Genomic DNA, 72,089 nt, shown 5'->3' on the forward strand with positions numbered 1-72,089 from the left:
ATATATATATATATATATATATATATATATATATAAGTGAGATATAATATATGAGATTTTTATTTGCCATTATGTTAATTACATTCTAATGAATAGACATGTTCTGTGAAGAGACATACCTATCCATACTTCATCCTATATTAGAAAGATGGCTATCATTTGGAAAGTATATACCATACAACAATGCAACTGCATTTGCAGTGATCTCTAGAACTTTAACACTATTGTTCATAACATAGAAAACTATTGAGGAATGGTATCATAGTAAAAAAAAATGGAACTAGAACCAACTATGGTCTTACAACATCTGGGGAGACTCTTGACCCATAAAACTAGAACCCTTACAATGAGAAAAGAAGAGAGATATATGGACAAGAAAAGGAGCCCAAATCAAAATCTGATACTATGAAGTGTACTGCTGAAAATTTTCATCCTAACATTGTTGAAGTTGTCTTTTTCTTCATCAATCAGCAATCAAAACTGACTTGACTATTGCAAAAATATCTTCTTTAGAATTAATTAGAAAAACATCCTCCAAAGGAATATTAGATATGTATCATAAAGTATGGGAGAGCCTCAATATGATCTTGCTTGTCTTGTTCTACCCTCAATTGTGAAACTCCAACTGCTTCTTGCTGACATAGTCTACCTATTGCAACTGCCATTAAAACATTCAATTCTACCTTTATGGTTGATGAGTGCATCAAATATTATCCAAAGATCATCCAAATCTGCAGTTATACTAAGAATGCCCCAAAAACACAAAAATGCTCATAACTTCTTCTGTTGAAAACTTGTGTAAAAATTGATTGCAAAAATTTAAAAAAATGGCTTCTCCCAGCTTTGGTGGTATATTATAGTGCACATCTTTGATAAAAATGATGTCTCTGAAGTCAATTTGAAAAACCTAGGCTTAAGCCATAAACAGAGCAATTAAAGTCAAAAAAATTTAAAAACCATATAGTATAAACTATATAATATCTCAAATTTAATTTATATTTTTCAAATGTAGGATGAGTGCACATCTGGAGTATTTTATTTTATCCCCACCTTTCCTTATCTTTCTAATCATAGGGCACCACTTGTCCATTTGCCATTCATTGAAATCCCCAAGTGGGAACCACATCCTATTTTCTTTTCAACCTTTTCTCATGTTGCAGTCAAAAGAAAAAATCTTTCTTTCTTGATATCATCCAGTTGAGTATACTTATCCCATACTCCCATTTTAGATCATTGGAATCCATGATTCTTACTTGAACAGATTGATTTTCATGAAACACCTTTTCTTGCTTGAGTTAATGCATCAACTAAAGTTGTCTTTTCATAGCAAATTATTGATCTAATGGAATTAGTCAAGCCCCAAAGTGGGTCTAGCTGAAAAAATAAAATTCAAACAACTAATTCCTCAAAATAATCCAATGAGCCTATGTCATTGATTAAAATCAAATTTGACCATTGATTGATCATTTAAAATTGAGTTTACCCTATTATTTAAAAACTATGATTCGCTGACAAGAAGGCCTATAGGCTAGCTTTAAAAACTAACCAAAACACCTGACTAAGCCTTGAAATTTGAGATGTTGGTTATTTGTTATACATTCTTGCACCCTATTATATTTTTCTCATGACGATCACTCAGTCAAAAGATATTAACCATCAAATTTTCCCACTCAAAATTTCCTACAAACAAACATATTAGAAAATAAGAAAGTGGATTTGGTTTTGGCTTCAAAAATAGGGCAAGTGGATATTTGAGGGCTTGAAAACTAGGGAATTAGTCCACTATCATCAGGGGAATATAATTCTATGATTTGGGCTCATAACTAATAAAATGGAACATTTGGAAAGCATGCAAAATGAGGTGCTCATATTAGCAAAATTGAAAACATTGGCAAAACTGGGATTTTCTCAAACAGAGTGGACTTGGGAAAGTATGCAGACAGATTTGTCAAGACATGAAAAATGGCACACTTGAAGAATTTTTAGAGTATAACATAATGGTACAATCCATTTGGTCTCATCTATTACAGGATCAAAGTTATGATATCTTGAACAAGGGTGCTAATGAATTTTCATTTCTTGACACTAGTAAAACTTTATAACTTGCATTAGGAATCATATTTGAAAAATAATCAAATGGATTCATCATAGACTCAACTATAGAACATAGCAAGTATCTGACCTCTAGAATACAATTCAAAATTAATTTTCTTAGTATTTTCAATTGAGTCAAAGATACAACTAGTCAAAAAGGGCCACCCAAAATTTTGAGAAATATGCATCAACATGACAACTGTAAATAGCCAACTTTGAGGGATTCAAAACCTAGTCAAAACACATCAAAATAACTTGAAAACTAAAACATAGGTTCTTTGATATGTGTAATAAATACTCCAAAATTAGGGAGTCATGAAATATTACTAGGTACAAGATATTCAAATCCAAACTAGGCTTCCTATCATTGTTTAACACTTACACAAAAATGCATAACTAAACATTGCTAGAAATGAAATTTAACAAAATGAATAAAAATCAAAATTTATCATTATAGGATGCATGGATATAATAAATTCAAGGTGTTAGAAACATAAAACACATTATAGGTTTTGAAAGGATAGTTGGGTACACAAGCATTAAGATGTGCTTAAAGGGATCAATTTGACTGAAAAGTTTGGAATGGTACTCAAAACAAGAGTGCAATTTCGAGTCCCATCAGATACCTCATTTTTTGTATTTTATTTTATATCCAAGAGTATTTTCTTGGTATTGGAGAGGTTTTATGGAGCAAGACAAACTAGTGACAAGACAAGTCAATGAGTATATTACTTAATTAGGAGAAAACTATGATAATGTAATGAATGCTTATTTTGATGGATTTAAGAAAAGGATGAAAAGGAGAATGATGATTCTTGAGTAATTGGTCATAAAATAATATAGCAACATATGTTTTCCTTTTGACTTGGACAATACTTTTGCATAAGCAATTAATCCAAGGAAAACTAGGTTACAAAGTTTTGAGTATGAAATAAATAGTGATGTTGCAAATGCAAACATTGGTGTACTATTGAAATAAGAAATGAATGTTGATGTTTAACCTTTTGGAAGATATGAGGAAGCAAAAGAAAGAATAATTGTGAACATCAAGATAGCTTCCAGGAGAACAAAATGAAGAAATTGATTGAAGACCTAGAAGCTAAGCTAAGCATGCACCCTAGGCAAGGGAAAAGAAATATTTAAATTGACACAAAGTCTTGGTGAAGATGAAGAACAAGACTATGGTGATGATGAAGATGAAGTAGAAGAATGTGATAAGGGTAAAAACCTAGTTTTTGTCACTCCACTAATAAAGAAGGCTTGAGGAACAAAAAATAAGTAAGGAATGACACCTCCACCACCAAATAAGCCAAGGACAAGAATAGTTAATAATGCTAAGAAAAATGAAAAGTAGAGAGTAGAAGAGTCTATGAGGCCAAGTGCCCCTAGAACCAAAAGAAGGAGGTTGGTCCAAGGACCACCTTAGAGGAAATAAAAGTCTATTGATGAGGTATGTTCAGACATAAAGAGCTCCCCAAGATTATCTAGTTTTAAATTTGTGAAATATGATACACTAGATAATAATGACAATAATAGAATTGAGGAAGCCATGATAGAAATGATGTAAAATTTAAAGCTAGATCTAAGAGAAATAGAGAGAAAGATACCCCGAAAATCTATATCAAAAATTGAAAGAAAGATGGGAATAGGAAGAGAAGGTAGAGAAAATGATAAGGACTAACACATTAGTTAGAGTTATGCCTAATCCATCCCAAGAGAAACATAACACATTTTTGGCACTGTATAGGAATAGATTTGTTTGAAAATATTTTTAAAAATTATATTGATAAATAAGGAGTAAGTTGTATAATAAAAAAGTGAGTTTCTATGGAAGAGTATTTTTGGGTTATCTACAAAGAAAGCATAGGTAGACACTATAAATATAGAAGATGATTATAGTAGTGGAGAAATTTTAGGTGTGTCAAGTCTACAAGGCATCGTGTCTCCTATACATGCTAACACCCCTAACACTCCAAAATCCAAGTGATCAAGGCTTGCAAATTCAAAGATAGATGGTGAAGACATAGAAATAAGTGAAAATAATAAGATTGTTTGAGAACCTCAAATTGATGAAGAAAAAGAGTCAAATAAATATAAATAGAGTGCAACTATTGCTGTCTTATGCACAAATGTACAAGAAATTCCAAGTGGAGACACCCCTCACCAACTCCTAAGGCAATGCCAAGTAGCAACATTCCCTCACATAGAAGAAAGAGGAAAGCAATAAAAGAAGTTTCACCAGATATTGAGCTTAGTCTAGATGAAATAATTGAGATGCCACAATTGAATCTAGAAAATATCATCTTGGAGAAAAAAAATTTGCTAAAAGAAATTTTGAAGAAGAATAAAAGACAAAAAGAGCTAAGGAGGGAGCTAAAACATAAATAGGTACTATATGACGTAAAGCATATTTGTGATGATGCTTTTAACATTCAAAATTTTTAAGAGGATGCACTAATCATATAATAGCTTGTAAATATAATTGATCAAGAGAATGCTAGAGATATGGAATCAAATGAGAAGTTAATGAATTGGTTAGCAAGAAGATTTCAAACCAAGGTTGTGGACAAGGTCTCCATAACTATTGCTGAACAAAAACTACACCTATAAGAGAAAGCACATATTGTGGTTGAGCTAATACAAGAGGTACAATATTTGTACAAAACTTTTTTAGAAGTGCCAAGATTTACACATACTATTCAGGCACAAAAAAATAATATTCAGGCTAAGATGAAGAGATCCAACAACATTATCTTAGAGTCAATAGGATCAAGAATTGATCATTATAATAATCTACTGAACTCTCAAGGTACATTAGTCGAGCTTCAGGTAGCTAAAAACATCATGAGATCCAAATTGATAACTATTTAGGAAATATTGATACCTCATTTGGGGGTCATCTAGAGAACTAAAAATAACCTAGGATCTTATCATAGAAGATCGTAATGTTTTAGTAGTTGATACTTTAATTGATCTAGCTACAAGATTATAGTTTTAGAATAATGTTTTAGAGGCAAAAAGACTCACATGGGATCATGCATTGTCCATGATTATCAAACTTTACAAGGAAATCTTTGAAACATATGGATTACTTCCACCCATTCAACTCAAATAGAAGTGATAGATAATGTTCAAAAACAAGGGGGAAAGAGACATGTGTAGAGGAATTGAGACATGTAGATTGGAAAAAAGAATTAAAGAGAGAAAGAGTAATGTGATGTGAACAAGATGAAAAAGAAAGGAAAAAGAATAAGTAAAATGTATAATGTACAAATTTGAATAAAGATGAAATGGTTTTGTTACTCTTTTTTTTTTTTTGCATTGTTTGTAAGTCACAAGATTTAGGGGGAGAGCTCGTGATTAGATTGTATTTTAATGATGCAAATATGACAAAGTTTTTTTTCCACTAATGTTAGAGGGGGATATTGTTGGTACCTCTAACCATTCTTGTAATGCCCCGCCAAGGGATCCAAAGAATTTCACTAAGTTTACCATACAAATTTTTTTTTTTAAAACATGAAAGATAAACCATTCACAACTTATACATAGTAATGGAAGCAATAGCAACAATTCAAATGGAAGTAAACATAACATACATAATAGTTACATTCTTAAAAGATCCCTTAATGTTGAATCACATCTAAATTAACTATTCATCTAACATCACATCCTTATGAAATAACAATGATACATCCAATGTACTTAAACAATTTACAAGTGTTTTTTTGTAACTATATTTTAGATTGCTCATTCATCCATTGTGAATGTTACAAGGTATGAAAAAGCTTAAAAGAATAAACATTCATGTCAATAAAGTACATCATCATCCAATATTAATCCGTGATCCAATTAAAGTAAATGAAACCACATATCATACATGATACATCATCACAAAAGATATATACATCTATCACAAAAGATAACCACATAATACAAACATAAGTAACTAAGTGCATGGTTCCTCCCAACTGTAAATAGCATCATTAGACCATCATGGATCCTAGCCATCCCTCCGTGCATAACATTCCAAAGCACCGAAGAGATCATCAGTATTAACATAGTAGGAATGTCACTCCTAAAAATATCCTACTAACATGCAAAGTAAAGCATAATAAATCATCAACTAACTTATGTAAATCATCAATGTAAGGAACATACCAGCAAATACATCCATCACAAGGTATATCATCTATCATAATGATCCAAGAATAGAATGAAGATAAATACCAACCAAGAATACTCCAGCCACGATGTCTTGGACGAATCTCGAATGATAAGAGTGGAAAATACACTACCACCCGACCGCATGGAACCTAAGTGGTCCACTCCCACCGTGCTGAGGAGATAATCTCAAGTCCCAAATAGGATATCAATTCACAAAGTACAAATCTCTCTAAGTCCAAGAATCCTAAAAGCATACTAACTCAAAGGTTCCAACACACACAAAATCGACATCTAATTCCCAGAGGCACACAAAGACATGTAGGAAACCTACTCTGCAAGTGGGAAAGTTTCATCGCATTTATTACGTACAAGTTACCTGGGTAGTTAGCTAAACTCCATGGGTCCATACTGATCTCATGCGGCCACTAGTATCCTCTTATACTGACGAGGCACACTATGGAATGCACAGTCGCAACCATGCATTCTCACTACTCCCATCCTAGCCTGTTCAAGTGCTCAAGGCATGGGCGAGAACATCAAAACAATTATCTTTTTAGGTTCATTTAATCCCCATTTAGTGTGTAAATGTTATCACTTATTAACCAAACTTACAATGAGTTACCCTGTCAGCCACTTAGGGCCCCGACCCCCATTGCAAGCCACTTCCTAACACTACAAGTAGATTACCTACCCTAAGCTCATGGAATCATAAATCACCACAGTCCTGTACAAGCAACTGTAAAGAAAATTCAAAAGATAATCCATAAAAAGAATCATCAAATAACCATGATAAAAGCATCAAATATCCATAATAAGAATCATCAAATCACCAAGATAAGAATAATCAAATCTCCATGAGCATCTAGAAAAGCATCCATAGAAATTCATGACCACAACAGTTCTCTATTAGCAACTGAAGGCATCACTAATAATCTTAAGTATCAATTGGTTCTCAATAACCAAAATATATCCATTGGTTCTCAACAAGCAACCAAGAATATCTCAAAATCATACTGATCGAAGACTCCAAAATGGTTGAGTCAAACATGTCACAACATGGCATCATCAAGAATTAAATCCACATTTCAGTCCCATCATGGTGACTAAAAAATAATTCAAGGATAACTGATTGATGACTAAAAAATGATTAGCTCAAGTGTCTCATATACATCTCAGCTTCACACATGAAGACTGATGAACAATAACAATCAGTAAATACAAACATTTCATAGAGCATACGATCACATAACCATGGTTGAGCTTATAAAGATCAAGACCAAATAAGATCAACATGCCAACACATCTCATAACCCCCGAGCCTCTGGTAACAACCTAGGACTGGTCAACACTAGTCAACCCAAAAAACCCAAAACAAGAAGCATATAGAATACATGATGCAAACACATTTTTTGGTTTTGCTATATTACATAGTTAAATTAAGTGTGGAGCTTCAGTTTCCATTTTAAAGTATACTTCAAATGTCTAAGTTTCATGAAGTCAACCCATTTTCCCCGATAGCATTATCCTTCCATTATTAAGAATTACATTCTAAGAATAACTTAAGGATAAATATTCACTAAACTGATCATCATTGAACTTTAATTAAATTTTCCTCTATATTTAACCATGATCCATATTCTAATTGATTATCCTTTCAACTTTTCTAGGTTCATTATTCATTATATTATAAGAGGACCAATTATCATTCTTCAAATAAGAGGATTATAACTTAATTAAAATAATCAATTTAATCAATCAATTAACATAGGTACACCATCCATGACCTATTAACATTCTAACAGTTCCCAATTCAATATTACTAAGTCTCACCATTAAAACATCTAAGGTCATTATTCAGGTCATAAGAATAAGACCTATCAACTTTGATGTAAATACTTCACAACTTTGCTAGAGAAATCAATATTAGTGATTAAAACACTATTACATAACTTGATTATTAATTAAATCTAATTAACTCTAATTAATTTAATTAATAATTACATATCCAAGGCAACGTTCCAATTAATATCAGTTGACTAATAACTAACTAAAATTATGTAAGATAAAAGTCAACTATAATTCAATACTCAAATGATCATATTAATAATTTAATAATAACAACAAGTTATTTTGGAAATCTTATCCATACTGACCACATTCATCATGCTAATATTTTCTTAACAATTTCATATTAATGATAATCATTTCCAGTTAAATCTCTATCGCATTTAATTATATTGACAACTCAATGAACATCAATTGATTAAAATCAATTATACTTCAAATCCAAAAATTAATGTCTTTACAAAACTTCAATCATTAAATAATCTCTTCTAGATTAATTCTAATTGAATTAGTCATTTATACTATTATTTATTAATAGTTTGTAGACCCAACAAACATTAATAAATAATAACTCAGATCATAGCGATGCTATAACAATGACTCCTTGACAATTTAAATCTTAATCCACTTTCATCAAAATCTCATAGTATAAATTAACATTTCTAAATTAAAAGTCAACTATATTATTATCTCAATAAATTATTTAATATAACTCCATGAATATTCATCGACTAATGACTAATGCTAATTGTAAGGAATTAACTATATTCTAATCCATTATTAGTAAGTTAATGATAACTTGTTATTAAACAAGTTATATTAAAATTCTCATTAATAGTTCTACAACACCAGATCCTTCATCATTTTCTACTCAGTTTAATAACAGTCGACGATTTGAGTATTCATACAAGTATGATATATTAACATTTATAACATATCATATTTATAAAATAGCAAACATTATTGCTAATTCTTGATTTTATATATATATTTAAATAATGTTTGTTATCATATTTCATTATTAAAAAATATATATATTATAACATTTATAATGTTAAATCTTTATAACATTATAACATTAAAACCAAACTATAATTAAAAGAAAATATTAACATTGATTAATGAATATATATTTTAAATCATATTTAATAATATTATAACATAATATATAATATTTTTTTTTATATCATACAAAATATTAATCATTGAACATTCCATAAAACGAAGGCAGGTTATATTGATAACCGCCGGCCACAATGCATGCGGCCTGCAAATCATAGGTACACTGCGATCACTTAGGTACCCTGCGATCTCATAGGTCTACAGTACGTCGGTGCAGGAGATAATGAGGGTAGGGGTGTGGTCGGGGTAAACCCCACCCACCCCAATATTATATATATTTAATCAGATGGTTTTTAAATAATGTTCAAAAATAATTCGTATAACATTTTTCATTAAAACGTTTCCATGCGAATTCAAATTTCTATTATATATATTTTCTTTTTTTACCGTCGCATTTTAACAAATGTATACATATATATATATATATATATATATATATATATATATATATATATATATATATATATATATATATATATATGTATGTATGTATGTATGTATGTATGTATGTATGTATGTATGCATGTATGTATGTATGTATGTATGTATGTATGTATGTATATGTATATGTATGTATGTATATGTATATGTATATGTATATGTATATGTATATCTATATATATATGTATATGTATATATATATGTATATGTATATGTATATATATATGTACTTATATATATATATATATATTTATATATATATATATATATATTTATATATATATATATTTATATATAAAAGTATGCAAATTTAATATATATTTTAGAAAGAGAACATAGATATATATATATATAACTTTAAATAAGAAGAGCTTTCAAATTCTTTAAGAATTTTCTCTTTAGAATGGTAGTTCTCTAAATTTAACCATAGATTTCTCTAATAGGTTGACTATAGATTCAAAAACCCTTTTCAAATTTATTTATCAATTTGATTCTAATTCGAACCCAAACTTGATTTAGGTCTAATTTCCTTCCTAGATTGAAACTAGGGTTTTCTAATATTTTTTTTGCAACCATACATATCTAGATTCCAATATCAAATTATAGATTCAATCATAGAGAAGATTCAGACACATATAACGGACATGATGAAGACAGGAAGAGAAAGAGTGCAAAGGGAATATGAGAATATTGGGAGTGCACCTGGACACTGATGCTAATTCACCATGCCTCAGAAGTCCATAGAAAATCCCTTCCTTCACCATCATTCACATTTCCTCTAAGATCCAAGCCAACCGAATCCTCCAAGTGACTAGAGTGCTAGATGAAGCATAGAAGCATGTAGAAAATATACGAGCATATGAACTTCTCCAATGCATGTAAGCTTTGAAGCTTCCATTTTGGCTTGAAGCTTGTAGCTTGTAGCTTCCATTCAGCTTTCATTTAAGCTTGTCCAAACACACTAGGAGAGCCTCTATTTAAAGGCCTCTAAGATGCATCTAGAGTGTCTCTAGAAATAACTAGAAGATAAGCATGACAACCAAGCATGAGTCTTCTCCAACCTTCTAGATGAGTCTTAAGATTGTAGACACCATGTGCTCAAATAAAAATGCTAACTCTTAAGTGTAGACAACTTGTGCATTCTTAGAGTGCAAACTCCAGTGTTGTCTATGTGACAACTCTCGAGAATTTGCCAACTCCTATGTGAGCAAATATTAAAATAATATTTAATTTACTCTTTCTAATTTTATTTATTTATTTATTAAATCTCATGCACTAACTTTAATAGCTCCACTTTTCAAACTCAATATATTTATATTTTAATCACATGAGATTTAGAATCTTTTAATAATTTTAAATATATTTTCCACTTTTAAATTTTATTTTCCAAAACTTTATTGCTAAAATATTTATTAGCTTTAATAATAATATTATTTAGTCATTTATTTAAAAATGAACTCCAACTATATTATTATTAAAATAAATATTTTCACATTCCAAATTTAAACTTTAAACTTTTATTTTCAAATTTAATTATTTTATTTAATTAATTTCTCAATTAATTAAATAAAATAAATATTAAAATATCATATTAATTTTCCATTTAATTAAACCATTAATTAAATCTTTTAATTAGGCTTAATTAATAGAAAATACATCAAAGAATCACAAGGTAAAAATATGAAACCCATCATAGCCAAAATACATACAAAATCAAACCAAGGGTTAATATCACGAATTATGTCATCCAACATATTCAAAGGGTACTCAACTCAGATACTTGTCCTAATTTTCCAATTAAGAAAAATGGCTTAAAGGGTTGGGATTTGGACTTCAGAATTTATCTCCCCTCTCTTATCATTAAGATAGTGTGATAGGGTATGCTCATCCTGGCAATTCAGGGAAGTCAATACCCGATACCTGCAACCTGCATAAAAACCACACATGTACAAGCACAATATATACTAAATAAATAGGCAATGGCAAGAAGTGGTGCATCATGTAGATCCTGACTAGCAGGTGACTACGAATCCCTTCCTTAACCACATCAGACACGCCATACAAAAGAAAACATGCAAAACAAACACACACACCATACACATGCAAGTATGGGGTAAGTATCCATAAGAAAACACATATGGTAAATCATCTTACTACTCATCATTAATAACTGTAAACACTGAAAATAACCGTCATGCATACATGAAATATAAAGTCTAAGTGATCTCATCACATAATAAACTAAATCCATAGCACAATATCTAATAATCTCATAGCAATGCTACTAACCATCAACATAAAACTAGTTCTTAAAAGAGTTCAACAACAATAACAAAATGCGAACTAGGGGCAGGCACTACAATTCTTGTCTATTAATGTCAATCACTTAATCATTTACAAGGTAGATTTAGATCATCACCACTATGACTAAACTACTATATATAGGTTGAGTTATGTACATAAGTAAGTATGTACCTATCTCTATAGGAGTTGAGTTATATTTTTTGGTCATAGAGTATTTTTGTATACAAGTCAATCTCATCAACAACTAAGAAAGTCATCAGTGACCAAGAAATATTTTGAGAGTACATGTGTTGAGTTAGTTAGTATGTACTGAGCATATAGAGGCTAAGAAACATCAATGCAACACATCAGGAAACAACAACAACCGAGTAATGCACAATTTATATAAAAGTCAAGAATGGAATAGAGTTTTAGGAAAAACAATTATCAAAATGACTTCAAAGTGATATTTAATTTTTTGAGAGGTTGTTATAGAATATTTAATACTTTTAGAGGTTATTACAAAACATTTACATGTTTTGGATAAAAAATCCATATGTTGTATATTCTATGGCCAAGATGAAGAGGCAAAACATGGAAACATCTAGAAAAATCTTCATGAATCCCTTTATATAGAGATGATCTTAATCTAGATCATGTGCCAACTTCTTTTTTTGTGTCATTATTGGAACTAATCTATATAAAATTGACTATATGGGCCCCACTACTTATAAAAAGGAGTTAGTAATACAAGTGCAACATTCATTGAACTTCTTTGAAATGGGTCTAATGTAATCTTCTCATTAATACTCTTAGCAACATTACTAGTAGGATTACTTTCCTTCGATTGTATAATATATAGATTATTTAGCATCATATTCTATCTATTGAAATTATTATGAACTATGGATTATCCCCAATATTTGATTATTAGCATTTCTTGTTGGGGGCTTCATGTTCTTCACCAAATTAAATATCTGATCCATCTTATCATCCTTAGGTTTCTTTTTTACTCTAGGCTTATCACTCCCCTTCTTATTTCCTTCGGGATTAAACAACTTTGGATCATCTCTCCTCCCTAGTTTTCCTGAGGCTCTCCTATTATTATCAATATTCACTATAACTCTAAAGGAATCCCTCAAAATCTTAGGATCTTTGTCTCTTAGTATATAATCTATATTTCTATCAAATACATAAAAATATATTGTAAGATACACACTTTCATCTAACCTCATGACTTGAATAAGTTTATACATCCCTATTTGGAACCCAACATTAAAGTCAAATGTGGACTCAATCTAGTCCTTTTGTATGTTATTGAACTTATTTAGTACAAAAATAGCATCTATGTTGTCTCCATACTACTCTTTGAAACATTTTGATAGGTCATTCCATGAACTAATTATATCATCAGGGAGTCTCCTAAACTAGTCTCTAACATCTTCAATAAGTAAATGCACAAATAACTTTATGACTACATCCTCATTTTCTACTTCATAAAAAATTAGCATGTTAATGAATTTTCTAAGATACTCTTCTCCACTGATAGCATTATTACTAGATAATTTTGTGACCTTATCCCTTAGCTCATTTGGGATAGGATTGGGATGACCAAGGATTCCTACAAAGGACATTTTCTCATAGTTTCCTATGTATATAAGTCATTTTTGAAATCCTACACCAACACTAATATTAGGTCCAATAACATTGGCTACAAAATTAGTTTTTACTTGTTATTCAACAACTTGTTGACCTATTGTAGTAGAAGAAAGAGGTAGACCAGGCTAAGAAATTACAACATTAACCACTAGGGGGGTACAAGAAATTCAAGAAGACATACCTTATGAAGATTGATCTTGTCTAGTAGTTAGACCTAAAGTAGATTTAAAGAATTGAATCTTTTTTTTCAACTCAATAACTTGTGCTTCAATTTCAACCTTCTCCAACTCCTTAGCAAGGATCTCACATTCTTAACTATCTCTTTCTAGCTCTATGTCAATTTTTAGCATGACAAGGACCATTTTTGGAGCTCCAGTAGGATCATATATGTGAATATGAGTTACCTTCTAACTACCCTTATCTATAATCTTAGTTGTTGGATTAGATGTATTCACTATTTCATTATCCTTATTAATGGTCTCATATTAATGGATCCAACTAATAAAATGATCCCTCCTTCACAAACTCAAATATGTCAAGTAAAGATCATTATTGTGGCATACACTAAAATCTCATATTCCCCAAGTCTCCAAATACATCTGCGTATAAGAATGTAGGTTTTTTCTCTAATCTTGTGTTTTTTTTTTCTTTTAATAAAGATGTTTACCTCAAAATATTATCTCTATCCATGAGGATATTTATGGTTTCTATTTCTTTATCTTTCTCCAAACACTTATGTTTTACATCTTCTACAACCTATCTTCTGAGGACCTCTTACTCAACATACATATCAATAGTGTTAATGGTGTTTGTATCTTTAACTATTGTTGTCTATTGGTGTCAACCACTTAGTCATTTACAAGGTAGAGTTAGATAGTCACCAGTGCCACCAAGCTACTCTAAATAGGTTGCATCATGTACATAATTATGTACCTAGCTCTATAGGAGTTAAGTAAGTTTTTTTGGGTTATAGAGTATTTTTGTATATTATCTGAGCTCATCAATGACCAAGCAAGTCATCAACAATCAAGAAAGCTTTTTAGAATACATGTGTTGAGTTAGTATATACCAATCAAAAAAAAGGTTGTAAACAATAGCAATGTCAAGCACCATGAAATAACAAAGGTTGAGCAACACAAAGTTTATATAAAAGCTAGGAATGGAACTGAGTCTTAGGAAAAATGATTGTTAGGCCAACTTGGAAGGGAAATTTAATTTTTGAAGATATTTTTATAGAAAATTCAATACTTTTAGAGATTGTTACTCAAAATTTACTCATTGTGGATAATATCCCTATGTTGTATGTTCTATGATCAGGACGAAGAGGAAAAACATGGAAACATCTATAAAACTCTTCATGAAACTCCTTATATAGAAATGATCTTAACCTAGATTGTTTGCTAGTAGAGAAGGAGATGAAAAGATTTTATGTGTGATCATGAAGCTATATATAGTGAAGGATTGAGATCAAATTAGAATTCATTGAAGCATTCTATTATCATCTAACAAAACAATTGACCTAGTCATAGAAATAAAGTAAAAGGGAAAGACAAGAAATATGAGATCAAAGGAGAGGATTAGTTAGCAAGGCGAAGACTCAAAATTAGTTTGCAAAGAAAATTGAGAGTTAGGTATTGAATCAGTTTTAATCAACTTGAATTAAGGTAAATCTCTTAACAGAATGATCTTAACAAATCTTTGTAAATCTCCTAACAAAGTCCTTAATTTGTTGTAAGTGTTAAATGCTTTAACAAGGTGAGACCTAGTAGTCTCTTAAGCCTTTAGTAGGGCAAACTCCTCATATGGTAGATCATATCTTATGATCAAATATTGTAACCATTACATGTTAACTTTATTACTGTAGTAGTGGAGATTTGTGGGTGTCATCCCCACCCCAGTTTTACCTTCACCTTGGAGGGTTTTTGGGTGATAAATATTGTGTTATGTGTTTTATTTTCATGTATGTGATTGATCATATTTATATATTATAATAGATTTACTTTACTAGTTTTCCTTGCACAAATTATTGATAGATGTGGATGAATCTAAAAAAAGTTTAAAGTGTTTAAGATTCTAATTCACCCCCCCTCTTAGTACCTAGTTTATCATGTTTATTCCTCTAGCAATCAATAGATGGTAGTAGCTTCTAATTCTACAGTTTAACTAAGATCTATGAGGTTTCTCTTAGTAAAAGGAATATTTTCTGGATGGGATCTACTAAGTTGAGATTTTGTTGAGTTTTCATGTCTATCTATACTTGTTGAACTAGCTATTCAAGATCTAGCATATCCAACAAATGAGACTACTTTATCTTGGCATATTTATTCTCCTTGAAAAGGGGTGTTGAAAAAATCACCCAAGATACCTATGTAATTAGTCATAAATTAAAGAGTAAAATCCTTTCTCTTCTACAATTTGAGGCTGCAAGTTATTTATCATAGTATTTCTAGGTTTCTAGGCATGACTAGATTGCCCCATTTTCTTAGGCTAGATCTTTCTATTACCCTTGGGTAAATCAATTTGTAGTGGGATATCAAGATGTGTCATTATGTAGGCTCCTATATTTTTTCTCTTATCAGCCATTAAGATATTGATGAAATGTAAATTTTAAAACAACTTTTAACAAACCTTGACCGATTCACCACCCACCTTGGGAAATAGATTTTTCTTAATGAAAAACCTTGAGAATATACAATAGGTTGAACCAATCAAAGAAATGTGTCTGGTTAGTTAAAAGATATAAAATGTGTGTGGTCCACTTACCACATAAAATAAATAATACTACTCCATGAAGATTACTTAAAACATCAATCAAGTATAAAATATTTGAATAACAATAAATTCAACTCTATGACACACGAAAGGACATTATTAAGACATATGGATCATACTTTCAAGAACAACCTATGTTCTTTTTCCCCCATAGAGTCCCCATTTTTTGGCTCCTAATTTGAAATGATTTAAAAAACCCTTTGAGATGTGGGAAATACCTAGATATTAGCTACAAACCATGATTAGTACTCCCAAACATGTCATTAGAATGGGCTCAAAAGACATTCAGTCTTCTTCCCTTTGAATCCTAGAAGATTAGGGTGGGTGTACAATGGAATTTATTAGCACTTCCTTCTCTAACAATATTTCATCATAAATTCCATTATAGAAGACAATAGCCTCTAATTCTTCTAGTTTAGAGACAACAAAAGCACTATAAGGTAGCTAATTCTCAAGATCTTTAAGCTCTCTAAACCAAGTGTAGGCTAATCCTATCTTCACACTCTGATTTATGAATTTAAATACTATCTATCTTCAATGAATTTATGAACCTCAATACATAACCAATGTTTTATCTATTGGGTTATCTAGTCATTAAATTTGACACCATTACTTTATATCTATTCCCTCACTTCATGATAAAAAAAATAATCCTCAATCTTAGATCTCATTTTTATCACAATCTCCCTATGAGACCCTTTAATTCTCTTAGATCACATTAAGAATTTACTCAATCAATTTGATCAACAAAAAAATATGAAATAAGCTATAATTCAAAATTAATTACAACTAGAACTCAATACATTTTGTTCTTGAATCATAGAAAATTAAAGACAACATTAGAAGAGACAAGATCCAAATTTGACAACTTAGAATATTTCTCCATTTGTATTAATTAACTTGAGAAAATGCATTTGAAATATCAGATACTATGAAATAAGATAACTCAAAATAGTCTTAAAACACAATAGCTCTATTCTCCTTCATGTGAACAATATCAAAAAAAATAACACTACACAGTATTCAACCCACTCAAAACATGAAAAATGACATTTTCTATCAAAATTTACAACCTCAATCACAGTCTTAGAAATCATTTAATAAACAAGGATTGCAACAAGATTCAAACATGGGAGAGGAAAAGACACATGTCACATTTTCATTTGATAATCATACTTGTTCCAACTAAGACAAAAATAGCAAGAGACAATATTGGAGATAGTTCAAAAAATGAAAACCTGGCATCATTTGTATCTAGGATCAGTTCTCTATTTGTAATAGAGGTATATTCACAATAGGTGAACCACAAAAGTAAGATACCTAATTTTGATGTCTATCAACCCTTTATTGGCTCTTCATGGCCTATTCCAACTCTATTCAATCACTATCTCTATTAGGAAAAGCCTTGATCTATGCTACAACCTCCCAGATGGTGATAATAGTGTCTATGTCTAGACATGTAGCATCCCTAACTATATTCAATTAATTTAGGCTCTTCACCTACCTAAAATCTATTATGGCTTTTGCATCAGGAACAAATTTGTTCATATCTATTTTAATTTTATATGATGTATCAATAATCTCATAGAAAATTGACACATCTATGTCTCCACTACAATAAACCATATTCTTTCATTATTTAAAATATCCTCAAAAGATGTGGCCCATTCAAGTCATTCCCTCAAATATCCTTCACTATAAACAATGGGATGCATGTAGCCTTGTGTGCTATTTGCAATAGTTTTCATTTTGTATGTATTAGTTGTAGCTTACTGGTAAAATATTCATCTAGATCTTTGACCCTGCCAATCATTCTTCTAGTGGGAATGATAATTTCCTTTGGAAAATCCTTTTTCTATGTCATTATTGGAATTAATCTATCAAAAAAGTGACTATATGGGCCCTACTGCTTATATAAAGGAGATAGTAATGCAAGTGCCTCAAAAAATTGGTATTGTGTACTCTATGAAGAAATAAAAATATTGTGAACATTTTGGGAAATATGCTTGAACATATTTATTCTGTGGCACAAAATGCCTTTCATGGTATTTATTTATACCTCTCTATTTGAATCCTTTTCATCTATGTCCATACTTACTTGTTGATCTATCATTATTGATTGACCAAATAATAGTATCATAAACCTACAACAATGGACTACTTATTTAGGATTGGACACCCTAATTGGTTTCTAAATGAATTATGCATTCTCATTTAATTATCAACTAGGGATGTAAATTGGAATGGTATTTGCAAAGTATATGGTTTAAACCTTCTAAATCTTAAGACTAACCTATGGAATTCAAATTCTTTAGCTTCAAGAAAACTAAACTAGAAATAGTTAATGACATTACTCTAATAAAGCATACAATCATGGACATAAGTTACTCTCACTACCTGTGCTACAGGAATAGTTCACTGATTCTGCTATCAATGGCCATAAGAGCAAAAAAATTCTACCCTACTTAGAAACAACAAGGAAATGAAATTTATTCTAATAGAATAGTTCACTCACCAAGTGGGCCCCCTTAGATGAGTGAACAAAAAATACAATTAAGATAAGAGATATAAACTTGAACTATACATTCTATTCATTTATGGCAAAAGATTACACCTGATTGAAAAATAGTATCACACTTTTCTACTATGAAAATTAACTCATTCTATTCTTTTCCCAACTATTTTGAAAGTCACTACAATCATTATTTTGAATGAAACTACAACTACTTCCTAAATCTAAGATCACTCCATTAATGAGGATCAATTATAGACTCATAAAGTTTGAAATAGAAACAACATTAACCACAAATAAATTCTCCAAGAATATAAAAAGTTATGGAAGCTAATATGTGAGGTAAGAATAAAGTATGTGGTATGGGAGTAAGCTCTACAACCTGCAAACCCTCATTAAAGCTCTTATACTCTAGTGATTGCTTTGGCCTCAATTGGGAAGGGGCAAGGTAGGTACATTAAATCTCCTCTATCGGCAGGAAATTTGCATTCATTATCTTCTTCATCTACTGGGAAACTACCCTCACAGGTAGAACTACCTTCTCAACCTTTGAATGCTAAAGATGGAATGTAGGAACACTACGTAGGAAGAGGAGGAGAAAGCGATGTGAGGGCCTCATTTAAGTAGGCCTTACAAGGAATACATATCTTCAATGACGATGCCAAATTCCTCAAAGAAACCATGCCTAACTCTAAACATGTTGCAGGAGATTGAAGTAAGGACATGTCTTCTCCTTATTATATCATTAAACATAATTCTCTACTGACTAGTAAATTTCCAAGCAAGTGATAAATTGAGAAACACTATGATTTTTTTCTGCTATGGACCCTAGTAATCTTCTATCTAGGAATTACCTGTATGATTGGTTTCATTGAGTCTAGGGTAAAAAATTGGGGCTTCATTTTTCATTTTGTCACATGATTTAAAAGGGTTTGTTTATTGTTATTTTTAGTAACCCTAATGTGTAAATAACTATATTTTGAGAAAAAAATTTGGAAATTAGGCAATGTTGAATTCAGAGCTCTACATTAGTCATTGGACTTTGTAAATAATGAAATTATTTCTTTGGCTAGCCCTAGATGGATTACTATGAGAAATCTCTCACCTTATGTATGGAACTTTGTTCCACAAATCCTTGAGCCTTTTGGGAAAGTGTTAAAAATGGACAGATATAACACCCTAATCCCCAATTTTGACATTCACATTTTATTTGTAATTCTTCCTGGTGTGGAAGCCCCTAGAAGATTTCTTTGGAACTTAGCATTTCATTAGTGATTTGTCCTATCACCTACATGGGGGGGTTGAATGCTTGCTATTTATGCCAAAAAGAAGGTCATAGAAGGAAATAATATTCCCTTCTTGTAGGTGATCCTATGTGTAATCAATTTCTTAACACTCCACCTCCTCCTCTACCTCTACCCAAGTTAAAATCAGTCGTCACTTCTTTACATAATGCTTCCTCTCTAGTTTCTCTTGACCCTGAGGCATCCCATTGGCTCTATGATTTAGGTACTATCTTAAAACCATTAGATAGTTTAAAAGATAAATTCTCTTGCCCTATGTCTGATACCAATGCATCTCTTCCATAATCTTCATTAGAGGAGCTTTGTGGTCATCCCTTTGATCTTGAACTTAGCCTAAATCTTAATCCGAAAACACTAGAGAATTACACTAAACCACTTAATGCTCAACAACTCACCATGTGTTCTATAAAGGAGAGGGATGAAAAGGCCCCTATATCCAAATCCTTTCCTTTTGTTAGACTCTTCCCACTATATACTATGGGTAGTAATAAGGCTAGTTGCTCTAGTCTTACTTCTAGTTTGGACAATATTAAAGTTCCTGATTCTCTATCCAAAGACACCCTAGAGACCTAAAATGTGGATTAACAGAAAGAGAATGATAGGATCCATAATTTCTCTCTTATTTTTATTCCAATAAATGTTGATGAACACACCAAGTCAATGAGCTTGTCTCTAGCTAATAGTCTAGTCTATGCTAGTGTAAACTCTTGTAGGACCCACTTTGAAGGGTCTTTCCCTAATAAGGAGATCTAGCCTTTTGTTGTTTCAAAGTATGGAGTTGGAGAGTTTACCAAGAGGGTTCTATCTAATGAGGGGGAACCTTATGTATTCAAAGCTGAAAATTCTATGATTACTAAGGGTCAGGTTCCCACAGGGCCTAGTAAAAATACAAAAAAGAAGAGAGGTAGACCTCCCCTAACTAGTGGTAATCCCAAGGCTTTTAAAAAATCTAGGAGGAAAATACCTAAATGTTTCAAGGGGTTTTAGTTTCAAATGGACACTAAAAAATAACTGTTGATTTGATAGGAAGTACATTGTCAAAATATTCTTGAGGGTAGTTAAAGACATTGATACTTTGTTATTACAAGAAGTTAAGGCTATTGGTTTTTCTTTGGATATTGCATTAAAGTGTATCTAGAAAGATGTGGATTCCTTGGCTACCAATCACCCTAAGGGGAAGGTGGGAGCAGCTATTCTTATTGGACCTAATTTGAAGAAAAGAGTCAATAACTTGTGTTACTCAGCATGCAATAGGGCCACTTGGGTTTCCCTAAAGATTGATAACTTTGAATTTGGGATTTTTTCCATATATGCCCCTAATGAATTTTAGGAGAGGGTGAGGCTATGGAAATGGTTGGCCAACCTTCCAAACATCCTTCTGACTATTGTAGCTAACTTTAATATGGTTGAAAGGACCTAGGATAAGGTTGGAGGTCTTAAGTTCAAATAGAAAAGTGATGAATTTCCCCACTGGTCAAGGATGATACACAAATTGAATCTTATTGATCCTTTAGCAAGATTATGAATCTAATCCCTTGGTGTTTGGTTTACTTGGTCTAACTCTTCGAAAGGTGTTAAAAGAATATAGTCAAGGATGGGTTCTACTACAATAAGGATTTCTTTAGTAGTATTAATTCTTATGATGGTAATCCTATCCAAGTTTCACCTTATTTCCTCTTGGATCATCACCCCATAAACATTGCAATTTAAAGTATCATCTCACCTCTTCCTAAAAAATCTTCCCCTAATTCCTTTGCTCTTAATTCCTCTCTCTTTCAAGATCAGGATCTCCTTGTTGCATCCAAAATTGTCTATTAGTATATCTCTTCTATCTACAAGCATGGTAACCCTATTATTCAGTGGAATGAGACTATAATTACCTAGCAAAAATTGTTCAAAATAGTAGGTAAAAAGAAGGCCAAGGGTGCTAGAGCCCAAGAACTTTCCCTTGTTAACTCCCTCCACTCTACTAAAGTAGTATTGACAAACCATCCTTCCAATCCCTAGTTTTATGATGATGTTGTACAACAAAGCATGAATTAAGAAAGATTTAATATAAGAAAATCCAAGGTGCTAGGATCAGGTCTAGGACAAAGTGGTTGAACTTGGGGGAGAGAGGTTCAAAAAATTTCTTCAAAGCCTTGAAAGTCAAAAAATATAGGGACAAAATTACCAGTATATGTAAGGATGGGAAATTTTTTTCTAACTCTAATGGTATATTGGGGGCCTTTATCTAATTCTACAAAAATATCTTCACCTTAGTGGACTTGAGGGTTGCTATGATGGTTGCTAGGGAAAGGATTAGGAGTATCATTCCAAATGTTATGGAGGTTGTTGACTCATTAAGGTTGGAAATTCCTATCTCAATTGGTGAGATTAAGGAAGAAATTTCCTCTATAGGTAAGGAAAAGGCCTTAGGGCCTAATGGTATTACTGTGGAGTTCTTCCAACTTAATGTTGAGTGGATTAGTCCCATACTTCTTGACCTTTGCCAATTTTCTATGTAGAATGGTATATTGGGTTCTAGTATCAACTTAGGACTTATCAAACTATTGTACAAAGGAGGAGATAAAGCCCTCATTAAGAATTGGACCAATCACATTGTTCAATGTATCTTACAAGATTTTGGCCAAAATCTTGGCTTCTAGGTTGGCTCCTATATTACCCAAAATTATTAGCCCCACACAAATAGGAACTATTAAAGGGAGGTACATTTTGGAGAATTTGATCACCTGCTAGGAAACCATGGACTAGGAAAGATCTTCAAGTCAAGAAGTTGAGATGTTTCTGATTGATTATGAAAAGGCATATCATAGGATTGAAAGGGACTTTATTTTCATGATGATGAGTGCCCCGAGGTTCCCTAAATCTTATATTTTAATGGTGAAAACTTTGATGAAGGATACTAATGTAGTGGTGGAAATTAATGGGCTTAGGTCATAATATTTTAGAATCTCAAGATTCATCAAGAAAAGATGCCCCCACCCTTTACACTCTTTGTCATCATAGTTGAGGCACTACACTATCTTCTTTGAGATGAATCCCTTTCTCCAAGGGTCAAAGGTCCCTATTTATCTAATAGACTAGGAATCTCTAATGTCTAGTTTGTGGATGACATTGATATTCTATTCATACTAGAGAAGGATAATATGAGGTGGCTAATGGTCAAACTAGATAATTTTTGCATGGCTTCTAGTAGCAAAATCTCAATGACTAAGTTAGTACTCCTAGGTTGGGATCCAACACCACCCCCCCCTTGCCCCCCCCACTAAGTGGTGCTATAAGTTTGGCATTAGATTGCGAGGAGGGTGGGGGGGGTGAACTAATCATATTATAAGATACCTTGGTATTCCATTTTACATTAACCCAAATATCAATGACATATGCGACTGGATGAAGGATAGGATCAATGAGAAGTTGTGTAAATGGAATAATATGTTTCTATCTCTGGCAAGGAGGTGCAGGTTTGTCAAAAGATTCTGTCATCTTACACTACATATTTCTCTTTAGCTTTGCTATTAAATGTAAATTAGATTGGCTACATTCATAAAATTATTAGGGACTTCATTTGGTTTGATGGTAAAGGGAGTTACAAGACTCATGCAGTTAAATGGGAATGGTATAATAAGGAGAAGGCTAGGGGGTCTTGGTCTAAAGGACTTGAGAATTTAGGGCATTGCTTTGGTGAGTAAATGGACTACTAAAGCCATAGTTGGAGAGGAATTGTGGAAAGTTCTCATTCAACATTATTTGGGTAGGGGCTACCCCTATGGTGCTAAATCATAGTGGAGTGGAATGTGTTGGACTTTCTTGCATTAGATTGTAAAACAAGGGTGCCTAGGTCCAATGTTTTCAAAGCATTATGGAAGAGTTCAACATACATGAGACCACTGGTGGGGGATATTTAGATAGCAAGAAAAGATAATGTTTGGTGTGGGAATTGTTCCATATGGTGGAACTTAAAGAGTAGTAATAAGCCCTTGGCCCTTATGCAAGGGTGTTTGGCTAAGAAATGAGTGGGTTCTAGAGTCAATATTTTCAGAGACATTTTGGTGAATGGCAAGCTTATTGAATGGGTTTTATTCAAACAAAAAATTTCCCTAGAGGAGTTGCAAAAGAGGACTTATTCTGTGGTCTCAAGAGGGGTAGATAAGGCTGGGGTGGGTAAGATTTGTTGCTTTGATTCTTGTTCATTCATTATTTGTTGTTCATATTTCTCTCCCCTATACATGGTTAAATCTAATTTTATGTTGGACTTTAGAACTTTGAACAAACATTGTAATAGTTTTCCTTTTGGGTTGGTGTCTTGTTGGGTTTGACAATACTTAAAAGTTGTTGACTATTTGTGGCAACCATAATATCTAATATTTTTTGATACTTCTCGTTGGTTAATTTATTTTTGTCTTCTTGATATGCAATACAAAAAAATGTTGTGAAATCTACATCCATGTGCTACAACAATGGAAAGAAACAAATGATTTCCTTTGCTTGTGAAGGTCTAGCAATCTAGGTGGCTTTGACTACTCTAGTGCTAAAATGTTGATTTTTGAATACCTATGGAAAACACCTACAAAATAATCAATGCACACACAACCTTTATATGCATATATATTTACATACATACATATATAGAATAGGTTTAAAGTTCCAATTACCACTCTTGTAACTCCTATGGCTACAGGAGGAAATCTACCCAAAACACAACATAGATGGGGAAACATATATCAGCATGTATAACTACTCATTATACCATTTCCATCAATGAATTCAAGAAAATATAGCATCTTTAAACTATTTGTATTTATACTTCATGTCTTCACATATATATAACATATACATAAAAACCATAAGTTTATATGCTTGAAACCATAAAGTCATGACTGATTGTAAGATAATTGTTTGGAAATAAGATAAAAAGAACTTAGAAAGATAGATTTTAGGAGGCCCATCATTCCCCCCAACTAAACTATTGTTGGTCCCCAACAACCATGAAATTCCTAATTTTGGCACGAACTCTCCAATCACTAGTTATCCTCTCACTAGGCTCATTCTTAACATAATCAAAGTATACATAATTTTCCTTAAGCCTTCTTCATTTTTGAACTTCTATGGACATATCATGATCCTCTATGTTTTCATTCATGCTAGGAATGGTTGTAGAAGAATGGGAGGTTGAAACCTTAATGGGAACTAGTATTGGCATAGACTCCTTCTCAAATTGATATACCATTGAATTCCAATAGTGGCAAGAGTTAAATTTTGAGGAGAGTAGGGTTCCCTTATCTTTAGGTCATGTGGCATCCATGTCCATCTTTTTCTTGAAGCGAAAATTATTGTTTCAATATCACGAGATGAATGTTTCTCCCAATCTACAAAGGCTATCTCTCTTATTGGGTATACTTCATTAGCTCCACTAGGGTTTCCCAAAATAGAAATCCAATCCAAAAATGTTCACTAAGAATTTTGAACTTCTAGTCTCATGAGAAAAGGAGTTTTCATTTCATTCTCCCTATATGGTATAACTTGGTGTTCCCTAATTATCTGATTTTGCATCCAAGACATAACTGCCATCAATTGCACATCTCCTACATAAAGGAGTGAGTTCCACTTCATATCATTTGGCATTGCCAAGTTATGAAAATATAATTCACACATCAAATTATTCAAAGGAATTGGAATAGACTAGAATGCATCATAAAATTCATGAGGATTTGAAGTGGAGGGACTAAGCCCTTCCATAATTCTTGACAATTTTAAATTTACATATTGTTCCTTGAGGAATAATGCATACACTGGTGATGGTGATCTATATTAAATAAGTTTAGGAGTCAACCCTATGATTTGTTCAATCCTCCTCTTCAAAATTTCATTTTGGTCTAAATTTTTCTCTAATTGATGGTCCTTCTCATCAATGACATGTTTCAATTTTTCTCTTTCTAACTTCCAGTATTCTCTTTCTCACAAAAATTGTTGATATGAGTTTATCCTGGTCTATTTTTATGTTGAAGATGAGCCAAAATATTGAAATGTAGGGCTTGCAGATACTTGTAATGACCTTCACAAGTGAAATATTGAATAGTGAACGTTGCTAGCTAAATACACTCCAAGGGCAAAGATAATCTAGAAGTGCCTTGCTTCCTATCAATGTCTAGTAGAGGGTCAGGGTGCAAATTAAACTATTTCTGAGCCAAACATAAATCAAAATTCTTTACCTAATTTCCTCCTTCCTAGGGTAAGCTAGTTACTTTAGCCATAACATCTATAAACTTCATTTTTAGTCCTTTAACCATTGCAAATTCATCTATCAAGGTACTTCAAAATTGAAGAGAAACTTCTTGATCCAATCCCTTAAGACTAAGGCAATTGTCTAACTATCCCTTTTTGCTAAACAATTCATAATTGAATAAGTCACCCAACAAAACCATGTGGTCCATTGGTTCATATCTTTGAAGACCTCCACCCATTATTATGAAAAACTTTTTTTAGTAGAATCATGGTGTTCTTAGAACTCAACAATGGTGAATTAATAAAATTTGTAGTGTTATGGCACCAGATGTTATAGACATAAAAAATGACATACAATTACTATGTGCCTTTTCGAATTAAAATTTTTAAATGCATGCAATCTCATGGTATATTTTCTTGCATCAAGTCTCATAATATTTCACTTATGTATAGGTTGCCACCTCGAAAAAATTTCAATATATCATTAAAGGTTGAGCTTCAACTTTTAATATCCTTAATTTCCTTAATGATGCAATTACAGAAGGATGAGTCATTAAACATGTGATGACAGTCATATCATAAGATAAAAACTTCAAAGTTTTCATGCAATTTGAAAACTTTGAAAAATGAATATCCCCCCCCCCCACTAAGGGCATGGATCCCACCAAGCCAAGATAAGAAAGAGTGGTAAATTTAAACAACACAAATTCCTAATAAAGAATGAATAAAATAAAATAGGTTAGGTGGCACGAACCTAGTGGGTGCTATAGGAAAAGTGTTTTGAAAAAAATCACATGAATTGATGGAGTGATGGAATGGTATGCAAAGATGGTGAAGAGAGAGGGAGAGGTGGAGTGTATGGTGGAGAAATAAATTTCAAGAAGAAAGCTTATGGGAAATTTGAATGGAATCAAGAATTATCAGAAGTCAGTGTAGAAGACCCAAATTCTTCAGTTGTAGGAATGAGGATGTCTTCATTATGTTGGAACTATTGTAGGAACTCCTCTTGAATGACTTTTTTTGTATAGCTTGAGGTGATTCCCATTTATAGGTAACTTGAATCAATTATTATAAAGAGTAGATAATTGGATCACTCCATTTTGAAAAACAAAAACAATTTCATATGGTCCTAACCAATGAGTTTGAAGCTTTCCTAGATTGTGTTGAAACCTAGAATCATAAAGAAGTGCCCAATCCCACACAAAAAACATTTTACCCTTGATAAATTTATCATGCCATTTTTTTTATTGATGTTGGATGAGTAAGTTCCATACCAAGCTCCAAAACAATTGTCAATGTTTTATATTCAAACTCTATAGGAATTACAGTTGACCTACCATAGATGAACTTAAAAGGAGTGAAACTTGTTGTATAGTTCTAGGTGCTTCTATAAGACCAAGGATATTCAAGAAGGTGTGTGTCCCAATCCTTCCTATGGAGTGCTACTATTTTGGTGAGAATGGCTTCTAGCTCCTTGTATGTAACTTCTACTTGGCCATTAGCTTGTGAAAGGTGATCATTTACCATGTTGAATGGTATATTCCTCCATGAGACAAGCTATCATATTAGATGTAAACTGAGCTTCTTGATTAGTTGTCAACTCCCTAGGGACACCAAACCATGTAAAGATAGATTCATATAAGAAATTGGCAATGTTTTTAACCCATGGATATTTCATGGGTTTGGGCTTTTCCTACTTAATTACATAATCAATGCACACTAAAATATAGGATTTACCTTATCAAGAAGGTTTAATAGGACCTACAAAGTTGATCCCCCATTTATCAAAGGGTGTAATGACTACTTGAGGCTTTAGGGGCATTTTATTTGATTTAGTGAGTCACCATATGCATTGACACTTATCACATTTCTATGTGTATCTAGTTGCATCCTTGTGTAAACTTGGGCAATAGTACTTGATAGTCAATATTTTAAAGGCAGTTTGCTTGGATGCAAAATGGCCTCCACAAGAATCATCATGGCATGCCCTTATGATATCATATATTTCATCTTCCCTTGTACACCTGCACATTACTTGACCAGAACAAAGATCCAAGAATAATTAAAACTCTTTTCAACTAGTAACTTCCTTTCTTTAGCAAAGAAGTGAATTGGCATCTTTCTTATGGTTAGGTAATTCACAATATCTACATACCATGGATTTTGTGCTAACAATCAAAAAATATGTTAATTTGGAAAACTATTGTCAATGGATGTAGAATCAACAAGGACATGCAAATGAGAGAGCAAGTTAGCTACCACATTGGTCTTGATGAGCTTATCTACTATGGTGATATCAAATTCCTACATAAGTAGCAACCAACGAGCCAATCTTTTTGATATTGTAGGCTTATTCATTAGAAACTTTATAGTAGAGTTTTTAGTATGAACAAATATTTCATATCCATTAATATAGTGCTTGAATTTATTTAGTGCATGGATAATTATAAGTAGCTCCTTTTTAGTGACTAATTAATTGAACTCTACACCGTACAAATTTTTACTAATGAATACTTTGGACCATGCATAAGAAAGTAAACAAGTAATAGTAATAATAACCATGGATAAAGAGAACTCATAATGCCATATTTTATTAACTAGGGAAACCCTGGACAAGGGAAAACCCCAATGGGGATGATACCCACAAGGTGATGTACTAATATAAATGTTCCTTGTTAGAGGATGGACCCTACTAGGAGTCTATAAACTCATTCAATATATATGGCTCCCCATTAGGAGACTTTGAATCCTTGTTAAGAGATTCCAACCCTGTTAGTAGTTGTGGTGCAATGTGTGCAAGAATAAGTCACTACCCAAACATGCACTTTCAATTACAAGAAGAGCTCATTACCCAAATAAGTAATTAAAGCTCCTTTAAAGTATGGATTTTGTACCTTCATTCAGCTGAACTTTGACCTTAGCTTGATCTCAGATCACAAAATCAAGTTATCAAAATTTGCTTATGCATATGATACAAAACTTTGCATTCACAAATTTTGCATGTTACTTACAAAATCACTTTCACATAATTTCACATGATGTCTTTGAATAAATATCATGCCTTTTCACAATTATTATTTGGGTTAGATAGGACTACAATATACTTTTCCAACTTAGAGTAAACATCTAGGATGTTGGCCCTAATTGTTCAAGTAATTATTTTGTAAACAAAATGATTCCTTTACCTTTCATTTTGTTGTTCTCTAAATCTTACATAACTCTTTTCCATACTATCTATACTAATGTTTGAGGTTATACACATCATCCTCAACATTTATATTGTCTCCATCTCACCTTTCTCTCACAAATAACATCATATAAACAAGTTATACATAAAATAATACACTATTGTAAATTAGTTTCATACATAGACAATTTCATGAGTACCAAAAGCTAAGTATATTTATTTTTCAAGGTTTTTTAAAACATTTAAATCATGTGTTTCCATTAATTACACCATTTCCATCACTACATATATCCAATTGTCAACAATCTTGACCTTTGGCATTGATGGTAACAAAGTAAGGAAATTTGGCTAAGTAGCAAAAACCTTATCAAAACATACAATACTTATCATCTGTTACATATACTTCATATTAGAAATGCTTCCCCTTTAAAAATGATTATTACATACATAACTTACTACAATTTTCTTCTACAAATTCTCCCCCTTTGACAATAATGACAAAGGTTAGAATGTCAAAAAATTGTCAAAAGGTGTTGTTTGTCTACTGTCAAAAAAAACTTTCAAAAACTATCAAAATTTTGTCTTTCCACCTCAAGAAACTATTATTTTCATATAATCATTAAATTATTCCTTCATACTCTTCATACCTTTCTCCCATGTGTCCTTTTCTACTTTATTAGTAGTGAGCATTGTACATAAGGCATATGATGCAATTTCAACTACATTAAGATCGAAGTAGGTGAAATTGGAAAAAGTGTACTTTTCTTTGATACATTCCTGCAACTATCTCTCAATGTTTGATATCTTTAGAGCTATAGATTCTTTGAAATATGACAATATTCTCAAAATTTTCTCTTTCTCAAGTTATAGTTTCTTGATATCAGTCTGAACACTAGCAGCTTGTCCTTCAAATTCATCAACTCTACTGGAGGGTTACTATAACTGACTTGTCAGAGCTTCCAACTCACTCAACTTCCCTTCCATCTTAGTGTCCAAAAATTTAGTCAACCTATGAGATAAGGTACATTTGATGTAGTGTACCTTTCCATCTTGTTCACATCTTTGGAGCTCCTTGATATAAGTATCAAGACTTAGCAAATCATTCCAAGTATTTTGATAAATGGTGCTAAAAACATTAGAATCATGAGAAATTTGAGCCTTAGAATTAGCAACATTCAAAAAATTTGTAAACTCATCATCAAATGATTTTACAACTACTTGAGCTCTTTGTTTAGGGTCTTCTTCTATATGTTTGGCTATGAGGGTGTTATGTAATCTATCAGTCACCTCTATTAATGCTCTCTGTAGACTCTTGATTGTTCTATTCTTCTCAATTAACTTGTTCAAAGATGAGATCAAGTTAGATTGATCATCATCATCACCTATAATGTCATTAAGAGATATAGGAGTGGATGAGCTAGATGCTTTCACCTCATTTTCCTCTTATTTATTCTTTGTTGCCTTCTTTGATTTTCTCTCTTCTTCTTCTCCTCTCTTTCTTTTCTTTCTTTTTCTTTCTTGGTTTCTTCCAACTTCTTATCTTTTTCTTCTTCTTTCTACTTCTCTTCTTCAAGAAATTTTAGCTTAGGTTCTTCAATCTTCTTATTTTCTTCTTCTAATTGTCTTTTCTCTTCTTCAATCAGTCTCAACTAATCCTAAATATCTTCAGAATGGGGCTCTCTAATTAAATCTTTCAAAAGGATTCTCGTCAATGTTAATAGTAACATTAGTTTGATCAATTTCATGGTGTCAGCACTTACTAACACTTCCAAACTTTTATCTATAGTGGTAGGAGCTACCTCTACCTTAATTATAATTTATTGATAGCTGCAACAGTTTCACTTCTAATTATATTCTTATCACCACAGATAAATAGAATTGGCCTCATTTTTTTTTGTAGATAGGGTGCTAGCTTACCCATCAATTTCTTTATTTCTTCTTTGTCTTTAGTCTTGCACATAGTTCTTATCATCAATTTCTAAAGTTCCATATCTTCTTCCCAAACTGGTGCCTTCTTTGCTATAAGTCTTTTATAGAATTTCTTATCAACAAAATGTTTAATGTCTTTGAATTTCAAATTATTTATAATCATATATCTCATAGTAGATCTATCAATCCGTTCTTTCTCAATTCCATTGTATGAATCATAGAACTTGTTCATTTGCACAAGGTTCCCTTTATTAACAATGGTTGTGTTAGTTTTCTTTATCTTTGGTTTCTAGGGTTGCCTTGTTTTATTTGTTGGTTGCTCTGAAAAAATAACCTTCTCTGGTTGTTTATTTTCTTGTTCCTCTTCTTCTTCTTCATCACTAGAATATATAATTGTCAACAATATCTTCTTCTTTTTTCTTTCATCCAATAGCTTGTTGCTTAGCTCTCTTTGATTGCATTTTAAATCCACTAGGTTGCTCAATTGATACAAAAACATATGGGATGATTTTTTTTATAGGAGTATCTGCAATGGATACACCAAATGATTGGCCAACTGACAAACGTGTTACATACATCACACCTTTTTCACTAGTTTGGTTTAGTCTAGAGATTGTTTGTCTAACTGCCTATGATTCTTCTTTTGACATGCCAGCCTCAAATAATGATTTCTTCATTATAGTTGCAACCTTCTTATGAGATGCTTTTCTAATGGTTCCTAGTAACCTGACTAAGTTATCTCTTCATATTTTCCAAATCTATAAGATGCTTCATCTATTTTGGATTTCAACATTAGATCAATGTAACCAATAGCTACATCATCACTTAACTCATAACTTAAGGGATCAAGAAATGTTTCCCTTGGTTCTACTAATTCAAAATAAGTTACATCTATATCCACCATAAAAATATATATCATTCTTAAATCTATCAACAATTGCAGGTGCAATTCTGAATCTCTATTTCATCTCATTTTGAAATGTCCTCATGATTAAATTACCACTATCCAAGATTCTCTACAAGATGTCTTCTACATACATTTTTATCTTTTCCATAGTCCATCTTTCACTAATCATAATCTCTATAACTAATCAAAATCAAAATCTCTTAAGTACATGAAAGAAAATATGATTAATCAGAGACTAAAGTTTGAATACATCATTCTTAGTTCTCTTAATCTTCTTTGAATTCTCAAGGAGTTGTACTCATAGAATCTCACTTAAATTTATTTTCTCCTTCTCAATGCAAATGTTATTAGCTACATAGATGAAGCCTACTAACAACTCATCACTCTTAGAACTTGCACAAATAGAATATACAATGATTTTGCTCAAGAAATTCATATCATGTTGTTTGATTGTGCTGATCACCATTGCCTTGCCGTTATAAATTGCTTTAGTATAACTTTCAATCCTTTTCTTAACTAATTTCTCACCAATGGGTGCATTGCCTTGTTTGTTAAGACTAGTAACTTCATGAATAAGGTTGGAATAGATATCTACATCTTCTCCCATCCAAATCTTTCCATTATGAATTCTGCTTAATATAATTTGAGTCCACTCTTTGGTATCAAGTTTGCGGTAAAATTAATATTTGAGTAAGTCTAAATCCTTCAGATGCTCATGTCTAGACTATATAGTCATATCATGATTGAAAACAATTTCCATATCTTTGTTGATGTATTCTCCTCCAATATTTTCAAATTTAATAAACAAGTAACTTCCTACATCTACCAATTATACTATGTTGTTTAGAGTAATATATAAAGAAAAATTAGAGTTTTCATCTAAGGGTTTCATAGGAAGAACCTTTAATTTGGGTCTCTCAACATTCTCAACATTCTGAAGTACTAGCATGTCCATGATTACACCAAGTAGAATTTTATCAAAGAATTAGTGTGCAAAAAATGATGAAATACCTTTTTCAAAGTATGGTTTTTCTTGAAATCACTTTGTCAATTCTCTTCTAGGTACTCTATACCTTTGAGATAATTGTTGGAGTTGATGAAATCCAACTTTGAAGACATCCAAGATCACCTACATGTGAAAACCTGTCAAAGGGAGGCCAAGGAGAGAACAACGTAGAGCAAGGAAAAAACCCTAAACGGACATGAGAGAGAGAATATGCAAACACAAGAAAATATTTATCTACAATAGAATGTATTATGATGATACAATGAGAGAGTTTGAATATAAAGAGCTCCAAGAATCTTCCAGAACAAACTAGAAGATGCTAGGAGATAAGTGTGACAACTAAGCATACATCCACATCAGGTGGAAAGTCCTCGAACAATATGAGAGGATAAGTATGACTTAGGAGATAATAAACTCATGTATTGTCAACAACTTATAACAAAATCCTAGGCTACAACTTATAAATGAAATGCATTTGCCTAAGTAATCTTAAGTAATAGAATAAATAATTAGTAAATTAATTATTTACTCTAACATCCCCCCTTAAGTGCAACTTAGGGAAATGCCTTAAGCTCACAAAACTAAGAAATGTAGAATGGGTCCTGGCAACAAGACCATGTTAGGTACCCACGTACAATGCAAAGAGATGCAACCTCTAAAAATGGGGAAAGAGAGAAAACCACATGGGAAAGACCCTACCCCAACAAGAGGTAAGAACCTAATGAAGAATAGAAGAAGCCTCTAACTAAGGAAATGCCCCCTAAAATAGGAACAAAGAGTGATCATGAAGAGCATCACTAAAGCATGAAGAAGTCACAAATCTACCAAATTGAAAGAAAAATGCTAATCTAAAGAACCTCCATGGAAGAAGAAGGCATGAACTGAGCATGTCTATATGGTAGATGATCCATCTCACCGAAATGCATAGGTAGCCAGCCACTACAATCATCTTGTATATAGGATCAACCACTGAATACATAGCTCACATTAACAAACCATCGAACCATAGATGTATTAGAACAATAGCATAACCCCCTCTTAATGTAGATGGGGTGCGATGATAGGGAACTGAGAAGGTGGACCAAAGTCTCTTATAGATGAACTAAGAACAATGAGAGAGGAAGAGGTACAAACACCTATAAAGACACGATCATACTAACTCTACATGGGGATAATTTCATGGAAGGGACACTCACTTGACAAAGGGAGAAGGCCTAAAATAGCAGACAACTATCCCCCCCATGGTGCTTTATAAAAATAGTGCAAGTACAACTGACTCAAAAACAACGTTCATGACCCTTGAAATGGAAAGGTGGCACTTTATCTCAGTGTGATACATAAAAGTGCTTCAAAATGATAGCTACAATGATAAAAAATGAAAACAAGTTGGAACAAAATAAAGTACAACCTAAAAAAAAGGAAACCATGCTAGGAAAATGATCCTCAGGCCTAAAGCACTCAAGATATCCACTATATAGCAAAAATGCAAAAAATATGATAGAAAGAGCATGGGCCAAAAACCAAGGAAAAGGACCACATTTCTAAAAAGATGATAGAACCAGCTTTCCAAAAATATATAGTTTTCAAAAAATGGGCATGGGATGTAAAAGAAATGCATGTGAAAGTCAAAAATAGGACTTTAGACTTTAACTAAAAAAATAGGCAATAAAAATGCATCAAAACCTAAAAATACATGAACCAATGTCTCCGTCTTGGAACCAAATTTTTAGTGCTTCTTTTGGATCTTAAAAATACCTCTGCATGCTCAAGTTATGGCCAAAAAATTGCAAGTAGGTCCAAAATGACCTAGGAGAGGTGCAAGGGGCACATGATGCAGTGCTGACATCTTGTTGATGTAAGCATTTCACTAGCTTAAATTTGATAGCTAAAGCATTGTCACAACAAAATAGGTCCACGTGGCAAATGGCTGACATGGTAGGTGTGACATGGAAGGGCCACATGAAAAAGTGGCATGTGTCACACCTGTGTGGTGCTGACTTGACCAAACATTGAGTTGGCCCTACTGACAAAGAAAAAAACCTCCATGTAGGCTAGTGACTAGGCATTTGCTACAAACTAGTGGATTGAAGAAAAGAGCAGGAGGTAAACACTAGCAATGGAGGAGAAACCACCACCCAAGTGGAGGGAAGGGTGGAGGATGGGCAGCGGTCAAGCAGCCGTGGCCCTGGGGTGGCGCTACCGACTATAGTCATTGCGGGTTGTGCATGGGTGGTGGGTGGCGTGGTAGTGGCCCCACAATGGCATGGTGGTGGTGCGCCCAAATATTTTTTATTTTTTATTTTTTTGCTCAAAAATCGTCCATACAATCTATACAGAAGACTTGTAAGCAAAAAATGTTTGCCTCCCAGAGCCCTATCTCCAAAATCGATGAGTTTTATATGGATCTTAGATGAAAAGCACCTTCTGAATCCAATGGTAGTGTCCATTTGGGCTCAATGTGCTTCAAAAATTAACTGTTCCCCTGATTTGAAAAAAAATGCACAAAAAAACTAGAGTTTGTTACTTCAAATCATGGCTTCAAAATTCTTCAATGAAGAAATAGCAAGGAGGCTCTGATACCATGTTGGAGTTGATGAAATTCATCTCCAAAGATGCCTAAGATCACCTACATGCAAAAACCTATCAAAGAGAAGCCAAGGAAGGAAAAGTGTGGAGCAAGGGAAAAACCCTAAACGGACATGAGAGAGAGAATATGCAAACACAAGAAAATATGTATTTACAATAGAATGTGTTATGATTATACAATGAGGGAGCTCAAATATAAAGAGCTCCAAGAATCTTCCAAAACAAACTAGAAGATGCTAGGAGATAGGTGTGACAATTAATCATACATCCACACGAGGTGGAAAGTCCTCAAACAATGTGAGAGGATAAGTATGACTTAGGAGAGAACAAACCCCCATATTGTCAACAACTTATAACAAACTCGTAGGCTACAACTTATAAATGAAATACATTTACCTAAGTAAGCTTAAGTAATAGAATAAATAATTAGTAAATTAATTATTTACTCTAACAATAACTGCAATGTGGAAATAATCAAGTTCATATTGTATTTATTCACCTAGAATTTGCATTAATTATATACTTTGCCAAATCGAAAAAGTTATTTTTTGCTCTAAAATAAAATATCTATTGAATATCATCTATCCAATTTTTACATGGTATCTAAAGTAAATCATAGCTTCCTTTCATCATGAAAATGCTCCACAAAACTTCACTCAATGATTTTTTTTGTAAAAACATAGATTTCATCTTTTATCATAGAATAAACTTTCTCTGCTATAACAATAACTCTTACTTCATTTGTAACTTGTTTTGATAAGCTCAAAATTGAAAGAAATATTAGCTACAATCTCAACTCTTCTAGATACATCTTCTCTCAACCTTGCTACTCACAATTTGGTCTCTAAGTGAGGTTTTCAAATTTTGGTGCTTAGAACAAGCTTACTTCAACTTGGTTGAATCAAAGTCAATTCTTGACTTCAATCTTCATGTCTCTACATCATCTAACTTTTCCTTATAAATATGTAAGCCCTTTTCAAATGCCTCATCAAGTTCTTCTTGAAGTTTGTTAACTACATTTTTTCTATCTTCATTATCTTTCTTAGTTCCAAAAATACTTTCATGATTCCTTATGTCATTTCCCAAGTTTCCTCCATTATTGCTCCTATTCTTGAAGTTTCTCTCATGATTCCTTCTATCATTTCCAAAGTTTCTTCCATTATTGCTTCTGTCCATTCTACAAAAGTTTGTTATATGTCTAAAGTTGTTGCATAACTAGCATGCTAGGGTTTTGCTTCTAGAATTCTATTGATCAATAGGTGCTTGATAGTTCTGAGCTATGCATCCAAAGTCGTTACATTTATAACACATGATCTACTTTCTTTCATCAAAAGTTCTTCTTTCTCTTGATGTCCTCTCATTAGATTTTCTTCTATCTATAGGGTTAGTATTTCCAAATATTCTGCTATTCCTTTTATCATTATCATATTTAGGCTTCTTACAATTAATTACTTTATGACCCATACCATGACAATTATGACAATAAAATTTCACAACATGATTAAATGACTTATTTGTACAATTTATTTTCATATGACCTATTTCATTATATGAAAAATACTTACCTCTAAATTCACACTTGGTTTTCTTAAGAGATTCCACTTGCTTAGGTTCATCCAATTTCATCATTTCTTTCTCTTGTCCAACTTCTTTGAATTTATCAAAAGTTTGACTGGATTCAATCTTGTCATCAAATTTATCTTTTTCTTTCAGATTTGATCCACTTTTAGGTTTCTTTGCAGACATGTTAAATAGGTAACCAAGACCAATCTTATCATAGGTAAGTCTTTGCAGACATGTTAATAGGTAATCAAGACCAATCTTATCTTAGGTAGGTCTTATCACGATTTTCTCTACTAGATTAAAGATTTTCAAGTTGTACCTTGTACTAAGTTAGTTCACCTTTCACAATAATATTGTACTTACAAAGTTGTTCATGATCTTCTTTTGATTTCAAATTCAGATGTCCTCTTTGCTAGATTCGCTCTGAGATCTCAATTTTCAGTCTTCAAATCATATTCAAATTTGCTAGGATCATTCTTCAAACTCAACTTTAGATTGGTAATCTTAAATTCATGCTTCAAGGTCTTGTACTCTATCTTTAGTTTTGAATATTCATCATTACTTAGTTTTAGATTTAGTAGATTTAGGCTTCGATTTGAGATGTTCAATCATGTTCTCCAGTTGTCCAATGTATACTTTGGATTCTTCATATACACCTTTCAGCTTATCTCTTTCTTTAGTAAGGAGATCAATTTGTTCAAGTGCCTCTTAAAGGTTCTTCATCAACTATTCTATATCCATATGGATCTTATTCAAGTTGTTAAGCCTCTTCTGAGTAACTATGCTCTAATACCAATTGTTAGATATGGGGAACACTAAGAGGTGAGTGGGTGAATCAGTATTCTACAAATTTTTTTTTCTAACTGGATATTATTTATTACTTTGAACCATGCATAATAAATTAAACAAGTAATTTTCAATATTAATAATAACCATGCATATAAAGAACTCATAACACCATATTTTGTTAACTAGGGAAACCCTAGCCAAGAGAAAACCCTAGTGGGGATGATACCCACAAGATGATGTACTAATATAAATTTTACTTATTAGAGGATGGAGCCTATTAGGAGTCTATAAACTCATTTAGTACATAGGAGTCCTTGTTAGGAGACTTTGAATCCTTATTAGGTGATTCCAACCCTATTAGGAGCTATGGTACAATGTATGCAAGTAGAAGTCACTGCCCAAACATGCACTTTCAATTACAAGAAGAGAACACTATCCAAAAAAGTAATTAAGTTCCTTAAAAGTGTGTATGTTGTACCTTCTTTCAGCTAAACTCTGACCTTAGCTCAATCTTGGATCAAAAATCAAGTTATCAAAATTTGCTTCTGCATATGATACAAAACTTTGCATTCACAACTTTTGCATGTTACTTACAAAATCACTTCCACATAGTTTCACAAGATGCCTTTTCATAAATACCATTCCTTTTCACAAATTTCTGCTAGGTTGGCTAGGACCACAATATAATTTTCCAACTTAGAGTAAACATCTAAGTTGTTAGCCCTAGTTGGTCAAGTAACTATTTTGTAAACAAAATAATTCCTTTATCTTTCATTCTATTGTTGTATATATCTTACATAACTCTTTTCCATACTATTTGTAATGATGTCCAAGGCTATACACATCATCATCAACATGTATACTATTTCCATATAACCTCTCTCTCACAAATAACATCATATAAACAAGTTATACATAAAATAATACACTGTTGTAAACTAGTTTCATACTTAGACAACTTTCTGAGTACCAAAAGCTAAGTATCTTTATTTTTGAGGTTTTCTACAACATGTACAACATATATTTCCATTAATGAAAACAATTAAATTACTACATATAGCCAATTTTTAGTAGTTATAAAGGGATGTTGCAAGTTTACTAAAATTCTTGATGAATCTTCTATAGTACCTGACATGTCCAAGGAAACTTTACACATCCTTTTGCTTCTCTAGTGTGAGAAAGGTATTAATAACCTCTATATTTATTGGATCTACTTGGATGCCTTGTGATGAAATGTAATGACCTAGTACTACTCCTTCTATCATCATTAAAAAATTTCACTCTTTAGTGAAGGGTTATAGTCTTGGCATCTCTTGAGTACCTTTTCTAAATTTTCTTTTGCTTCCTCAAAAGTAGTCCCATAAAAAGAAAAATCATCCACATATATCTCCATAAATCAGAAAATATATCAAAAAAGATACTTATGACAGCTCATTGGAATGTGGTTGGGGCATTGCACAAGCCAAAAGGTAGAATTGAGTAGGAAAACATTCCCCATGAACATGCCAAGGTTGTTTTTTTTTGGTCCTTCAAAGCTATTTGTATATTATTGTAACCACTAAACCCATCCAGAAAAGAAAAATATTTCTTGCCAGCTAAATTTTGAAGAACTTGATCTATAAATAGCAAGGGAAGGTGGTCTTTCTTAGTGGCTAAATCGAGCTCCAAGTGCAATCTACACAAACTCTTGATTTTTCTCCCTTCTTTAGTACTATAACTAGGGGTGAGACCCATTAGATAATAGAGATGGGATAGATAAAACCATCAGTTAATATCTTTTGGAGCTCATTTTTAACTATATTCCTCAAAATAGGGTTGACTCTCCTCTAAGGCTATCAGACAAGTTTGAAGTCGAGACTAATGTAGATCTTGTGAGTGCAGAGCATAGGATCTAATCCTTTTATGTCCCTATAGTCCGAAGAAAATGCTTTCTGATTGTTTTGCAGTAAGTGCAACATAATTTTCTAATGGGAAGGTGATAAGGCATTGTTTACATTCAGCTCTCTTTCTGGACCAACTTCCATCTTAATGACCTTATTTGCCATGAATAACTGAGCAACTAGAGAAGAATCTACCTCAAGGGGTAATAAGGAGTAAAGGAATTGGGAGGCTTCTAAATACTGAGGTATGTTCAAAGGTGGTAATATAGTTTCTAGGATACATTCCACTTGAGCACACACTTGAGACTCTACCCCATACTCATTCATAATAATGAACAAAATTATCTCATCTTCTCCCTGAGAGGCTACAAATGACTCTCAACCTATCATAATTAGTTAATGGATGGAATTGGCCTCTAGATCATCATCACCCAACTCTAGCTAGATTATTTGGTCATCTTGCAATAGTGGCTAAGTAGGGGAGTATAAAGTCAGGTTCTTAGTATGGATACCATTGGATATTGTCATCTTTCCAAACTAACAAGCTATATAGGCATCTTCAATAGATAACCATGGTCATCCTAGAATTAAAGTATATCCATCCATATTAACCTTTGGGGAAAGGACAACAAAGTCTACTAGATACTCCCAAGAGTTTAAGATGACTATGACATCTTCTATAATTCCATCTAGCTTGATAGTGGAACTATTAGAAAGTTGAAGTATGGTTGGTGTTTCTTGGAGACCAATGATATGAAATTGAGATAATGCATCCATTTTCATGAATGGTCCTACATTAACTAAAGAATTTAGAACTTGCATCCCATGAATGGTGATAGTAACCATAGGTCTCCCTAGGTCAAAATATTTGGGTATAGTTAATTTATCCAACATCATATCAGACAATCGTCCTAAGACATGCATTTTTTCAAATCATTATTCTTTCTTCCTAGCTATTCGAGACATGCTTCCTTCATAGCATCAAGTAATTGTATTTTTACTATCATTTGCTTCAACTGATTAAGAAAATCAATTACTACTTGGTTTTCTATAGGTTGACTATGTTCCATAAACCTATGAGGAAATGGAGGTTCTTTAGCTATAGGAGAAGTTTTTTGAACTGACACATCCACTTGTTCAACTAGGGAATCTTCAAATTTAGTTATTATAGGTTTTTTTGGTGAAGAAAGAGTAGTACATGATCTTAAGTGGATATCATTCAAGGAGATAACATAACTCTTTTATTGTGTTGGTTATTTGGTATTGTTTGGATTAGGATTAGGTTGAATCGGTAGCTAAGTTTTCTTAGGGGGAGTATTAGTGGCTATAGGAGGAGGCATTAGAGCTTATTGCTAATGTGGTGGCATTAAATCTTGTTGAATAGGTTGGTTATTCTAATTTTGAGGTTATTTCTAACCTTGTTGAGGTTTTTTCCAACCTTGCTAAGGTTCCTACCAACCTTGCTAGGATTGTTGCCAACCTTGTTGGGATTGCTTCCAACATTGCTAGGGTTGTTGCCAACTTTGTTGGGCTTTTTGCCAATTATTATTCCCACTAAAACTAGTATTCTAAGAATTTTTCCATTGATTGTTACTATTATAATTTTGGAGAGGATCTTGTGCCATACCTTGTCTTTGAGCCCATGGCCTTTTCTGTACAACATAGAGAACTTCTCCATTTTCATCAATGGCTTTAAACTCAGTAGAAATTTCTTATGATTCAAAGCTTGTAATGGACTTACATATATATTTCCTTTTCTTCTCTCTACAATGTGGACAATATTCAAATAACATGGCATCAACTTCATCCTTCTTCCTTCTCACCTAGATGGTATCTAGTTGAGTGGCTATATCATTAATGATGTCTTGCTTGAAATCTTATAGAAGGTTGGATAACTCCATCTTAGATACTTCTGAACCACCATTGGACTTATGCAGTAGGTATCTAAGTCCTCTACATTTCTTTATAGTAGCTCTTGAATAATTTAGACATATATTTTGTATATTTGTCCCATTTTTTTGAGTGATATTTCCTCCCACCATAAAATCTAGGGCCTCAATACACTCATCGTTTACACCTTTTAGAAAAAGATGTTTCTTTGATTTCTCGTTTAGTTGGTGATGTGTGGTATGTTATAGGTTGAACATGAACCATGGCATGTAATCTTTCAAGGTTTCATCTTCTTTTTGGGACATTTTGAAAATATCATCCCCTTTCAAATCTTGACCCTGGCAGTATTGTTTATACTTTGTAAGAAACAAATTTCTCATTGCAAGCCAATCTGCTACACCATTGGCACCCAAACTCATGAACCATCTCAAAGAAACTTCCTTTAGGGTGGATGGAAATAACTTTAGCTTGTGGAAATTAGTTGTATATGCATAACTTATGCAAAGGATATCATACTCAAAGAGGAAGGTTTTAGGGTCTTTAGTAACTAGGTCATAGAACTTGGGAAGTGCAGCAGAAGATATGTTCTTCAAATTTTGATTACCTTGTTGAGGAGGGATAGGAAAAGAAAATATAGGGTTAGGTTGAGCTATTCTTGAAGGAGGATCTGGTGGTGGTGGTTGATAGATAACAAGGATAAGTGGATTGTCTTGGTATTCAAGTTCACCAAAAGGATCATTCAGATGCAAGGATTCTTTAGAAGGTGAGGGTATTCATTCTTGAGCAAGAAAAAATAAATTTTTAAAAGGTTCTTCTTATTTATTCTCAATATGAGGTTCTTCAAGCTTAGGAATAAAAATATCTTCCTAATTATTATGAGGAAGAAATCTCCCAAGGAGGTCTCTCCTTCTACACAAAATATTAAAACTATAAATTCAGCTACTAAGATAAGTTTAAATTAACACCATCCCAAAAAATGGCACCAAAAATGGTTGACCAAATAATAGTATTAGAAACCTATAGAAATGGATTTCTTATTTAGGATTGGACACCCTAATTGGTTTCTAGATGAATTATTCAGTCTCATTTAATTATTAGCCAGGGATGTAAACTTGGAATGGCATTTTCAAAGTACATGCTTTAAACCTTCTTAATATTAAGACTAACCTATGTAATTCAAATGCTTTAGCTTTAGGAAAACTAAACTATAAATAGTAAATGGAATTACTCTAACAAAGCATACAATCGTGGACAAAAGTTACTCTAACCACCTATGCTATAGGAATAGTTCACTAATTTTGTTATCAATGGTTGTAGGAGCAATAAAGTTCTACCTTATTTAGAAACAACAAGAAAATTAAACCTATTAGAATGGAATAGTTCACTCACCAAGTGGGCCCCCTTGGATGAGTGAATAGAAAATACAATCAAGATAAGAGATATAAACTTGAACTATGTATTCTATTCATTCATGGTGAAATATTACACTTGATTGAAAAATAGTATCACACTTTACTGCTTTGAAAATTAACTCATTCTATTATTTTCCCAACAGATTTCAAAGTTATAATAGCCATTATTTTAAAGCAAACTACAGCTACTTCCTAAATCTAAGATCACTCCATTACTAGGGATCAATTACAAGCTCATAAAGTTTGAAACAAAAACAATGTTAACCATGAATAAATCCTCTCGGAATATAGCAAGTTGTGGAAGCTACACTTGTGCACTACAACAAAAAAAAGCAATAAATTATTTTCTTCACTTGTGAAGGTCTAGCAATCTGGTTGTCTTTGACTACGCTAGCACTGAAAGATTGATTTTTGAAAACCCATAGAAAATATAACCTCAATATATATATATATATATATATATATATATATATATATATATATATATATATATATATATATATATGTATATATATATACATATATGTATATATATATGTATATATATATATATGTATATATATATGTATATATATATATGTATATATATATGTATATATAGATGTATATATATATGTATATATACATATATATATATATATATACATATATACATACATCTATATATATATATACATATATATATACATCTATATATACATATATATATACATATATGTATATATATATGTATATATATATATATGTATATATATATATGTATATATATATATATATATATAGAAAAGGTGTAATGTTCCAATTATCACTCTTATAACTTATATGGCTGTAAACTACCCTAAACATAGCATAGATGGGGAGACATTTGTCAGCATGCATAACTACTTCATTATACCATTTATATCCATGAATTCAAGCAAATATAGCATCTTTAAACTAACCATATTTCTACTTCATATCTTCACACAAACACACACACACACACACACACACAAACAAAAATATAAACCATAAGTTTATATGCTTGAAACCATAAAGTCATGACTATTTGGAAGATAATTGTTTGAACATAAGATAAAAATAACTTAGAAAGATGGCCTTTTGGAGACCCATCAATTACAATAGGAGTCAATTCCTCTCCTTTTGTCTATATTTCTTTATCATTCACCTTTGCTATAGGCCTAGTAGCACTTTTAAAAGTCCTTATTTCTACTTCTAGTTTTGTAACCTTCTTCTCTATTATGTAAGTCTTTCTCATTTTTTCTTCATAGTTTTTTCTTATGTAGACATAATTTTTGAATTTTTGAGAAACATTATACTCAATTTGTTCCATATTACCTTTTTTTAACATTGTTACAACACTTTAAAACCAAAAAATTCACCATCAAATGTAGACTTTACACTCCAAAAAAATTCACTCCCCTAAAGAGTATCTTTTATCTCCATTAGTTTTGGTTTGTCTGACTTAGAAGCTATACTCCACACAACCATGGTTTGAGCATCTATATTATAATAAGATCCTCTTTGTAACCTTCTTGGGCCAAAAGCTTCAAAAGATATTTTCTTTTCTTGTTTCCTAATTTGATATAACATGAAAGAACTACTTAAATCCCATATAGGTAAAATTAGCATTTCACTTCTCTTCAATAGTTCTCTAGCCTCCTATATAGTAAGAATCTCATTATTAGGATCATAGGCCTGTACATTTTTTCTACTAATTCAGCAACCTTTTTATTTGAGTCTCAAGGCTATAGAGTCAAGGTCAATTCATTTTGCTTTAATTTAAAAATAAGACTTTAAAATTCATAACATTTTAGAAAATCATCTTGTTGTAAAAATTTATGCGCTTGGATTATTCTATTATCCAAAATTTTGGAAGTCGTTTCAAGTGCTCCAAGAGCCTTCTCACTTTTTGTGGCTTGATCTATCATGAATCTCTTCCGTAAGTTAGGAATGTATTGACTTCTCTTGGGAAAGATTTGCAAAGGTTTCTCTCTATCCTTTTGAGGAATCTCATTTTTTCTTTCTTCCTGCTTGTACCCATGCTCATTTTTCAGGTTGTTCCTCTTCATCTTCAACTTGAAGAAAAAGATCAAGTTCTAGGGACATAGGGTTTACTCTCTCTTCCTCTTGTTATTGCACTTCATTAAGTATTTTGGAAATTATTTCTTTATAATTTTTGATACATTTATTAAACCTATCTAAAATTTTGACATCATGAAAGAAGCCAAGGAACATTGGGTCATTTCTTTTCATTTCCTCCTCAACCCTCATAAGATCCCTCCATTTCAAGATTCTATCTTTACATTGGTCTTAAACAAACAATTGCTAATTACATCCTCTTCCCTTAATTGTTTGCTTGGGGGTAGATTGTATCCCCACATTTTCCTAAATTCCACACTTACTACCTATTTGGGATCATATGTCCTAGCATGGAAATTGAATGAGGAAATTTGAAATTTCAAAGACATTAATAAATCTCATCAATTGCATCTTTACCAATATTAAAATTGCCAACCCTAAAGTTCCTACACAAACAATATTCCCCTTCTTCTTGTTGGCCCTAAGTTATCCTTTTTCATCAAAATTAGTTGCCAAAAGAATGCCATGATGCTTACTCTTTTAGGTACAAATCTAGGTAAAACATGGGGTGATTGTGGGCACCGATAAACCCTCATGACAGTATAGTTTTCAAACAAAAATAAAACCCCCTAGTTATGTTCTAATTTAAGATCACCATCATAACATAAAGTAGACCTAAGTAATTTTCTTACTATTTTTGGCACTCTCTCTAAATTACCTTCTATCATGTTCATGATTGGAAACATAAAATCATTATAAAATGAGATAAGATTTACATAAATGTAGAATTTATTTCATACTCTAGTCCATCATTGTATACGAAGGGCTTCTCTATACTCCTCAGTCTACTCAATGAAGTTTGGATTGGTATGATCGAGCTTCTTGTATATAATCAAGTGCATGACAATTGAATAATGGTGAAATTTAAAATTTCCCATTTCTCCTTGTTTTGTAGCCATAATCTCATTTTGCAATACTGTGATTATGTGCCTATCATAATCACAACCTACACTTGTATGCAAATACTTAATATTTATGACCATTGTATATGTGGCACTAGTGTGACTCTTTATCTAATGTACATAGCACACTCCTATATTATCTATGAAATGATTGGGTGGTATGATTATAAGTCTTAGCTAAAGCCTTCACCAAATCTACATCAACAAAATCCTTTGGAACAATCAACTTACCCAAGTTTCTATACCATGAGTTAGAGGTTGGAGGGTTCTTCAATCTATTTTCATAGAGAGTTGTGCTCCATTTTTATCAGGGATTGTAGCATCTCTATGAAAACTATATGGTTCTCTTGTCTCATGAGGATTTTATGAGCCAAGAAGAAAGTTTAGCTATTCTTCACTCAAAGGAGCCAAATTTTTAGTTCTTGTGTGAGTCAAACTCGATAAAAATTCTTCAACATCCACTTCTACAATAAACTCACCTTTCTCTACTATTTTGAACAAACAATCAACCTTATAATTCTCACTAAAATATTATCTCTACAAATTCACTCAGCTTTGAAACTTCTCTGTAATGGTGATTTCTACAAGTCATTTAATAATACCCTTAAAAGCTAGAAACAACATTTATGGCATTAAAATTTTCATGCAAGAACTCAATTTCAAAATCTTCAAAATCACTTCATTGAAAGATTTTACTGGCATTGCATATATGGACACAAGTTTTATTTTTGTCAACAATGGCATTAAAATAATTAGTTGGACTGAGGTATTCTTTCTTCATGGACTTAGGGAGACTTTTCAAAATAAAAGTCACGATGTTGTGCTCAACCATTCTCATAACCCTTGTTGTTCCCTCACAATAATTTATTTTTATACACTTTGAAGGCTTGTAAAGTCATGGTCTTATATTTTTATTTTTATCTCCTCTTCACATCTAGGTTTTAGGGGAAAATCTTAACTATTGTGCTGTAACACTTAATTCTTACCATCAACATTTGAAATTGGTTAGAGCTACACAAAAATTATCTTTGAACTATGGAAAGAGTTCAAGATCCAACATTTCACTTTCACTTTGCATCATCATTACTCCATATCTTAACCATGTAGGCCAAATTGTGATGTTACACTCGTGCTTATATTGTCAAATCAAAAACTTGTCTTAACATTAGAAGCTTATACTTTCAAAGTTGCGCTATACACTTTTTGAACCTTCATCATGAAATTGTGGTGCTCAAGAAGCTAATCCATCTTAGATTGGATATGTTAGGCTCCACCTTTTACATTTTTTATCATAATATCACAACCTTTTATTCTAACCATTAACCCTAACTAGCATTGTTACACTTTAATGCATTTCACTCTCATTATCACTTCACAATACAAAACCTTATACATGTTTATCAATATTAGTCATCCAAATGATTCAACAAATATTATTTTCATTATTGATCTTCTGCTCTAGCTCATTTTGATTTCTCCACATAGAAATATATGATTTACGATCATCCTTGCAAAGTCATGCACAACCCTTAATCACAACTTCATGACTTAAAACTTCTCATTTGGAAAAAAAATAGAGAATTAGTGATTATATTTCTTTTATGGACCACCATAACTTTTCATGCTACTAATATATCATATAATTAATCAAGGAGATGTTGCACTTGACTACTAACCCACATATCTCTACTTTGCAATTGATCAATTCTATTTACATTTGACAATAGAGAAGTTGTGATATTATAAAAAATTAAAACATCATAACATCACTACCTTTACATCATAGCTATAAAAAACATTATGATGTAGCACTTCTAGCTTGGGTTACTTTGATTGTAACCATAAAGATTGATGTATAGAATAAGAAAGAGATGTTATAACTAATTATTTAATCATGAATTTGTAACTTAAAACTTACAAGAGTGAATACAACTCATTAAATAACATAGTTCTTCACATCACTTGATCGCAACAATAACTCTTAAACCCCAAAAAGAGACTAGAGATGCTAGGAATAAAAGGATATCATGACCTTGCGACCTAGAAAATATAAACTCTCCATCTCATGATAAGTCAAAAATTCATAGAGGAAAAGTATTAGGGACATGGTCATGATGAAAAAACATTTAAAGTATTAATACATGATGTATAATAGACCTAGGGTTTTTTATTGAGGGAAATAATGTGTAAATGGTAAAACCAAAACAAAGCCTCTATAAGACATAGTGAGGAAAATTCCTAAGATATAGCAAAAAAAATATCTTATGAAAAATATGTCTAAGACCAAGAAAATATTTAGGATTCCCTTCTTCCAAGCTTGGAAAAAAGTTGACTGATGGAATGATTTAGTGGAAAGATTCATTTAGAAAATATAATGATTGAAAATAGGTGTATGACTTCATCTAGATAGATCTTGATGTAAAAAATTATGATATTTTATATTCCATTTTTTTCAATGATGTACTTGGAGATTTCTCAAAAATTTATAAAAATAATTACTCAATTTAAGATGTTGAGATATTTTTTGAATGGGGAAATTGAGGTGCATAAAATTCTATTTCTACCATGGAAAAAGGTTTAACATAGGAAAATTGATGTTGCTATAGGTATAAGGGATTGGCACATATTTAATTTTGTTATGGGGACCAATCTAATTTTGACTATTTATAATTATCCTAATGTGTAGTGGCTTTAGGTGCTAAGAGATAATACGATTATAGAATTTTCACTATTCGAGACTTGAGGGATCTTCTATGTGAAACTCTATCTTGAAATATAGAGTAGTAGTTACAAACTAGATAATGTAGTAGATAAGGAATGGTAGGTGGGGGGTAAAAGCATAGATCTGTGTCACCGTTTGTGATACAAAAACCTATTTTGGTCAAATCTCATTTCTCTATCAAAACTCAATTTTTAAAAAAAACTAAAAATACCCTTTTATAGATTTTAGATTCAATATCATCATTATATAAATTTTTGAGTGTTTTGATTAGTTATAATATGTTATAACCTAAAAATATTATAAGTCTATATTCCAACATTTCAGAAGATGCTCTCTCAAAAAATGAAAAAAAATAGTAAATCATATCAAAAAAATAAAAATAAAATATTTATCACTAGAGGAGAGAATCCTCTTCATGAATATGTAATTTTTTTCAAGAAGGTATAGATTTGATAGGGAAGTTTTGACGGGAGGAAAAAACTATTGGATTCTGACAAGGTCGAACTTGAGTACTTATAACAAAGAAAATATACATCAAAAATAATTATTTCTTTTTTTTTGCACTAGCTATACATGTCATCTATAAAATATTTTCAAATCATAACAAAAAAAGATGATTTGCACATACTTGTTTGACGGGAACTACATCCTATATCTTTTACAGTTAAAAAAGGGACTTCAAAATAAAATAAAATGAATAAATTCTTAGTCAAAAAAATAATAAAAATTATAGGCATAAAATTCATACAATTCTACACATTTCATCAGTTTACATCATCCTCATATTTTAAATGCAAATACCATTTTTTTTGTCATTAATGTTGAACTGTCACATTCTGATATCACTTTTCTTTATAAAAGGTGACACAGGTTTGTGCTTTTACCCTAGGAATTTTTTTGAAAGATCCTTTCCAAGGTTATCATATGATTGGATCAAAAAAAATTAAAAATTGAAAATTATTTCACTCAAAAGTGGGGTGATGAGTTGCAGACTACTTGGAGAAGTGGGGTAAAAATTTGGGGAGAACTGGAGATAGAGGCACTATAATCTAGAGGATCTCACTATAAAGTAGAGACATTTAATGATGGGATTGTTAAGAGAGTGTGTGGTAACACTAATTAAGAAAGAGTATAAGGTAGTCCAGTGTGGGGAGGTGTCTAGAAACTATTTAGTTAAAGTAGGATATCAATTATTAGAAGCAAATTATGAGGAGGAGTTCAAGGTTTCTAATCTATGTTGGAATAAAGATAGGCTTCTAAAAGCTAGTACACTTGTGTGGTTATTCATAAATGGATGAATCTTAACATGAGAAAGTAGAAATAGATTATGATTTTTTGGTCCCTAAATATGTATTTTATGTGAAAATAGTGAAGAAAATATGGATTATATTTTAGTAAAATGTTAGTATGTATGTAATTATTGGGAAAATATAGTATAAATTAGGGTGGTAGATACCACAAGAAAAGGTATTAAAGGGTTGTTTGAAGGAGGATCAAGATGGAGGAAAGAAACTACTCTAGGATGTATCTTGATTATTTGACCAACTATTATTATTTGGTAAATATGGAAGGAGAGAGATAGGTGCATCTTGAAATATAAAAAAAAGTCCCAAGAGAGGTTGAGGGGAAGAATTGATAGAACTATAAAAGAGGTTATGCATTTGATGGCCTCAAGGAGAAAAGGGGATTGCTATGGATAAGGTTCATTTTTTGAATGGGATCTTTAGTAAGTAGGAAAAAATAGTAGAGAAAAGAGGAATATGTAATCTTGATTATCTCTAGAAGAAGCTTAGATTAAGGTGAATTTTGATGAAGTGGCACAAGGGACTCTAGGACAATTAGGGGCATGGGAAATTAGTAGAAATTGGAAAGGGGGATACTAGTAAAGGTGGAAAAATGGTAGGAAGTTTAAATTAATAATGAGGTAGACCTAAAGGTAGCTTTAGTTGGGTTGAATATTTAAAAATATTTAGAAGTTAAAATTTTACATAAGGAAGGTGATTCACTAATGATTATAGAGGCAATAAACAAGATGAATGAAAATACGTAGCACTTTTGAACATTACTGGAGGAAGTGGGGAGATATTTCTTGGATTTTGAGGATTTATAATAATAAATATTCACAAATGGGATGATAAGGAAAATTATCTAAATAGGTGGTACAATTGTTATGAAAGAAGACACAGGGATTTAAGAACAACATGAAAAATAGACTCAAGTCAAATCTATCAACACTTTCCACTTAGAGATGCACCTCGAAGCTATACATAAATTGTTGAAAAACCATAGAGAACAAAAGGCTAGATGCAAAAAATTTCTAGGTGTAATTATTTCACTTCCCATATAAAGAAAACACCACATGTCTAGTTGTGAGGCCTTCTAGGTTTTACCCTTATCCATGAAAATAATTATACAATTTCAAAGCCTTAGCTTGCATCTTCTCACTTCAATCTTATTTCCTCTATATTTCATTCTACATTCCTATATCTAAGCAATCTTATTTTATAGCTAGCTAAGCCATAAGCCAAATAATCAACAATTTAATTACAATATAGGTCCATACTTGGAAGATTAAAGCAAAATCCACACCAAGAACAATATGAAATAATTCACACTTAAAGTAGGTCCACAGATGGGTTAGGAGTCAACTCCTAACTATTCAAGACACCATGTGATCCATGGAAATTACACCAATTATAAAAACATGCTTCTCAAGATGAAAATAACATAAAATAGGATTAAAAAGAATGACATGAAACCTAAGAAAAATAAAATATCAAAATTTGTGTACTTAAAAAGAGGATATATGATGGGTCCTCAACATGAAGATAGGTTTACATAACATGAAAACAAAAGAAGAAATTCCTACTATTGGTGTTTTTCAACTATTAAGAAATAAAATACTTAATATCAAGATAATAAAGAATAATATAATCTAAGGATCAACTACCTCCCATTAAAAGTTTCTCTTCAAATCTAAACCCAACTTTAACAAAATCAAAAAATATTTTCTACTCTTTAAGCTTTGTAAACCAAGGTGGGTTCACTTGAGGGATGAAAGCTTTTAAAACTAATATTACATACATATTTTATTCATTCAATAAAATTTCACAACAATACACATCCCTTTTAGTAGATTTGGTCACAGTTCTTCTTAGATTTACAAATAATCTTGGGCAATAGCATCTAACTAAAACATAGTGATTACACGTAAAAAAGTGTTGATCAACATTGACATTCTTCAAAAAATAAAGTAAAATTGATTTAAAATTTAAGCTTGATGCTTGTTCATGTTGTTTTCATTTGCAGACTGAATCAATAGATCAATGTCTTATCCATTGGGATTCAGAGTCCATTCAATTTCTAGATCTAATTCACTACATTACAATCAATACTATCAATTATTGTCACTAAGAATCATTCTTATAGACATCCTTCCTATTACCATGGAAACCCTATCAACCTCATTAAAGCAGTTACTTAATTCATCAAATTAAAAGTAATAGTGAATTGACATACAACTCAATTTAATTACATTCAATTGAACAAGCTTTGCTCATACAACTTCAAAATAACTACATAAATAAAAATGGAGACAAGTTTCAGCAAGAACAAATATAGGGATTGCTCATCTTTGTATTAATTTCCTTTGAAAATTATATACAATTGAAATGAAAACTTAGAGTGACTCAAGATAAAATACAAAAATCCTGCCAAATTAATGTATTCTTAGATACTTGTAGAGAAAAACATCCTAAAGTTTACACCAAGAAATTAGACCAAAAAAACTTAGTAAAAACAAAAATTATACAACAATTCAAATCCTTTCTCTAGCCCTAGCTTTAGAATAACTGAGGAGGGTGGTGGAGGGGTGGCGGGGGTTGGGTTGGGGTGAATCAATTATTCAAGGTCCAAATGTCCAATTAAAACTTTTTTCATCAAATAAAGTGAGCCTATTAAACTATTCATTCATCCAAGCTTAAACTTTCCTACTTAGCAAGTTACTATAAATCAACATGCAAGCATAACACATGAAGAATCAACACATAACAAAATGATTTATGTGGAAATCCACTTTGGGAAAAACCACCAATAACATGCTACTCAATTCTCATTATTCTAAAGTGATGCCCTATGAAAGGCTTGCCCTATTAAAGGCTACAACACACTATTAAATGTGACCTAGTTAAAGGATTTAACCACCTTATTAGAAGTGGTCTTGGTTAGAGGAATTTAGAATATTCACTTGGAATGCTACCCTATTAAAGGATTTACAAATGGCTATTAAACCAACCTAGGTCTATAGGATTTTTACCCTAACTGATACAATTGCTAGAGAGTAACAATAAGGGGTTTTGACCTAATTACTATTCACAACGTATCTTGCAAATTTCATATCACTATTTAGTTCTTCACAATTTTCCTACCTTTAAGTCTCTATAGCTTTGATAGCTTATTCTCCTTTCAAGATTTGTCTCCTTGAGTCTCCATGCTCAATGTACTAGTGCAATCTTCATTCTAACCACTGATTGAAGCAGAGCCTCTGTGCTCTATTCTATCTTCTCCTCTTGACATCTTCTCTGTGACACCTTTCAACCACTTTGTAGTTTGGTGCTAGTAGCTCTTGCTTCTTGGCCTATGACTCCTTAAATAGAAGTTTGGGATTGCTTTTCCCACTTGATTCTTCCATCCTTTAATTTTAGTTCGAATGGGTTGGGTAGGATTCATTGAATCTAACCCACATGTTGTTTCTTCTAGAAACATCATGTAATATTCTCTTGAATTCACTCAAAAATGGTTTACATAAATTTTTGTACCACCATCTCATCATCCTTATCCTCCAACTGGTTCACAAAATTCAAGGTAATAACTTTGTTGGCTCAGATCTGGTGAATCTTTGACTTTTCAAATAATGTAGCAGCTCAACACTATTGAAATTCTGGTGCTTGACACATACTATGTTACTTGACATCAACTATATTTTCCTAATGCTTAGCACCTACTATGGATTCACTTGGCACCCACTAAGTTTTTTTGATGCTCAACACCTATTACTTTGCTTGACACCTGAACATGCTTGGCTCCTTCTGTATCACTCAGTACACACTAGATTTTTCATTTGCTCGGCACTGACTAAAAATTTTCTCAGTTTGAACTAGCTTGCTCGACACTCACTAATGAACTTAGTTAAGCTTTGTAGTCAACCTTATTTCAACTTATTCCTCTAGTTTTTCTAAGTATGGCTAGCCTTTATATCTTCAAGTATATTATCAATACATCACTTTACCATTATCTTAACTAATCCTTGCACTTCATTACAAAACCATAAGTCAACCTTTCCTTAGGTGCTTTTTTTACATCTTGTTGATTGAATCCTCTTCATCAATTAACTAAGTGATAGTAATTGGACCTTATAAGAAATTTTCATTCTAGCAAATAGTAGGTTTGACATTAATGACAAAACAGTGATTGAAAACATTCTTCAACAACAATCTTCATCTTTGCAATCAATATTCTTCATTATTCAACAATGATCTTTTCAATTAGATTTCCAACATAATTTGTTCCACTTTCAAATGCTACAACTTCCATGATTGGCTCTTTCACTATTCTAAATCCATAGAGTATGTAGCTATCAAGTCTATCAATGATGCATCTAACTTTGATCTCTGCAAGGTCACTTCAATGCAAGGCTCTGCACTTTCATCATCATGAATTGTTAAAACAATAGTTATTTCTGAATCCTCAATTGCCAAATCAGCAATAATGACCACCATGCTTTGCATTTGGGCCATATGTTCTTCTTTGTCTTCTTGTGCATGCACTAATATGTCATCCATTTGGTCTTCATTAGGGTCCACATTCCCTCCTTCTTTTTCCATTTTTTTTGAACCTAAAAAATCTTCCATTCGTTTGTTGAAGACTGTATCATTAGGCCAATTAAAGTTCAAGATTTCTCATTGTTTTTTAACCACCCAATATCCTAATTCATTTATTTCAACAAATTCCTTTCTGAGGGAATTGTAAAATAGTTACACTTTGATAAATTCTTCATTTGTCCTCACCCATAGCACATATCCTTCTTCATTACTAACTTCATTTATTCTTTTGTACAATAAATCATGTAATTCTTTTCCCCACTCCTTTTTCTCTTTTATTATGTCAATCTTTTTGAGTGCTTGGGGAAAGAGATCAAATTTCTCACCTAAATATTTTGAGAAACAAATTATTATTCTTTTTTGGACAGCATCCTTCCTATTTTCAAAATTAGATAGATTACTAGTTATGTCAAAAGTTTTTTCTATCTATTCAAAAGATAAGTCAATAACTAAAATGCATAAATGGGTGATATCCTTATCTCCTCCATCCTATTTACTTATTATAGTTTACAAAACCTCCTTAACAGCTTTGATTTCTCTCCACATACCTAATATACTCACTAATTGTTCATAGAATATTGGCCAATCAATCTTATCTACCAAATATAAAATTGTTTTTCTAAGTTTCTCTCTATACTAATAAGTCAATTCATCTTAGAAGGCTCTCAGCCTATCCTTTTCTTCCTCCAACTCCTCAATAGTATAAATTTTGGGCCTTTGTGGAGTATTAGGGATCTCAATGAAGGGGTAGATCTAAAATATTCCATTGATGGGCAAGGATAAGTGATTTGTGGCCTGGTGGATTGTCCCATCACTTTATTCTCAAGTTCAATTCTTCTTAAAACTTCTTTATTATATGCAGCTAAAAGTTTCTCATATCTATCCTACAATTATAACTTTTCTTTTTGGTCTCTTCCAGTAGTGCCTAAAGTAAAATGGGTTTTTCCAACACCCAAATTTGCACCTTATACATTAATAGTTTCTTCTAGTCTCTTCATAATCAGGTTGTCTTTTGATCTAGTATCATTAGGCTATGAAGAGCCAATCCTACATCCTTTCCTCAATGACCAAATAACTAATGTGGCTTGGCCCTCACTAAATATGGCACCTTTAATATCTTTCATCCCTTGATCCTTTAAACTCATTTTGTCTATAAAAGATTTTAAAAATGAAGCATCTGCTATATCCCAATAGGATAGCAATAAAACATTGGATGCCTTTACCATTTGTCTCCCCTCTTTAGAGGGTCATGCTTTGGAATTCTCACATCATTTCTTCCTTTACCTAATTTTTTACATTTTCATCCTCCATTCATGGATGCTCTACTTTTAGCCTATTACACCTTTCTTCAAATTTTCCAATGTTTGCTCTCTAGGCAAATTGGTAGAAGGCTCTAGTCTTAACAAAATTGTCATCAAATATGAACTCATGACTATCCTATTCAAGTATAGGATCTAGCTTCTTTCCTTTGTAATCTACCACTATTAACTCTAAGCTTGGCATTGGAGATTCCTATAGATTTCCTTCTTCTAATTTAGCTTGTGTAATGAATATTCCCCTTTGGGACCCTAACTACTCTATCTGCTCCCTGGCAAGCTATTCATCTCCTATCTATAATAGGGACTATGTAGGTGAATATTCCTTAATGGGAGGTGTCTATTCCCTTATTATTTTTTGCCTCTTGGTTGAGGGTTCATTATGTCTCTCTTCTAGGACAACATTGATTGACCCTACTATCTATTTTCCTTTATCTATTGTGGCCCTTTTATTCTAAATCATATTATAGCCAAGTCTCTTTTGGACAACCAAATGCCCTATTCCTACTATAGGAATAAATACCAATCTCCTCATGACCTCTTTGGCCTTTTCAGGAAAAGAATTAATAAAAAATTGTTTCTTTTCTTCATTGTCTCCATAATTTCAAGAAAACTAATCATGAGTTTATTTATTTTGTCTGTCTCTATTTTTGCATTATCTAAAGGCTTGTAATCTTTATCAAAATAATGAATAAATTCCAGAACTCTAGAAAAAACTCTCTATTTTTCTTTCTTAATCTCTTGCTCTTGCAAAGAGGACTCATTCCTTATTATATCCTCAGGGAAATAAAGTTCATATTTTTTGTGACCAACTTTAGCCCTTAATTCGAAGATATTAAAAAATCCCTTAGAATCACAAAAATGGGGATGAGACACATCCATCTTGTACTGATCCAAAAATTTATACAAAAACAACCATCCACCTTTCATGATTATGAAATGGTGGGCTACAGTACAAGTGGGAAAAATTGAGCCTCTATTTCTTCTAACCATATATGTTTCCTTCAATCCTCCTAGCTATCACAATATCTCAGCTATCACTACTTTCAAAGGCACCTGGTAGGGAAGTACATGGGGAGTCCCTTGGAAACCATAAACCCTAAAAACCATTGAAATAGGGTATGGTCTGATATCAAACCAATTATGTGATACTTTTAAATCAGATGGATTACCCATTGGTTTGATGAAATTCATTAATGCCCTAGGGATTTTGGGATTGTCCCTTAATAAGAGGCTTCTCAATTTAGAGGCAAAATATCAACCAAACCTAACAAAGATGGCCTTTTCTACATCCCCAGTCATATGTACACTCCATAAGTGAATTGCCAAAGCCTTTCCTCCATGTTCTCTATTCAAAACTATCTCCTTCCTGAAATATGTCACCACCTTAAACAAGAACATATGCATCAACAATGAATAATGTCCAAAAGTCTTTTCTACCTTGTCTTTGGAAATTCCAATTAGCCCTATATGGATTTCCTCTACTATATAAGATTAAAAATTAAAAAATAATATCCACACCAAAAGAAGAAATCTAAGCCATCATATGTATACATAAATTTAACTAGCATAAAATTTTGCTCATCTTTGCCAAAAAATCTACATAAATTCATATATATTTCTAGGGCTCTAGAAGTGCAAAATTCATTCTTAAAAGGCTCCTTTGTAGATGTTGTGACCAATGGTAGATTCCTAATTGAGGACAAATATGCCCTCAGTGCACCTTGCCTAACCTTATCCTTCTTTGATGAGTATTCCCTTTCTATTCCTGGCAAGTCAATGGGTATATGGTAATCTAAAAAGGGTTCCAAACCAAAGGCCTTTCATTTTTCTTATAGCACTTATACTCATCAAGCATTCCCCATCCAATCTTCTTACCACTCTAGCTACAAGGTCATAATTTTGGGCAATGGCCATGATTAGGTCAACATCCATGAATACACCAGGGACCACTAGCTTTCCTAAATCAAAATTCCAAATGTTTCCATGGGGACCAAACAAATTTCTCTTTGAAAATTACCTTGTAAAAAGAAAAAGCCCTGACTTGGTAGTAGTAGAATCCCTAATCCAATTTCCTCTATCATATAAACCATCTAGAATCTTGAGCCTAGTGTTTACAGAAATTAACTTCTTCATCTAGGAAAACTCATTTGTAGACTTAGGAAATAATTCAAGCAAGTCATCATGTATGTTTCTATTAGCATAATCTACATCTCTCGTGAATACTTTCTTTGGAGACATGATGGATAAATTTTGTAGAATACTAGAAAACTTCAATATATATGGTGAACTAAGAAACTTACTTAGCTTTTCACTATTCTTTCACTACAGTGTTGTAACACATTGTGAATACTAGAATTCCTTTTGCACTTTAATCACATAAGGCACAATTCTTCAATGGCTATGGGCTCTATCAAAGTCTAAAATTTGTTTATGTAGAGAAGAAATGGCAAAATCTATGCAATATGCTCTATTTTTGGTTCACACGGGGAGCCTCCAATCTTCATAAATGAATCATAAGGATAAAACAAGGTGGCATCACCTTCTATTTTTAAAGCACACCATTGATTCCAAAAATCTAATGATTCTAGAACAAAATCATGGATGACTCAGTTTCCACTTTCCAGGTTGGTAGTCAATCCAATAAAATATTTCCATGCAAGCCTTTCCCTCTACTACTAGCAACTTGATTTGGAACCCACTGGCACTCGTGGACACAAGTTGCACTCTCTCTATGTCACTAGCCATAAACATTGAACAACTTTTGCATGCAACATAATGACCATTGTTGAATTTTCCCTAATTTGATGATGTGTATTTCACAAGTCCTTTTATGCAACGATAGTGGGTGCTCTTGTTTTCCTTTTTGTTACCATGTCACTACCACTAAAAATTGAGCAACTTCTTATAGTGACTTGGCACCCACTATCGATGTATCTTTGATCTAACGGCTCTAACTAATCATGTGTCTTTTCTCTTAGTGAAAATCCACATAGCATGTGACACAACATCACTTTGACATGCTACCAAGACATCCTAAACTATTGGTGCTACTTTTTCAACTTAGGTTCCACCATGTTTTGTTTTCATGGAAAGGTGTTATGTCATTACTAACATGAACCAAGGGTTTTCTAGTCGTGACATAGTGACCATCATATTCTTTGAAGGAATTTTTCTATATGAAATGTGCATGTTCACTTTGTTGGTACTATATTCAATGCTCCTCACATTCCATAATGATTATGTGGCTCATTTCTAATAAATAATTTATAGCACCCATCTTATGTGTTAATAGTACCATTTTTTCACTTTACAAGAAGGCATCATGTTTTTACCGACCAAAATGATGAACTTCCCAATCATGACATAGGAACTACCCTAATTCTGTAGAAAATAATCATCATGAAGATGAAAATAGAACATTCTTATTTTAGTTCCTTCTTTACTATACTTGACACATCTGACAACCCACCCCACTGGTAGAGCTCACTTACGATAGGAAAGATCCTAGCACCGTATCCACTTTTGGGCCTTCCATGTTTTACATTGGCGGGAGGTCACCATGTCACTACTGATTAAACCCTCCCATTTTCTAGTTGAGACTGTTGGCACTCAAAATTGTGTTCTCATTTTGAGTATTTATTTGAAATTTTGAGTCAAATCAAGCCCCATAAATGTGTATGTAACTAGCTATACCTTTGAGGCCCCTGAGGTCTTTAATGATTCTAACACCTCCCATTCAGCCTATCCACTTGTTACATGATGAAAAATTGACATTCCAAATCATGCGGTGAAGTCCCATTTTGAGCTTTTTCCAAATCTGCATTTTACCAGTGTCAAATAGCGATAGGAGGCTGTGTTTGCATCCGAATATCTCGCACCTAGAAATGTTTCATGATTCACCACTTTAGGAGTGTCTCGTGCCCATATCCAAGAACTTATGTTTTAAATTTTGAGTCATTTCAAATATGTTTGACTAGGTTTTGAATCCCTCAAAGTTGGTAGTTTATTGTTTTCATGCTGATATGAAATTTTCATAATTATGGAAGGCCTTGTTTGACGTATTATAACTTTTTACAAGTTGACCCAAATGTTTAATTTCCTTTTGCCTTGCATTTTAGAGGTCAGAGACATATTATGTTTCAAGTTTCAGCTTATGACAAATCCATTTGATCAGTTTTCAAATGCGATTCCAAATGAAATTTCTAAAGTTTACTGGTGTTGCATTTCCAGATTTGTTGGAACCCCTGTTTGTGATGTTTTATCTTGAAATATGTGAATGGTAAGGTTGAATGGATTGAACCACTATGTTGTCCTCTAAAAATACTTTAAGTGTGGCAATTTTCAAGTCACAACATATCTGTTTGCATACTTTTCCAGGTTCATTCCATTTGCAAAAAATGTTTTCTGTCAATGTTTCCAGTTGGCAAAATCTGAGTAGCCCACTTTGCCTGATCACCATTTTTACCCTGTTATTTTTCATGAGCCCAAATCCCAGATTTATGCTCTCCTCATGACAATAAACTAACATCCCAATTTTCATCCCCCCAAGTGTCAGTTTACCCAATTTATGAAGTCGATTCTGAACCCAATTTAGTGTTTTCAGACATGTTTTCTTGTAGGAAGTTCTAAAAGGTCAACTTTGACAATGAATATCTTTTGACCTCAAATTCTTCATGAGATGAGATTCAATAGGGTAAGAGTATGGAGAATAAATAATTAGTGTGTCAATTTTCAAAGCTTGGTTAGGTGTTTGGATCAGATTTTAAGGCCAGCCAAAGCACCTCTTGGCATAAAATTGACAGGTTGCAAAAAGAGAAGTTTTAAACATTGATTCAGTGGTCAAAATTGATTTGGATTTGTTTCAAATGTTCAGTTGATCAATTTGACATTTTAGTTGTCCAAAAATGAATTTTTTTTTTAGCCGAACCCACCTTGGGCTCGACTAATTGCATCAAAATGAATAAAAATGTGAGTGAATGTTTAGTTTGCAAAACCATTTGATGCAACCTTTTAATACAAAAACTTAGCTAAATGTTTCTTTTAGACTGTTAGTTATATCAAATACATATCAGTCCTCAACAATGCATGGTGTCTCACAAATTCATACACAATTGTAATCACATTCAAGCTCCCTTCTCTCCAATCCAAATCCTTACATCTTATGGCTTGAAATGTTCTTTCAAAACTTATTCTTGTATGCCTAGGATATTATTCTTGTATGCCTTTCTATTCTTGCATAAAAAGACATCGCATCCACATTACAGTGTGCAAGTACTCAAAGGGCATCAATGAGCAAGGCAAATCCAATGAAAGTTATTGGGTGGAATGTAGGTGCACTAGGCAATGCTATTTGTGAAGTGAGAAATGAGGTGTTAGTTGGATTCAACTCCTATATCTCCACCAAAGTATGCTTGATAAAAGGGAAATGACCCCATACTATGTCCACATTATATGAGTAGCCTTAACCACACTTATGCAATAAAAGTAGGAAAAGTCTTCTTATGTAATAGTTTTTAATGGTTTCTCACAATTGAAAGACACTTACAAAGAAACATCCATGACACACTATATAATATGATTGAGCAAGAAACATATTCAATCAGATTCATGATGGGACTAGATATCTAATTGTTAACAGAGGAAAGGTAGATCAGCGTGAATAAATGAGAAGCCATAGGGGGGTTCACGTGCATGAAGGCAGGAAGGTAGCATGTAGGGGACAATTTTGCACCAGAAAATGCAAAGAATTACCCATGTAAAAGACAAAGGCAACATATAGAACAGAGTTAGGGGCATGATTGAAGGCAATGTCAAAGCCAAAGGTCAAGTAGCAAAAGCAAGGGAGATTCATGTTTTAAAAGGAGACGCCATAGCAGGGACAACCATTGTCAATGGAACCTTCATCTGCCTTGTAACAGAGACCAACATAAATACTGAGATAGGAAAGATTCATTCTCAGATCCACGAGGTGTCTCAACATGATGAAGATACACCATTGAAGAAAAAATTGAATGAGTTCGGGGAGGCACTCATTTCCATTATTGGAGTTGTTTGTATATTAGTTTGGCTTATAAATCTTAAGTACCTTCTTTAATGGGGAATTTTGGATAATTGGCCACAAAGTTTCATATTTTCTTTTGAAAAGTGTACGTATTACTTTGAGATTGCAGTGGATTTGGCTATTGCCGCCATTTAGGAAGGCTTGCCTACTGTTATTACTATATGTTTGGCACTTGACACTAGAAAAATAGCACAGAAAGATGCAATTGTGAGGAAGTTACTTAGTGTGGAGAGTTTGGGCTGCACTACTATGATCTATTTTGATAAGACAGGAACATTGACAACTAACCATATGTCTATTATGAAGAGTTGGCCTGAAGGTGAGGCTATGAACTCTAATCTTCAATCAATCACAAGAATTGCTACTTTATGTAATGATGCAGGTATTGCATATACTGGACATCAATTCTGCACCTATGACATAACAACTGAAGCAACTTTGAAGGCTACCATTTTGATACATAGTCAAAGATAAATGAAGACCATAATAAAAAATGGACACCCATGCACAACTAAATCACAAGGCAGAGTTTGCAGGTAGTGCAAAAGGAAGAGAAGCCCACAATTTTGAACAAGGGAGCCCCATGCTAGCAGACCATGGAAGAAATGGAATTATCGATCTCTTTTCCCAAGAAAGGTATTTGAATGCTATCCAAAAAAAATGGACATCATCTTCTATGATATGTTGCTACTGCAGTGATTGTAAATAAAAGGGCACAAATTTCATGAACATAAAGAGTAGACAACACTAAAGGAATCCATAGACACATTGCATGGTCGAAGCAAACTAGTGAGTGCAAGGGGGAAAAGAGTTAGAATGTTTTATCCCACATTGGGGATGTAGACACCTAAATTTGATTACATTGCTTTGGTAATTTCTATTTAGTTATCTCTAAAGGCATCATTAATTAAATTCCTATTTAATTAATCCTTTGCAATCCCCTAGCTGATTAATTTAATTAATCATCTATAGTCCTAAACTGATAAATCAAATAACCTATTATTTATCAATTAAATCCTATTCTTCTATCTAAATCCAAAATCCCCATTTATTAAATAAACCTATTTGATAAATAAAACCCTCAAATCTAATAACCCCTAACCTATCCTGAATCCCCTTTTTTAGCCTAATCTACCCCATCCACCCATAATAACTAAGCTTAGTCACTAACTCACCCACCCTCATGAATGCCATCCACTTGCAAATCTCTAACATACCTAATCTAATCCTAAACCCAAGCCTAATCCACCCCCTAATGTTGTCACATTCCCTAAACAAGCTTAAGACTTTCTTAAGCCAAGGAAAGTCAACAATCCCAACTCCCTCCAAAATATCCCAACCACCCAACAATGAATGCTCTTACAAAAGCCATAAAGACTCTTACAAGCTCTTACAAGCCATAATGAAGGGTCTTTATGAAGATATTATCCTTTGAGCCTCCTTTGTTGACTCATCCTTCCCCTTTCCTCCATCCACTAACCTTGTGACATGTGTCACTCCCTGATTGGTGCTAAACAAGCACAATCCATGTGCTCCCTTTTGAGTGCATCCTAGCCCTCCTTAAGCTTTCATCTTTCCTTCCATCTTAGCCCTCCATCCCTCAAGCCCTTAGCCTATAAATTGAATCCCCTCCCAAGCCATTTCAATCACAATCCATTAAGTAAAGTTATAATGCCATTTTGAAGCCAAATCCATACTTTTGCATGCATCCACACCAAAAATCCCAAAAATCTCCATTGAAGCTAGTTTGAAGCTTGAGCATACATCCCAAATCCTATCAAATAGACTCATCCCTAAATCAAGTGACCATCCTCATTGGGAGAGCCATTCCATGGCTCATATTCTCATTTGAGGGTTTCACTTTGTCTCTCATATATGCTATGTCTTTTATGCTAGTTAATGCTTTGTTTTCTTAATAGATTAGTATTACTTGCTAACATATTTCTCATATACAGGGGATACATGGACTCTTTTAAATTTTTAAATACTAAACTGCTCAAGATGTAAAATGTCTTCAAAGATAGTGGTTTTTGTAAGCCATTAAGCATGTGTGGGCCTGACTTGGACGTGAAAGATAGTTTGAGATGACAGGTGCTTAATTTTGAAGGAACATGTAGTACGGATCTGTGATGTTAGTATAGTCAAGCTTATCGAAAAGGTTACAAAATTTGGCAAGGTTTTTCGGTAGCGACATAGCGACCTGCCAGAAAATGTTAAAATCTGGCAGGAAGAGTTGCGGGGCCCACTTGACAAGATGATTTAGTAATGTAGTGGCATCAGAAAACCAAAAATCAAAAAGTGGTAGTATGCACACTAGTGACCGTGACAGAGATGCCGACGTAGAATCCAAGCGCCAAGATTGTGACATATGGACGATCCTACAACTATCGCTATGTTGCTAAGGGAAATTGCTCGATCGATATGCATGGAAACATAGTGACTTTGCAGACGTGGCAGTGAGTGGATGTAGGGGTGGTCATGATGTGGCACCACATAGGTCAATATGTGGTAGAGGTCAACCTATCAGGGGCTGCCACATGGCAGCCCAGGTGGAACCTAGTGAGCCCAGTGAGAAAGAGGGATTTTTAAATAAAATATTAAATTTTAATATTTTGTTTACATTTTTTAAACTCAAAAGAAATTTATTCTAAGCCAAAGTTTCATACCAAGGGGACTTTTTTTCAAATCAAGTTTCTGGAGGTTCTCGATATGCGAATATAGTGATGTTATATATCATCGAAATTGGGAAGATCTAAATTTTCCAAATATGAAGTCAGTTTGTGCACAGGTCTCCACCAATTTGTACTATAGGTCAATTTGTGTTTCCTAGGGTATTGGCAGCAAAATAGGTAGATTTCAACATTCGTCAGTAGAATTGGTTAAAGGATAGATATGAAGACTTGATGAAATGTGAAAAAGAAGTAAATCAATTCTGAGATGTTTTCTTGGCTTCTTGACATTATTATAACTAGTTTTTCACTTTTACCATGATTTCATTTAAACACCAAAATCAATTACATTCTTTCATCATGAAATTTTTGAGATATTTGATGCCTTGTAGAGGCCAAATGATGGGATTTTATTCTGGTAGTTGAGTATAGAGATTAGAGAGAGTATTCTCATGGCAAAGATAGGGAATTCCAAGTGGACACATGTCATCTTTAGAATAGATCCAGGAATTCCTTCATCCTATATCTTTCTCATTTTTTCTCATTGCAGATGTTCTAGTTTTTGGAGAAAAAACCACTCACTGTTGTGATACCAAGTTTTGGTTCCAGTTTTCATGTGTTCCCATTACTGTGTTACCACATTTTTTAGCATAATTCTCTTATATGAATAGCATTAGGGAGGATAATATAGATAGTTCATATCTATTAAGTGTTTTCACATTTTCATTTCATGCATATGGTTATATTGTTTCAAAGAAATTAATACAAAGAACAACAGGTTGAGTTTCATCTTGAATCTTGTCTCCTATCTCAGTGAGCTTCAATGTTTTATAATCTTTGAACAAAGAGCCTAGATCATTGATGGAGATACAACCCAAGCACCAAATGGACACAATAGGAAAGGGAAAATTTTATTAACTATGAAAATATCCTAGTACACTTAGTGCAAAGAAAAAAAAATCAAAAATATGCCCTATGGGCTTACAATAGCATAAATCTGGAGATAATTTCTTCTCCTAGTACCTTCTCTCAAACTCCACTTCGAATTGCCTTTTACAATGCTCAAAATGTCATTAAATAGACCCCAAAGGGTTAAGGATTAGGAATACATTCTAAAAAGTGCTAGTTGGAATCCACTGCCAAAATGGAAGGCTCTAGAAGTCACTTTAGAAGTCAGTACAAAGTTAGAAGAATTCAGAAACGGTAGCCAAACTTTCGAGAGGCATAACTTTTGAACCGTAGCTTCGATCGATGAACTGTTTACATTTCTACAAAGCTCTTAGAGTGCTCTATAGCCCTATGGATAGATTCACTCATCCCCTATTTTTTGGCCCTGTATGAGGTCATTTAATGCCTTGAACCTAACTTTGAAGCATTCTTAGGAGGTCTCCAAAAACTAAAAAATTGCGATAACTTTCAAACCGTTCAGCCTTTTGACCTAATTCTTTTTATGGAATGTTCTAAATTACAATTTTAATCCTCCCTTCAATTTATACCTTCTAACTCACCCTAATTATGGCTCAATTACATAGTCCTATTTTTTTCTGCATTTACATGTATCACAAGTTGCTTAAATGCTCTAGCCTAGAACACTAATAGTGGAACTGTGAGAGTTGGAACCTTTATTTGACCCAAATGGGTATCTAGAAATGAAAACACATGAAATAGACACTATTTCTAGGTACATTTTTTGGGTGACACAGGATTTCCCTTATACCTCTGGATGCTCCTACATCAGACACCCAGGGTAGATTGAAAAGTGACCCTGTCACTTTATGGATGGTAGAGGAAATCCCAAATGGGAAACCTCAGCTGCTGATATCCAAGTTGAGTCCTTGATCAGTTGGCCTTTCCACTTAACTAGATACTCTTCATACTACCTATTTCTGGTACTCCTACCCACACGATGATCCAAAATCTCTTCTATCTCCTCCTTCTTAGAAGCAAGAATTAGACATGGCTCTAACATCAGCTCCTCATTTGCACCATCATCATGATACTTTGTTAAGTCTACAATGTTGAAAATAGGAGAAATGTGAATTCCATCTAGCATCTCCACCTCATATGTATTTCCAGAGTCATGTTTCTTCATAATTTTGTAGGGGCCAAATTTCTTCATCTTCAGCTTGTTGTAAGTACCTACTGAAAATCTTTCCTTTCTTTGGTGTACCATTACTAGATCCCCTACTTAGAACTCCTTATGTCTTCTCCTCTGATCAGCCCTAGCTTTATACTATTGACTCATCTTGATAATGTGTGCCTAGAATTCCTCATGTTGTCACTTGATATATTCAGCAAACTCTTCTACTTCAACACTTGTCCTCTCCCCTTGCTCCATCTTCCTCAATTCTGGTGTAGTCCTTGGGCTACTTCCATATACAATTTGGAATGGTGATTTACCAGTACTCCTATTTATAGAGTTATTGTAAGAAAATTCCACTTGTGGTAGAATCAAATCCCATCCCTTGGGCTTATCCCCAACTAAAAATCTCAACAAATTACCCAGACTTATGTTTGGCCGTCAGTCTGAGGATGATGTGTGGAACTAAATTTCAAGTCCATTCTCAACTTCTTCCATAATGTTCTCTAGAATTACCCCACAAATTTAGTGTCTCTGTCAAAAACTATACTCTTTGGGAGGCCATGTAGTCTTACCACCTCTCTGAAAAACAAGTCTTCAATATGGACAGCATCATGAGTTTTATGGCACAGAATGGAATGTGCCATTTTGGGGAACCTATCAACCACCACAAATACTGAGTCATTACCCCTTTGTGTCCTCAAAAATCAAAGAACAAAATCCATACTTATGTCCTCTCATGGCTTTGATGGAATAGGTAATGGCTGATAAAGTCCAGTATTGTGACTAAATCCCTTGGCCACTTGACAAACCTAACAACTCTGTTCAAACTTCTTCACATCCTATGAAATATGAGGCCAAAAATAATGTTCTCTAAGAATGGAAATGGTCTTATCTCAACCAAAATGTCCTGCCATCCCTCCACTGTGTTTCTCCTTAATCATATTTTCCCTCATGGAACTCCTTGGAATGCACAATTAACAACCCTTGAACAACATACCATCTTAAATCAAATAGTCTAACCACTTAGTTCTATCTATAGCAATAGGTTCTTTACAAGCTTTCCATGCTTTAGCTAAATTAGGATCCTCAAGGTACAGATTCTTGAGTTTATCAAACCCAACTACTTCAACCTGCATTACTGTAAGCAACAACTGCCTCGTACTTAATGCATTTGCAACCCTGTTAGATTTTCCACTTCTATGCTTCAACACAAATGTATAGCTATGCAAGAACTATACCCACTTCATATGCTTCTGATTCAATTTACCTTAGCTATTTAGATACTGTAATTCCTCGTGATCATATATAAAACAAATTTCTTTGGCAATAAATAATGCCTCCATTTCTTTAAGGCTTGAACTATTGCATAGAACTCTTGATCATAAACAAAATACTTCTTTTTTCACATCATTCAATTTTTCACTAAAATATGCAATAGGCTTACCTTCTTGGCTTAATATAGCCCCAATAGCACTGCCACTAGCATCAAAATCCACCTGGAATACCTTGCTAAAATTAGGAAGTGCCAACATAGGTTGTTCTGTCACCTTATTCTTCAGCAATTCAAAACTTCTCATAGTTGTCGCAATCCATTTGAATTATTTTCTATCCCCTCTTATTATGTCTGTTAGGGGTGTACATATGCCACTAAAATTCCTAATGAAATTCTTGTAGAAACTCACCAGACCATGAAATGATCTCACCTTAGTAGAAGACCTTGGAGTAGGCCATTCCAAGATGGCTTTTACCTTCTATGGATCCAGTTTGAGACCTTGAAGTGATACAACAAACCCCAAGTAGACTAACTATTTTTTAGCAAAGCTACACTTCTTTAGATTAATTAACAATTTCTCTTCCCTCAACCTTTCAAGGACACTACGAATATGAAATAAATTTTCTTCCAAAGTCTTGCTGAAAATTAAAATATCATCCAAATAGACAATAACAAATTTTCCCAAGAATTTCTGAAGTACGTCATTCATAAGCCGCATAAAGGTGCTTGGGGCATTCGTCAATTCGAAAGGCATGACTAGCCACTCATAAAGACCTTCCTTGGTCTCAAAGGTAGTTTTCCACTCATCTCCTTCTCATATCCTTATCTGGTGATAGCCACTCTTGAGATCTATCTTTGTGAAGTACTGAGCTCCACTCAAGCAGTCCATAAGATCATCCATTCTTGGCAAAGGAAACTGATACTTGATGGTTATCCTATTTATAGCTCATGAGTTTGTACATGTTCTCCACTCTCCATCCTTCTTTGGTGCTAGTACTATAGGTAATGCACATGGACTCAGGCTCTCTTGAATCAAACCCTTCCTCAATAGCTCCTAAACTTGTCTTTTTAGCTCCTCATTTTTAGTAGGAGTCATCCTATGAGTAGCCTTGTTAGGAAAACTAGCTCCAGGGATTAAATCTATCTAATGACTAATTTTCCTTACTAGTGGCAATCCTTCTGGAACATTATCAAAAATGATATCTCCAAACTCAATAAATCTGAAAATTCAAGTGGTATTTCACCACTACCTTCCTTATCTTTTTTAGGAATCAAAGCATAGCACATATGTTGATGTTTCATGCCATCTAAAAACTTTCTTCCATCAACAAGAAAAATCCTAGCACTACTGCATAACTTTCATATTCCTTTACCATGGGCTTCAGTTTGTAGTGAACTCCATCCTTTGTCAGAGAATATGTGTTTGCATGACCATCATGTACTACATGCCTGTCAAATCACCATGGTCTTCCCAACAATAGATGATAGACATCCATCAAAATAATATCATAGAGAACTTCATCATGGTAACTCCCAATTTTGAACTTCACTAAACATTTTTCACTTACTAGGACGTTATGACCATCCTTCACCCAAGTGATCCGATAGGGTTGGGGGTGTTTCTCCCTCTTGAGCTTCAGCTTAGAGACCATCTCTTCTGACACCAAGTTGTCAGTGCTACCACCATCAATGGTCAGATCACAACATTTATTCTCACATTTGCACCTAGTACGAAATAGACTCCTCCTTTGTCCTGTTTCAATCTCACCACCTAGTAGGACCCTTTCATTTACTAAAGTCTCTCCTCTTCCTTCATCCTCTAAATGTGATGACTATGCATCCTCATCTACATAAGCAACCCTAGCTTGGCCCTTAGCTATCCTATTTGTTCTTCCTTTTCATTGAGGGCATTCAAATGCATTATGGCCTTGTTCATTACAATGGAAATAGGTATCACAAAAACCTCCTCTTCTTGAACCTTGTCCATGTCCTCTACCTCTTCCTCTCTAATCTCCAAATTTTTGATCACGAGAGCGGTTGAAATCCGTGTTCCTTTGGTTCCTGCTACTACCCACATCTTCATTTTTCCTTTGGGTCTCATTTCAACCTCTAGATGACCTACCACTACCCCTTCCTCCTTGACTGTGCCCTCTTTGTCTCCCTTCAAACTTTCTATTTAGCTTCTCTTCAACTCATAGGGCAAACTGATATGCCTCTTCAACACTGCTCATTCTTACCAAACTTAATTCCTCGTAGATGTTAGGTTGTAACCCATTGATATAACGAGAAACCTTCTCCTTATTTCCTTTTGCATGCCCTGCTCTAATCAGAAGTCAGTAAAACTCCTCTGTATATTCCTAGACTGATTTTCCTGCTTGCTTTAACCCATGCATCTTCTTAAAAAAATCTAGCTCTTAGTCAACAAGAATGAACTACTTCTTTAGTTTGTCCACCATGCAATCCCACCTTATGATCCTCTCCTTTCTTCTTCTATTTCTTTCCAATTGAACCTCTTGCCACCAAATTTTTGCATGGGCTTTTAGTTTGGCCTTTGCAAACTTAACCCTATCTAGATCCCTGATATCCTCATACTCAAAGTACTCTTCCAGTTCATTGATCCAGTCGATCAACTCATTTGGTTTCAAATTTCTTGAAAATACACCCACATCAATTGTAGGTCTTTTCCCAAACTTATTAATGGACCTAAAAAGTCTCTCCTCCATCTAATTTAGAACGTCCCCTTCAACTTCCCTTTCTGGTCCAATTTCTTCTTCTTCATTGTCATCCTCACTTTCGTCACCTATAGCAACATTTTTTCCTCTATGAAACTCCTTCTACAATGGTTGAACTTGCCTTTGGAGGGCTCTAACCTCCTTAGGATTAATAGCTCTGGCCCTTCCACTATGCTCTCTTTGTGAAGGCATCTTCTTAACTCAAACTCACAACCACATAGTCATGGTCCAAATTGCCTCACAGTTGACACTCTGTCTACACACTCAAGAAAACTCGCTCTGATACCACTTGATGGAGACACAACCCAAGCATCGAATGGACACAACAAGAAAGGGAAAAATTTATTAACTATGAAAATATGCTAGTACACTTAGTCCAGAGAAAATAGACTTCAAAATATGCCCTACGGGCTTACAATAGCATAAATCTAGAGATAATTTCTTCTCCCAGTACCTTCTCTCAAACTCCACTCCAAACTACCTTTTACAATGCCAGAAATGTCCTTAAATAGACCCCAAAGGGTTAAGGATTAGGAATACATTCTAGAAAGTGCTAGTTGGCATCCACCACCGAAATGGAAGGCTCTAGAAGTCACTTTAGAAGTTGGTACAAATTTAGAAGAATCCAAAAATGGTAGCCAAACTTTCGGGAGGAATAACTTTTGAACCGTAGCTCCGATCGACGAATCGTTTACATTTCTAGAAAGCTCTTCGAGTGCTCTATAGCCCTATGGATA

This window comes from Cupressus sempervirens, chromosome 6 (assembly GCF_028749045.1).
Source record: "Cupressus sempervirens isolate cs-2001-9-10 chromosome 6, ASM2874904v1, whole genome shotgun sequence".
NCBI classification, from domain to species: domain Eukaryota; kingdom Viridiplantae; phylum Streptophyta; class Pinopsida; order Cupressales; family Cupressaceae; genus Cupressus; species Cupressus sempervirens.